This window comes from Papaver somniferum, chromosome 11, assembly GCF_003573695.1.
Source record: "Papaver somniferum cultivar HN1 chromosome 11, ASM357369v1, whole genome shotgun sequence".
Lineage (NCBI taxonomy): Eukaryota > Viridiplantae > Streptophyta > Magnoliopsida > Ranunculales > Papaveraceae > Papaver > Papaver somniferum.
The window spans coordinates 103,699,446-103,771,534 of NC_039368.1; the positions used below are offsets into that span (position 1 = coordinate 103,699,446).

Consider the following 72,089-nt stretch of genomic DNA (forward strand, 5'->3'; position numbering starts at 1 on the left):
ATAAAATCCCTTCCAAGTAGAAAAAATGTTTAGCCCTCTGAATGAGTTTGGTCGCTCCTTTCTTCTCCGAGGGTAGATCGTTGTCACGAAGATATTTTATGTAAGGTTATCTCCAATACCCATTATGGTGGATTGTTAGAACTTCCAAGTGATGAGGTGGTGTCTGACAATTGGGACATGACCCTTGCAGCATTCTTGACTGAACCTCCATGGAGGGCCAGTAGTACCCGAGCCTTTGCAACCTCCTGTGTAGCGTGACTACTAGGGTTTGTCCGCATATCTCCTCATTTATGCGTTTGAGTTGCTCACTTGCTTCCTAATCTCCAAGGCATCATGAAAAGGATCCATCAGGATTGCGATAATACAATGCTCCGTGTAGCAGATAAACGTTCTTCAACTCCTTGAGACTGATTTTCCCTTCCGTAAGAGAACTGCTCAACTCATGAATGATGGGTGCCAGCCAGTCGCTTGATTGCGCATCTTCAACTTGGGTAAGCCAGGTGGATGAGACAGAACGTCTTTGCACAATGATGGATTTCTCTAACCCTTCAAACTGTAGATTGGATGCAAGAGTTCCAGGTCATGCGGAGACTTGGTCCCTGTAAGTGTGACGGTTTCTTGAGTGAAATAGTGGGAAAGTGGGAGATCGTGGTGAAACCAGTTCCAGGTCATGCGGAGACTTGGTTAACCGTCCACCCACTACTTTGCTAACTCTTTCAACCGTTTGCACGACTTACTCACACTTCTCGCCGTGGATGTATCCACGTGCCGTAGGCCGCCAGACCAAAACCCTAAGTGATATCCCCCATGTGACGTGATTGATGTCTCACAAATCATGGAGTCTACATGACAGACGTGTATTAATTAGTCAGTTGTTGACTGATTAGACAATAAGTCTAGATTTTGTTGAATTGAGCACGAGTGACGAGTACTCAGTGATTCATGGATAGAACATGCGTAGTTCTTTGAATGATGTTGATATTGCACGTGTTGGAAAAAATTATGAATTTGATGATGGATTACTGATAATATTGATAGTCGGATCAATATTTGAGCAACCGATCAAGTATTGCTCAATTCGACGAATTACTGATAAATTACTAAATATTGATAGTTGGATCAATATTTGAGCAACTGAGCAAGTATTGATCAATTCGACGAGTTACTGATAAATCACTAAATATTGATGGATCAATATTCGGGCAACTGAGCAAGTATTTCTCAATTCGACGAATTGCTGATAAATTGCTGAATATTGATAGTTGGATTAATATTCGCGCAACTGAGCAAGTATTGCTCAATTCGACGAATTATTTATTGGTAACGTGACCCAATAAAATATTAAATAAAATATTAAATAAAATATTGGTAGATTACCGAATATTTTATAATTAATCCAGATGTTGATTGCTGAATCAACATAAATTTATTAGTGTTTGAATTTTGCTCAGAGTGGTGATTCGTGGAGTGTCTATTCAAAAACCTTAATTTTTGATCAATTGTTCATCACTTGACGAATTACTGAAAATTGGTCGTGAGTGATGAAGGGACGACCACAAGGGATGATGGACGTCCATGTGGCACCCATGTGCTCGAGTGAGCATGCACCAGTGTTCTTGGTTGGCCGGTTGGTGAAAGAATGATGATTAAATGCCGGTTTCATCATTTATTGAAATAGTGATCGATTGAGCATTAAGTGACAAAACCTAATTATGGAAGAGTGAGGGACCGACCAAGAGGGAATGAGATCGGCCCTTGGCGGTCATTGGACCATCTATTGGTCGTTTGAGCAAACTCCAGGTTTGTTGAAAAGAGTTTGGGCCCAGTATGAGCAATTAATTGAGCAAAGTAGGTCAAAATTGTGAAAGTGTGTGGGACCGGATTGTTGCAAGCCTTAGAGCCGCCCTTGGTCGGTCAAGGGAGAATGCCCGTGTCACCACAATGACCATGTCTCAATTCTGAGAGTTTCCGTATTTTCTGGTGCGCATTTGAGCAACATGTTGGATTTTCAGAAGAGTTTGATCTTGACTGAAATTCTTGATTTTTGCTGGAATGAGCATGTATGCTCAATTGATCCATATTTTGTAAGTATTAAAATAAGAGTATTTTAACATTTAAAATAGCCGTGAGAGGCTAGCCGGTCGTGTGACCATGTTGGCTTTTGGATTTTTCATGATTTGAGCAATATTTGAGAAAATATGAAGAAACCATGATTTTTGCTCAAATTGAGGAGTTTCATGAGATGAGGGAAATAATATTTATGAAATAATAGGGGTTGCAAGGTGTGGGACCGGCCACGTCTAGGGAATGGACGGCCGGCCAAGTTACCTGGTCCCATGACATCTTTCCCTATTTTATAATATTATTTTTCATGAAACCGTGAAAATATGGAGAAACCATGAGTTTTGTTGAAACGGAGGAGTTTCATGAGATTAGGGAAATAATAGTTATGAAAGAATAGGGATTGCAAGGTGTGGGACCGTTCACGTCTAGGGCATGGCCGGTCGGCCAAGTTGCCCGGTCCCACGACACCTTTCCCTATTTTATAATATTATTTTTCATGAAACCGTGAAACTATGGAGAAACCGTGAGTTTTGCTCAAACAAGGAAAGTTGCTATAATGAAGGAGTTTTCATGAGTTCATGAAAATAACAAAATAAGGAAAAATAATGAGAGAGGCATGGGACCGGCCGCGACTAGGGCACGGCCGGCTAGCCGGTGGGCCCGACCCATGAGCGCCTCTTATTATTTTATTATTATTGTCTTTCTCCTGTTCTGTGTAGGATTCCTCATTTATCCATATTTCCGAATACTCGTTCATGCATTCGGGTGCTCGATCGTGCATCATTGTCGAGTACACTTGCACCATTTTATGGGGCTTACTCAGTGATGGTCCTGATGCCCGATTGTTGAGTATTTATTACTAATTTATGAAATTCAGTGGAGAATGATTCATGAAACTGAGTAATAAGAGTGAGTAATTTTTTATTATCAATTCATGGGATCAGCCGTGGATTCGACCATGAATTCGGAATAATAAAACGATTATTACCCTTATATAGGATCGCGGATTCGACCATAGAATCAGAGTAATGGTCGTTTATTACCATTTCATGAGATCAGCCGTGGATTCGATCATGAAATCGGAGTAATAATTTATCTATCACCATTTCATGAGATCAGTCGTGGATTCGATCATGAAGTCGGAATGATGAGATAAAATAGATTATCTTCTAGGAATTCAGTGGTGAATGTCACGGTAGAATCAATCTATTGCAGAAAGGATATTAGTCAGTTAAAGCGTCACATCCATCCTGAAGGGTGCATAGTCAGGGAGTCACAAGTGTTTCTTACGACCTGAAGGCGTTAATGTTCTCAATCTGAGGAGAACCGCCTGAGTCTATACACGGTCTCTCCACATAGTCAGGGAACATTGAGTGTCACCGACGTCCTGAAGGCGTTAAGTTCTCAATCTGAGGAGAACCGCCCAATCGTTCTTCTATGTGGAGGGGGGGTCTCTCTATGTAGTCAAGGAACAGTGAGTGTCACCGATTTCCTGAAGGCGTTAAGTTCTCAATCTGAGGAGAACCGCTCAATTATGTTATTCTACATAGAGGTTATGATGAAATGCCAGGCATCAAACACTCAGCTAGTGGAGGCTTTTCGAAAAACATGTTCATCATGGCTCGTAAAATATGAATCGTCACATGCCTGAAAGCCGTGTCAGGGACATGCAGTATCATGATTTTACGATTTTTACCTTTGTTGAAAATCCATCATCAACACCTTTATATAGTCTCCACATAAGGGTTTGCAATCTAAGTTACCTTGGTAACAAAGCATCAATATTCACCGTTAGATGAAAACCTGATTAGATTCAAGCTAATATCTTTCAACCGTTAGATCGAACTTAGCTTGTTATACACACATGAAATATAAATTCATTTAGGTTTGAGTAACTGTACCTAAACGTGTACACTTAGTTGGTTCAACAATAGTTAACTAATGGTTAGCCATATGAGCACTTTCATATCAACCTTATTCATATTCACCATAACTAGTTCAAATGACTCAAATGAACTAGTTAGAGAGTTGTTCAATTGCTTAGATCTCATAGAAGTATACAATACACAATCGAAGAAAAGTCGGTTTAATTCACTTGAATCAATTCATGAACATTATAGTCACGGTTTGCAAAGATTGCATTCCTTATTATATAAATGTTTAAGTTCATGTACACAACCGATTTTAGAAAGTAACCTACTCAAGTATGCAAACGGGTACGCATACTTAAGTAGCCGGACCGAGTTTGGTTACGCCAGTACGCGTACGGGTGCGTATACCAATTTACACTTCCAAACTCCAGCAGAAATTCACGAATGTGAAACTTCCACCAGTATGCGTACGGGTACGCATACTTGCCCAGACATCCAGCAAATGCCAGTACGCGTATGGGTACGCATACTTCAGGTTCTCGTATTTGGACTTACACACAAATGTGAGAACATACTATGTTTATATCCAAACATGGTTACTTGATTATAAACTCTCATTTCAATCATTGAAACATTCTTATAGGATGTTATATAGTTGTTGTTCACAAACTATTTTTCATCAAAGAGATTTTCAAGATATTGAAATGATTAATATGAATTTCGTCACGAGTAAAGATGAACTTGGACAAAGCGAAAGCTTACTAACACATATTTCGAGAAATAGATAATCGAGATAAACTCAGCTCGAAATAGCACATGTGTATAATTGAAATCTATATAGCAATACGACTTTTGTCTCGAGATAAGAGATAGAGTAGATAAACTTTTGAGATAAGTTCAAGTCTCTACATACCTTTCTGTCGATGAAGTTCCACCAGTTCCTTGAGTAGTTCTCCGTCTTTGCATGATGAACTCAGTGGAGTCTAGATCTCAATTACACTTACTATTCTAGTCCGAGACTTAGCTATAAATAGAATAGAAATCAAGACTTATAGTTTTGGAAACTAAACTTGACAAACAAGCTTGAGATAGCAACGCTTGCGAGTTCGACCGAGCAGTGCTCTAACAATCTCCCTCTTTTTCAATTTTAGTGACAAAACTATCAATATATATGGAATACAAAATAAATAAACTTTGCAGCTTCTCATCCACATGCTTGATCTCCTTGGTTCTTCAACATTACTCGAAATCTTCGTCACTTCCAAGTACTCCAATGATTCCCAAGATATTCAATACAGAATCATCGTTGTTGAAGATCCGTAGCCATAACAATGAGAAAACAATAGCTCGCAATCATTGTTATACAGTGTCATTGTATTATTACACAACTTCAAAGTTCAATTGTATCACAACTTCGACAACAATACTATGGTGATATGTGTCACTCCCCCTTATTCAATACTTCATCTCACATGAAAACCACTCCCCCTTACATAATGATCCGAAAACCATATGTATTTGTAGTGTGAACTACACATTAATTCTCCTCCTTTTTGTCAATAAAATTGGCAAAGGTACAAATACTAGTGGGATCCTAATGAAATTTCCATAAAGACACTTCATGACCAAAAGAAAGCACATATCAACTTTTTATATGCAATCATATAGACGAAACTAAATGAATTCATCAAGGAGTTTATAAAGATATAAGATAACCTCTATAATATTCCACATCTGCACTCCCCACAAATATTTAGCAATTAAGCACAAGTTCAATTAAGAACTCCCCCCTCCCCATAATATGTCATTCCCGAAAGAACAATAAGAGCGACCTTACGTTCACAAGAAAAGAAGGATTTCTTTGGACATTAGAAAATCACATAAGAATATGAATTTGTATCCAAAAATCTCAATTAAATTATCCACAAGAGAACCCATGATTAATTTAATCGGAAATGCTTACATAAGAGAACTTACGGGGCCGCACAATATTTACATAAAAATATGGATCAGGGAAGATCAATACTGCGGAATAAACAAAGATTCATTCTATTTCTCATCACCATTTGCACAATGACATATAATAGACTTAATCTTTGTAAACAAAATCTCATCCTATCTTCCATCAATATTCGCATAATGACATAATATGCTTGTCTTTTGTTTGTCAAAAGTTCATTCAATCCTTTATCAATACTTGCATATCGACATACAAAAGACTTAACTTTTTACCACATATGGAACGATCATAGTTCACGGACGTAAACACACATATCCCATAACAAGTTGCAATATATGAAACCATAAAGATTAATACTGCAAAAATCATCTTTTTCGCACCTAGAAGATGATTTGTCCTTAGAGGGTAGAATCAATATTTTCACACGGATCTACCAAAAGCGTATAAAAATATCTTAGTAACAAATAAAAACATACAAAGTCATTACCGACCATGCACCATAGTTCACAAAAGATGATTGTGAACATTCAAGAATCCCATAGTAATGCGTACTAATGCCCATTCTTGAACTTCCTTCTTTATGATTCACCAAAATCATTCTTGTAAAAGATACAAATGATCTTTTAAGAGAAGTACTCCAAGAATCCAAGTGCCCAAGTCCAAGAGAAGTGGAACAAGTACAACGAAACGAAGCAAAACACTCAAAAACAAGAGATGGGGAAAAGACCAACCTTAAATCATCCAAATTCATAAATTCTCATCACCATGTTTAAGTGAATTCAAAGAGGAAGAGATTTCAAAAATAATGAGGTCATTCCGTTTTCGGATGAAGAAATTACGGCCAAAACAAATTTACCAAAAATCAACGTCTACGGGCAAGTATGCGTACCGGTTTGCAGAAGAATTTTCATGACCAGGAGCAGTATGCAAATGGGTATGCGTACTAAAACCCCTGGATTTTGATTTTAAATGATGGTATGCATACCTAGTATGTGTACCATGAAGTCCGAACATCCCGAACTACTATTTTCAAACCTAAACATTTAAGAACCTTAAACACAAATCAAGTTAGGTAGAAATGAACAATAATCAAGGTACATGAATCATTATAAGTACTCTAAGCAAATAAAAACACAAATCTTCCTCAAGTTCATAGACATACCTTTTTAGAAGAATCCAATCGAATTCTACAGTCTTACTGAACATAATCTATGCGCCCCAATTCTTGTGCTTCCCTCACCTATACATAGCAAGGAATTTCTTGGTGAGGATGCACTTACAACACACCCAAGTTGTGTTAAGGTGAGAAATTTCTTTCGCACCACAAGTGACTTTTGGATTATCATGAAAGATGTCGCTTTTAGAACTTTGCACATCCAAATCCATCTTTCCAGAGAACTGTTTAAGTTCCAACATAATGAATATTGCCTTCTCCATAGTCATGGAATTTTATGGGAGATAATTCCTTTTCATACTCAAAGCATTATTGACTTTCTTTGGTATCCACTTCTGAGTGCGTTTGGGAACTATCGGAACCTTCTTCCCATTACTCTCTTCTAGAATTCTCGGAAGAGAATCAGATTGACTATTCTTTTGAAAGTTCGTCTTTCTCCAACTGGGAGCATCGGATCTTGTCTTCGTCTTCACGAATTTATCCTTTTGATAACCATTACGATTTTGAAATGGATTTGTATGACGTTTATAGGCAAATCTAGGTTTATTACAATACTGATTCCTTTGCCTAAAGGTTGGATAGTTACAACCTGTAACGTTAAGGGGATTAGTCTTAACATATGATCTTGGTTTCACAACTTCTTGTGATGCCCAAAAAAGAATATCATGATGTTTTTCATTCCTTATACGGAAACGACATCTCCTTTCCAGGTGACCTTTATTTCCGCAATAGTGGCAAACATAAGGAATGTTCTTACCTCGATCTGTGTGTGCTGACTTTGGAGGTTGATATACTTTGCTTTTTTGAACTTTAACTGCCGATGAAGGTATTTCACTTTTTCCATCAGTGGAAACCTTTTGTTGAGAAGAATCACTAGCCTTGACAAATTTTACCTCTTTACTAGTATTTGGAGCATCTATTCCCTTATAGCTCAATCATCGTATATCACGATGATTTTTACTTGCTCATAGCAGAGTGGTTAATTTGCTTGAACTAGTATTGAAAATTTTCAAGTCATCTTCCAACATCTCGATTTTATCAAGAGCAGCAGCTAAATCAACCTCAAGGCGTTTTTCTCGAGCGAGAAAAGCGCTTTCTCTGTCATCAAAACTTGCTTGTTGAGAGTTAACCCTTCCTTCAGTTTCTGCAAGTTTCTCTTATAACAAGGAGTATTTTTGATATACACGATCACATCAAGTGACTTTCTGCTCAGGGTTTCTTAGGTATCTTGGCGAACTGATTCGCAAGAGCGACTCCGACCATAAAGATCTCCGTAAATCCTTTTCAATTTCTTGTTTTCTCGACAGAGAGGAGTCGGAAGAGGTGTGACATGAGAAGTTGTAATCTTCTTCATTTCCACGAATCCAAAAACTTAACATACTCTGAGACTACCTCATCAACATCTTTATCAATATCTGAATCACCTTCATCAGAAAGTTTATCTAACTTTTCTTCTAGGATTATTTCTCAATCAACAGTTTTTACATCACGAGAATGTCTAGGTATTTACTTAGATGTGACAGTACTCTCAGGTGAATCCAAGCTTTCAGAATCATCTGGTAATTTATGAACTGGTACGTTATTAGAGATAGACTCGTCCATAATAATCATATTGCTACAAACACAGACTTATGAGGTCTTTAACGTGTTTGCCCGCTCTGATACCAATTGAAAAAACGAGGGTCTAATAACCACACCCAATATTTTTCTTAGCAATCTGTATGGACTAACTTCAATATACTTCCAAGAGAATCAACTAGACAGTCAGACTCAATCTTAAGAAAAGTATATCAAAGAGTTATATCCCAATCTCTTAATCAATCCGCAATCAAACAAATAATAATTTGCGAGCCCGGTTGAATATAAAAGAGATAACTTGAACAGTACCAAAGACCAATGTTCAAGGATCAATCAATTTCAGTCAACAACCAAAGGTTGGATTTCTCAATTGATCTATTCAACGCACAACCTATGATATTTCAATTATATAACAAAATATAATGCAGAAAAGAAATAACACAGACACCAAAAGTTTTGTTAACGAGGAAACCGAAAATAAAGAAAAACCCCGGGACCTAGTCCAGATTGAACACACGCTGTATTAAGCCGCTACAGACACTAGCCTATTACAAACTAACTCCGATTTGGACTATAGTTGAACCCCAATCAATCTTATACCGATCCAATGTACAGTTGCGCTCCTTACGTCACTGATCCCAGCAGGATACTACGCACTTGATTACCTTAGCTTATCTTACCCACAACTAAGAGTTGTTACGACCCAAAGTCGAAGACTTTAATAAACAAATTTGTCTCACACATAAAAGTCTACAGGAATTTATATCTCTCACAGAAATACCTACGAGTTTTGTTACGTCTTTTGATAAATCGAGGTGAACAGAAACCAATTAATATACCGAACTTATATTCCCGAAGAACATCCTAGAAATATCAATCACCTCACAATAATCTTAATTGACTAGCGAAACAAGATGTTGTGGAATCACAAACGATGAGACAAAGGTGTTTGTGACTACTTTTCTATCTTGCCTATCAGAGAAATTAATCTCAAGCCAATCTTGCGATTGTATTTCAAATACGATAGAAACAGCAAGATCAAATCGCACAACTACAGAGAAGGTAGTTGGGTCTGGCTTCACAATCCCAATGAAGTATTTAAGTCGTTAACCTACAGGGTCTGGAGAGAAACCTAAGGTTAAAGGAGAATCGACTCTAGCTTACACAACTAGTATCACACAGGATGTGTGGGGATTAGATTTCCCAGTTGCTAGGGTTCTCCTTTATATAGTCTCCAAATCAGGGTTTGCAATCTAAGTCAATATTCACCATTAGATGAAAACCTGATTAGATTCAAGCTAATATCTTTCAACCGTTAGATCGAACTTAGCTTGTTATACACACATGAAATGTAACTTCATTTAGGTTTGAGTAACCATACCTAAACGTGTACACTTAGTTGGTTCAACAATAGTTAACCAATGGTTAGCCATATGAGAAATTTCATATCAACCTTATTCATATTCACCATAACTAGTTCAAATGACTCAAGTGAACTAGTTGAGAGTTGTTTAATTGCTTAGATCTCAGAGAAGTATACAAGACACAACCGAAGCAAAATAGATTTGATTCACTTGAATTTATTCATGAACATTATAGCCACGATTTGCAAAGATTGCATTCCTTATTATATAAATGTTTAAGTTCATGTACACAACCGATTTTAGAAAGTAACCTACTCAAGTATGAAATCGGGTACGCATACTTAAGTAGCCGTACCGAGTTTGGTTACGTCAATAGGCGTACGGGTGCGCATACCAATTTAAACTTCCAAACTCTAGCAGAAATTAACGGATGTGAAACTTCCACCAGTATGTGTAGGGGTACACATACTTGCCCAGACATCCAACAACCGCCAGTACGCTACAGGTACGCATACTTTAGGTTCCCGGTTTGGACCTACACACAAATGTGAGAAAACACTATGTTTATATCCAAACATGGTTACTTGATTCTAAACTCTGATTTTAATCATTGAAATATTCTTAGAGGATGTTATGTAGTTGTTGTTCACAAACTATTTTTCATCAAAGCGATTTTCAAGATATTGAAATGATCAATATGACTTTCGCCACGAGTAAAGATAAACTTTTACAAAGCGAAAGCTTACCAACACATATTTAGAGAAATAGATAAGTGAGATAAACTTAGCTCGAAATAACACATGTGTATAATCGAAGTCTATATAGCAATACGACTTTTGTCTTAAGATAGGAGATAGAGTAGACAAACTTTTGAGTTATAGATAAGTTCAAGTCTCCACATACCATTTTTGTCGATGAAGTTCCACCAGTTCCTTGAGTAGTTTTTCGTTTTTGCATGATGAACGCCGTGGATTCTAGAGCTAAACTACACTTACTATCCTAGTCCGAGACTTAGCTATAAGTAGATTAGAAATCAAGACTTATAGTTTTTTCAACTAAACTTGACAAACCAGCTTGAGATAGCAACACTTGCGAGTTCGACCGAGCAATGCTCTAACAAAGTCTTCTATTTTTTACACCATCATGGCAAGGTTTTGTTGGAGGTGCGTGAGTAAAACTATTACCCGTCCACCCGAATTAATGTACGACACAATCGAATGTCTCCGCTATTAAAAACCTACAATTGAGCATTGACATCCAATGTTCTTGTGTGATGATGTAATCCCCATGTAAACGATGTCCGAATGCAATGTACTCCGATGCCAACCCTTCATCTCCTCTTGGACCTCCTCTTATATTGTCTTGTAGAAGTTTTTGTTCTGGCGTAGGGTTTGTAACAATCATTGCCTAATATAATCGACTTTATTTTCTTTGGGCAGCGGATTTTTCCCTTCTTTAAAAGGATCATCCATTGCTATAATATTTTCATGAATTACTTGCGGTAGGTCCACCAAGTAGTTATAGTATATAAAATTGATAGGACGCAAATAGTTATCGGACTTATCTCTTTTGGGTCCTCTCATCCTACCAATTTCATGTACGATCCTTTTTTCCTTTATCTTGGTTTGTGAAGGATACATCTTACTCTTCCCCATGACGTCCTATTTATTATGCTTTGCTTGTGATGGACCATTATTCTCCTTCACCGATTGGTTACTTGTTTTGCTATTTTGAATACTCGGACGACCATGTTTTCTTGGAACTTTCACTTCTTCATCCTTTGTCGCCTTCTCAGTTTCCTTCTTTTCCTTTTCAAATCATGTATCGTTGTGCTCAACGCCGGATGGATCCCTATGGGTAGCCGATAGTACCTTGTTTGCTTGTCTAGTTTGGAAATGATTCAACTTATTACTCTTCCTACCTTTCGAGACCCCCTTCTCCGGTTCCAAAATATTCTCTTTGGTGAAAGGATACATGACCGACATCATGTTGTGCCATATGATTTTTTTTGAGATCCGAACATCTTCCTATGCATTTCTTCCAACTTTTTCTCATTTACCGTGTCCCAAATCTCTAGATCATCCTGGTCATCTTCAATTGGGAGAGGCTCAAAGATTAATTGTTTCAAAAAAGGATCAATTTACTCAAATGGTATGATACCATCCTTGTACCGAAGTATGTCGTGTTGGGATGGAAGTCTCATAGATGTCTTGAATTTACAAACACACTCTTCCTCCAAGTTAGCGGATAATTTCTCAATCAACTCCAATTCTTTCATCAATAAGTCAATGCATAGATGGGAGACTCTATAAGTTAATCCCTATAGCCATTTACTATCATAGTCTTTCTGTTTGAACATAAGGTTATGTTCGAATGTCGTTTTAATTCTCACAACATCACTTTTGAAATATTCATCCATTACATCAAATACCGTGAAAAACGTGTCAACACAACCAGAAAGATTCTTCTTCAACCGATAATGAGCCGACTCTAACATACTTGTGGCTTGGATGTCGAAGTGTTTGTGTCGATTTGTGAAACAAGACACAAACCTTTCTTTATTAGGTTCCAACACGTATTTGAGCAAATAAGTAATGACGTCGTCCTCCAATGATCTATAAGCATTCTAACATTTTCTTTGTATACTTCCTCGGTGATTGACCATACCAAAGATTCTCACTCGTCGGAGAAACAAGACCACGACCTCTCATTCTTGTCATATTCTTTCATGAATTCTCTCTTTTTCTTTACTCGTTTTTCCTCCGATAGATTAGCAATATTCTCTAGTTCTTTCAACTTAAGTGGTTGCATTATCTGTTGGCATTTTTTCCTCACATGCACCATATATGAAAGGTACAAAGATAGTTGGTTGGATTCGGAAATACCTTATTAATATCATACATCAACGATGAATCTTGATCAGATACGAACGCTTTAAAAAGAGTACCCTCTCGTAAGATTAACTTCAATTGGTCTAACCCCCAAACCTAACTTTCTTTCTTCTCGTTTTCAAGAAACAAAAATCCACGGTGAATGGTGCATTTGTCGATGTATGACCAACTATGTTTATCAATGGCATCTCATATTTGTTAGTCTTGTACGTGCAATCCAATATAAGAACTTGCGGGAAGCAAAGAGCCAGTTGGACGCGTTCCGGGTGGGCAATAAAAAGGTGTGTGACTTGACCGAAGTCATCCAACTTCTTTTGGTATGCGTAGTTATGCTTCATCCCTAACCACATCAATTTTTGCATCACCATCCTACCTTGCAAATTAAGTCTTTTCAACTTGTTAGAGCATTGCTCGGTTGAACCCACTAGCGTTGGTATGTCAAGTTAGTTGGAAATTTTAGTTGTCAAAATGCATTCTTGATTTAGTTCACTAAAGATAGTTTCGGACTAAATTAGGTCTAAGAAGAGCTATTCTTAAGGGATGAAAACTGAAGATTAAAGAAGAAATCAACAAGGACTTCATCAACAAAGGTATGTGGTGATTGATTTCATTTGGATTCTTTTTCAATTCTACCTTTCTAATCTATCGAAAAAAATGCTCACTCAATGGAACAATTCCTATAACGGTTAATATACACTTATGTATACATACTCGAGGTTATTTGAGCCACGACTTTTGTGACAATAACCTCAATCCCTGGAAAGGTTCTCATATTATAGTGAATGAGCTTACGAATTTTACGAGCTAAGAATCACTCAATTCCGAGTCATAACGATGAAGTTATGAGTCATTTATTAAAGTAAAAGTTGTACGTGTTGTTGTAACTGTTACAGTTCGTTAGTAGGAAAGAATCTATGGACTGTTTATAACGGTTCACGGACTTGGGCCTAATTACGTGACTGGAAGTCTTTTTTAGTCAAATTGGTGATGTTTCCTTATCTAGGCAAATTGGCTATTAATCCGAACATATTTGATTACCATATTAAAGTGTTTGTGATTCCTTCCCAAGTTAAAATGTGATTTATTCACATAAATACAATATTTGCTAATTAATTATTTATTTAATTATTTTGGCAAGAGTTGTAACTTAGGAAAAACTCCCAAAATTAGGAGAGTCTTGAAAAAGGAAAATAGATTTGCGTAGCTTCCAAGTTACCTTTCACTATAAATAAAGAGTTCGTGAATGCTACACGTTTTCATCCCCTTTGGAAAATTGGTGTAAGCTCATAAGGTTGTTTTCCATGTCTTCTGTTCTTCGTGAACAAGAGTGAGATAAAAGTATTTGTATTGGGGGATCACAAAGCCGAGTTGGATTTAATCTTCGTGATTGATCATACAACTTGTAATCTAGGTTTTCACCTCTTGTCTATTATAAGGTTTTCTCTTCTGATATAAAACCATTCAAGATTTGTTGATCATAAACCCTAGGTTTTGATAGATTTCAGTTTCCGATCGTATACCAACACTTATTAGTCAAAATCGGAAGCTAGAAAGAAAATTTCGATTAAGGTATCTCATAAAAATCCTTAAGAAGTTTTAAACAAGATATCTCTAGATTTATTCTAGTTGTTCTTGTTGTAGAATTATTAGGGTTTTTTTAACTTGGAAATGGATATTTGGAATCACCCGAGTTCACTTATGGAAATCAGGTTCAAGGATTCCTTGTGTGTACGTATACTGATTGTAAGTTCGAACCCAAATCTACAAGTTTGTTTTGATATTACTTTTACCTAGTAATTGTTTTTCTCAAAACAAACACAATATTTCCAAAACCTTGATTTACATCTAAAGGGAAATAAAATCGATGTTTTGTGCAAACAAAAATCAAATCGTATCAATCGTGTTGGTGTATCTTCTAAATAGAGCCTTGGGTTATGCTAGAAGATTTACGAGAAGAATTCCTAAGGACAATCGGCGTTGTGCTAGGAGTTTTATTGAGTGCTTGAATACAGCTGAAGAAGGTATCACATCTAGTCCAAATAGGTAGTAGGAAATTGGTGTAACATCTTATAATCAGTGTGTGTTTATTCTGGACTAGGTCCCGGGGTTTTTCTGCTTTTGTAGTTTCCTCGTTAACAAAATCTCTGGTGTTTGTGTTATTTCTTTTCCGCATTATATTTGTTTATGTAATTGAAATATCACAGGTTGTAGGTAAATTCAATCAATTATGAATACGACCTTTGGGTTGTTGATTAAATTGATTGACACTTGGATATTGGTTTTTGATACCGTCCAAGTTATTTCTTATGTTCAATCGGGCTCGCAAATTCCTATTTGTTTGATTGCGGATTGAAATGAGAAATTGAGATATAACTCTTTGATATACTTTTCTTAAGATTGAGTCTGACTGTCTAGTTGATTCTCTTGAAAGTATATTGGAGTTAGTCCATACAGATTTCCAACGAATTATTGAGTGTGGTTGTTAGACCCCCGCTTCTTCAATTGGTATCAGAGCAGGCAAACACGCTAAGACCTCATAAGTCTGTGTTTGTAGCAATATTATTCTATGGACAATAGGGTTATCTCTATACACGTATCGCCAGTCTTCGATGGTACAAACTATTTATGGTGGAAATTTTTTATGCGTTCTTTTATTCAAGCGCGAGATTTTCGATCATGGGTTCGTATTGTTAATGGCTATAATCCTCCATTAGTTACAGTAGACGTTGTAACTGTTGCAAAGGATATTGGTGATTACGATGATCTTAAGATTCTTGCTTCAAAGCAAAATTCCGATGGATTAAATGCTATCATCCATGCCATTACCCTAGATCTTCAGCACCACATGACTACGTAGTAAGTCTAAAGATGCTTGGGATATCTTAGAAACCGTTTTCGAAGGGAATGCCGCAAAGAAAGAAACAAGGCTTTAAAATCTAGCTTCCGACTGGGAAAACCTTCTGACGATGAAACCTTTGATGAGTTTAACCAAAGACTTTCTCAAATAGTTAACTCCTCATATTCGTTAGGAAGAACTATTCCAGAGAAAGTTATGATGTGCAAAATTCTCAGGTCTCTACCATCAAGATACGAGTCTAAGAAACATGCCATTAAAGAAGCAAACGATATTTCTACACTCTCCATAAATACTCTTGTTGGAAAGTTAAAGATCTTTGATAATGAACACGCGTCTGGAAAAGAGGTGATTTCTCTTAAAGCTGCAAACAATATTGAGTCCTCTAAGGATAAATCTGTTTCGCAAGATACTAAGGATGTTACTCCACGACAATTTATAAAAATCTTGAGAGACATGAAAAAGAGTCTTTCTAAAGGTACAACATCTTCTAATGATGATGTACAATGCTTTAACTGTCGTGGTTTCGGGGATCTTTCTTCAGTATGTCCTAGCTGGAGCCGCAGACAATCGGCATATACAGAAGCTTTGCCTACTCTTGATGATGGACCTGAATTTTATAATCCCCAAGAGCACGCAGGCGAGGTTGCATTATCCTCTGAAAAAAAATCTTTTGGATACTAATTATGATTCTGACGAAGAAGTGTTCCATGTTGATCCAATTGCTAATAATATTCTTAAAGAATGTCATCAGAAACTCTCGGAAGCTGAAAGCACCATTTTCAGTGATAAAGTTAAATATGACAGACTTCGTAGTCGGAATAAAGACTTGCAAAAACAACTTTATTCTAGTGGTGCAAGAGATTATATCAACGAAATACGAAAGATTAAAGAAGAAATTGCCGAAGGTCGAGATCGGGAAATTACTCTAGCAAAGCTAGATAACTTGGAGAACATTGAGATGAACTTGTTATTTGATTTAGATCGATAATATCTCAATGTTCTATATGAATCATCTAAGAATGATCTAGTTATTGCACTCGAAAAGGTCAAAAGGTTGGAAGAAGAAAACTTGAGCTTAAAAGAGAGTTTGTCTACAAATAGCATCTCAGAAAAATTAACCTCGATATTGGGAGCATGTAGAATTCATCGTGATACACGAGGATTGGGCTATGAAGGAATAAACGCTCCTGGTATTTGCAAAGAGGTAAAAATTGTCAAAGCTAAAGATTTTTCTAAACCAAAACCTTCCACGGTTGACAAAAGTGAAGTATCTCTACCAACTGCCGACGACGAAAAGAGGAAATTCTGTCAAGCTCCAAAGCAAGCACATACACATCCAGGTAACTCTAAACATAACTTTTTCCATTCTACTAAATATTGTTTTTATTATGGAAAGCCAGGTCATTTGCAGAGCAATTGCAGATATCTTAAAAGAGATAAAACCATATCTGATTCTGTTAAGATGACAAGGTCTGATGTTCCAAACTGGAGAAAAATTGAGTCTCATAATATCAATTCTTATAGTATTTCCTCCAAGAAATTTCATAATTATATTGGGGAGAAAAAGAAACATGTTGCTCCAAAAGCTACTCAGAAATGGGTACCAAAGAAGATCAATAAAGCAACGAGTACTATTAAGAAGGATCTCCCAGACAAGAGTTCGACAAGGGATAACATCTTAAAAAGGTATGGAATAGTTATTGAAAGTTTGGAGGAAGTTTTTAAATTCCTAGAGTCCGTGTATGATTTTGTTTCGAATACCTGTGGTGAGCAAGATTTTGTTCACCTCAACACAACCTGATTGTGTTGAAATTGCATCCTCACTAAGAAGCCCTAGTAAATGCGGTGAGGATTGCAAAAGAATTGGGGTGCACATATTGTGTTAGGTAATATTTGAATATGTGGAACAATTATTGTTTCGAGCTAAGTCTAACTCGCTTACATATTTCTCTAAATATATGTTGGTAAGCTTTCGATTTGGCCAAGTTCATCTTTACCTAGTGACGAAAGTCATATTATGTTTCAATCACTTGAAAATGGCTTTGACGAAAAATAGTTTGTGAATAACAACTATATAACGTCCTCTAAGAATGTTTCAATGATTGTAATGAGAGTTTAGAAGATATAACCGTTGTTGTATATAAGCATTGTTTGGTAACACATATATGTATAAGTCCTTATTCCTTGAACCAAAGTCCGCGAACTTTGCTGCTCAGGAAAACCGGAACCAAGTCCGCGAACTGTCAGAGGTTCTCATCCCGAGAAAATCTGCTGGAGTTTGTGAATTGTATACAAACTTATTCCGGGTACTTAAATCCGCGAACCTAGTCCGCGAACTTAGGTTGGTTATTTTCTAAAAAACGATTATTCGTGAACTTAAAATTATATAAACTAAGGAATGCAAGTTTGCAAACCATGGCTATAAATTTCATGAATCGATTCGAGTGAATCAAATCGTTTTTGCTTCGATTGTGTCTTGTATACTTCTATAAGATCTAAGCAATTGAACAACTCTCTAACTAGTTCATTTGAGTCATTTGAACTAGTTATGGTTAAGATGAATATGGTTAAATACCATGCGTATGATTCTTAATTACCTAACTTGATTTGTGATTAAAAATTCTTAAGCATAACAGGTTAGAAGCGATAATCAAAACCATTGGATTTTGGTTTTTATTGTCAAAGAATCTTTTTCATAATCTTATGGTAACCATTCTTGGTGTAAATCCTTATGGAAAAGGTTATAATTCTTCCTTCTAAGCATATCAATTCTTGTTTATACAAGTTTGTATCTTAGAAAAGATGATCACAATACTTGATCTTCATGATTACATATTGTGTATTATTGCCATGAGATAATTCTATTTTTTAGTAACATGATCTCATGAGAGACTTTCAATGATTGGTTCTTAGTTCGTATCTCCTTGTGGGATTTCTAAAATCCAATATATAAATCCTTATCTCTGGAGTAAGTTCACTCTTGTTGTTCTTTCGGGAATGATATCTTATGGGGGAGAGTTCTTAATTGAACTTGTGCTTAATTTCCAAACCTTTGTGGGGAGAAGCGGTTGTGGAACATGTAGGGGTTAACTTGCATCTTAATAAATTCCTTGATGAAGTCACTAAGTTTCGACTCTGTGATATCATCTAAAGTAAAGTTGATATGTTTCTATTTTGGTCAAAAAGTTCCTCTATAAAAATTTCATTAGGATCCCACCAGTTTTCGTACATTTTCCAATTTATATTGACAAAAAGGGGGAGAATTATTATTTTGTAGTTCACACTACATATACACATGGTTTACGGATCATTATGTATGGGGGAGTAGTTTTCATTGTGAGATGAAGTATTGACTAAGGGGGAGTGATACATATCGTCGTAGTATTATTGTCAAAGTTGTGATACAATTGAACTTTCATGATGTATAATAATACTACGATGGATCTTCAACAAGTACAGGATGAACACACGCATAGTTGAAGAACCAAGGAAATCAAGCATGTTGGGTTTTGGAGCTGTAATGCTTTTATTTGTTTAAATCCATGTGTAAAATGGTTTTTTCACTAAAATTGACAAAGGGGGAGATTTTTAGAGCATTGCTTGGTTGAACCCACTAGCGTTGGTATGTCAAGCTAGTTGTCAATTTTCTTTGCCAAAATGCATTCTTGATTTAGTTTACTAAAGATAGTTTCGGACTAGATTAGGTCTAAGAAGAGCTATTCTTAAAGGATGAAGACTGAAGATTACAAGAAGACATCAAGAAGGACTTCATCAACAAAGGTATGTGGTGATTGATTTCATTTGGATTCTTGTTTAATTCTACTTTTCTAATCTATCGAAACAAATGCTCACTCTATGGAACAATTCCTATGACGGTTAATGTACATTTATGTATACATACTCGAGGTTATTTGAGCCACGACTTTTGTGACAATAACCTTTATCCCTGGAAAGGTTCTCATGTTATAGTGAATGAGCTTACGAATTCAACGAGCCAAGAAATCACTCAATTCCGAGTCATAACGATGAAGTTATAAGTGATTTATTAAAGTAACAGTTATAAGTGTTCCTGTAACTGTTACAGTTCATTAGTAGGAAACAATCCATGGACTGTTTGTAACGCTTCACGGACTTGGGCCCAATTACGTGACTAGAGTCTTTTTTAGTCAAATTGGTGATGTTTCTTTATCTAGGCAAGTTGGATATTAATCCAAACATATTTGATTACCATATTAAAGTGTTTGTGATTCCTTCTCAAGTTAAAATGTGATTTATTCACATAAATGCAATATTTGCTAGTTAATTATTTATTTAAATATTTTGGCAAGAGTTGTAACTTAGGAAAGACTCCCAAAATTAGGAGAGTCTTGAAAAAGGAAAATAGCTTTGCGTAGCTTCCAAGTTACCTTTCATTTAAATAAAGATTTCGTGAATGCTACACGTTTTCATCCCCTTTGGAAAATTGGTGTAAGCTCATAAGGTTGTTTTCCATGTCTTATGTTCTACGTGAACAAGAGTGAGATAAAAGTCTTTGTATTGGGGACCACAAATCCGAGTTGGATTTAATCTTCGTGATTGATCATACAACTTGTAATCTAGGTTTTTCACCTCTTGTGTATTCTAAAGTTTTCTCTTCTGATATAAAACCATTCAAGAGTTGTTGATCATAAACCCTAGGTTTTGATAGATTTTAGTTTCCGATCGTATACCAACACTTGTTAGTCGAAAACGGAAGCTAGAAAGAAAACTTCGATTAAGGTATCTCGTAAAAATCCTTAAGAAGTTTTAAACAAGATATCTATAGATTTATTCTATTTGTTCTTGTTGTAGTATTATTAGGGTTTTCTTAACTTGAAAATGGATCTTTGGAATCACCCGAGTTCACTTACGGAAATCAGGTTCACGGACTCCTTGTGTGTACTATACTGATTGTAAGTTAAAACCCTAATCTACAAGTTTATTTTGATATTACTTTTACCTAGTAATTTTTTTCTCAAAACAAACACAATATTTCCAAAACCTTTATTTACATCTAAAGGGAAATAAAATCGGCGTTTTGTGCAAACAAAAATCAAATCGTATCAATCGTGTTGGTGTATTTTATAAAGAGAGCCTTAGGTTCTGCTAGAAGATTTACGAGGAGAATTCCTAAAGACAATCGGCGTTGTGCTAGGAGTTTTATTGAGTGCTTGAATACAACTGAAGCAGGTATTACATCTAGTCTGAATAGGTAGTAGGAAATTGGTGTAACAGCTTATAATCAGTGTGTGTTTATTCTGGACTAGGTTCCGAGGTTTTTCTGCTTTTGCGGTTTCCTCGTTAACAAAATATTTGGTGTCTGTGTTATTTATTTTCCGCATTATATTTGTTTATATAATTGAATATCACAGGTTGTACGTAAATTCAATCAATTGTGAATCTGACCTTTGGGTTGTTGATTAAATTGACTGACACTTGGATATTGGTTTTTGATACCGTCCAAGTTATTTCGTATGTTCAATCGGGATCGCAAATTCCTATTTGTTTGATTGCGAATTGAATTGAGAAATTGAGATATAACTCTTTGATATACTTTTCTTAAGATTGACTCTGACTGTCTAGTTGATTATCTTGAAAGTATATTGGAGTTAGTCCATACATATTTCCAAACGAATTATTGGGTGTGGTTGTTAGACCCCCGCTTTTTCACAACTTACTTCTTGCGTTGTAGATAGTTGTCATCCTCCTTTAATTTACTAAGAATCCTAAACGGTGCCATACGTACTCGTGTCATTTTATCTACTTCATGCATTTTGTTGGGTTTGAGTCGCGCGACTTTTGCATATCCGTGAAGGTCAAGTGGATGTGGGTGGTTATGATGACAATCCATAGTTTTATTCATAACCTAATATTGTTCATCTTTGTTGAGGGAGTTATCCTTCAGGTTGAAAACGATCTTGAAAGGGCACTTTGTCTTCCTCGTCTTTGTCCTATTATTTCTCTCGGTCTTCCCAATATATATAAACCCTTTCTAGCCTTGCTATCGCCGGTTCCACATCGCTCACAAATACGCAATTTATATTCATTGCGTGTTCCTCATTCCAAGCCCTTGCTTCAAGTTTGTCTACGTTCATTCAAAAATAAATAATTAGTAAGAAAAACTTTGGAATATTCCAACATCATTAATATAAACACCAAATTCTTATATACCAAATCAGTTTGGAAGTGATCCTTAGTATCTTCATGAATTACGTGCACCAAGCACGATCTACAAGAATATACTTAATATCTTCGATATTCACCAAACCATCCGAACCTTTTCCGACAAATCACAGGAAGAGGTTCGGCTTGTTATAAAAATTTTGAATAAGCCGAACTAGTAAGTAACAAATAGGAAGGAAGTAGTAAAATCTAGGTTCGACATGTAAATTTTACATTTCGAATGAGCCGAACTGTTCATCTTGTATAGCAAACCAGGTCGCTGAACTGTAGTGAAAAGAAAACAATTTTTAGGTGATTTCAACCTAGAAATTAAACATAACCTGGAAGTACACCTGTGTATTACTAGCATTGGGTTCCTCATTGAAGTATTCATCATCTGGTTGGCTCATAAAATCATCATCATGAGTTTGATTTTGAGTTTGAGCTTGAGATTGAGTTTTAGTTTGTGTAAAATCATTCTTATAATCTAAAAAATCAGCCATTTCCGGATCATTGTTGTAGTTGATGTGTATTTTCTTAGCTTTTCTAGACGAGTATTCTCTCTCATCCATTGAGATTACTTGAATGAAATTACAAGTTTTTTCCTCACTTCCCTTTCTCATTCTCTGAAAAAGCTAACTTTTTTTTATTCCAAAAAATTTATCATCAACACAAACTTTTATAACATAATTATCTTAATCAATAATCATTAATATTAATCAGTAATTAAGATTATTAACAACTAATCATTCTTATTAACACTAATACATAAATGGTAGATTTCCATTACAAAAAATAGTTGGTTAAGGGGCTTTTAATTTTACTATCTATAACCCATTTTGTCTTTATTCAGTACGCTCTAAAACAGGGTTCCAGTTTTTTGGGACACACGTTTGGGATATTATGCATGACATTCGGTTATTCGTCGAAAGTGAGACACCGAAACTTACCGTCACACCCATTTTTATAATTTAAATTTGGAGCATAGATAGATACATCTCTCCTACTTCTCTCTAAAAAAAAAAAAAATTCTTAGAACTTCCTCCTTCTTCCTGCTCAGATCTAATCCAAAAAAGGACTAGATCTGAGAAAGGATTTTTAGTTTTTTATAAATAAGAATAAATAAATTTGTGTTTTAGTTTTTATTGTTGTTGTTTTTTGTGTATATGGACACATTTCTTCGCTGTTTGGGAGATATTTTCTTCGTCTTTTGGACGATTTTCTCTTTGCTTTAATAACGATTTTTTCAAATCTCTATGGTGTTCCTTGGCTTGTTATTCTCGATTCATCAAAAACATCAACGATTCTGCTTGGTGTCTCTTTGGATTCATCTTCAACAAGAAGGATTTAGGGCACCCGGATTCGTTTGGATCTACAAGATTTTGGCAAAATACTTCATTTCATTTGGAGCATCTCTTATTGAAGAAGATAATCATTTTAAATGGTCGGAGTTGATTCCGGTTTGCACCATCATTCATCACTACTACATCTACAAAAATCGGATGTCTTTGCGGTTCATGGCTCTTTGTCTTCGCGATGTACTTGTAATTGTTGTCATCATTTATATTGTGGTTTTGATTATCTTGTATTTTGGTGTTTTTGATAATCTTTTAAGCAATCATGTAATCATCATTTTAGCTTGAATGAATCGAAATGTGAGTTCCACAAATAAAGGGCATACATAATAAGGACAAAACGGGGTCATTAGATAGTGTTTGTATAGTCCCCCTTAGCTAACCGTTATCTGATTCGATGGATTTATGAACTTGAAACTAACTGTAAAAACTTTACTGTGGGTTGGTTAGTTTATCTAAAATTAAATCCCAACCGTAAATCTATTTAAAACTTCCGAAAATATTTTAACTCAAGATATTTTATGATTAGTTTTAGGAGAGTCAAACCGAACTGTAAATCAATTTACGGTACGGTTAAAAACCTAGCCATAACAACACATGTAATCTTATTTTTCTTTGATTTACAGTTAAGAGTTCTTAATTACCTAACTGTAGCAACTCCAGAAAAAATAGTGGGTTTTTCGAATACATAATAATTCAATTGTGCTTAGACAATCGTAATTGAGGTTTATCAAAGATGATGAGATGATTTAACTGAAAAACTAATGAAGAATTTACGATTAATGAAGGAAATGAGCGAATTTTTGAGAATTGGGTTTTGATTTTAGTTTGTAGGTTTTTTTTTTGGTGTAGGGTAACTTAGAAATTTGCTATTGCTGTTAGAGCATAGCTCGGTTGAACCCACCAAGCGTTGGTATGTCAAGTTTGGTTGTCATATTTTAGTGAATCAAAACTCATGTTAAGAGTCGCTTGATTATGTACTAGAGTCAACTTCGTATAGGTTAGCTTGAAAGTATTAGGATATGAGACATTACAAGTATTACGAAGACTTGAAGATGTGAAGAAGCAAGGAGCTACAACGACAACAATCATCCTTCCACTTAAGGTTAGTGATATTTGACTTGAACTGTTTCATTCCCTAATGTATCTTTCAAGTCGTGCATATTGAAAATAAAACTGCGAAGCATATTTGAACTCTAGATAGACATAGTATTAAGGAATACAATACGAGGTTTATTGCTTAACCATTAAACTTTGTAGATAAGACATCGCCATAATCATTTGAATGCTATTGTGATTATGTATGGGTATGAGGTGAGGATTTCATCCTAGGGAACAATGTTTTACATGTTTCTAAGGAAGTAAGTTCATAAACTTGTTTGTGAACTGAAAAGGAAATTGCCAGGTATTATTGGTTTTGTTATTCATTGATTATCTTATGAACAACCAATATGTGTGATTGAGTATAACCAATTACAACTTTTTTGTGTTCTTAGTAGATCTATTCACAAAGGCCTGACTTATGTATTGGTATGACTTTTATTAGTAAAACCAATGTTAAGTAATCACCTGAGATGGTATGATCGGGTTTGTGACTTTATGTCTGACCAAAACTGGGAAGAGGGGAACCGATCCTAGTAAAAGATGCAATACATCACAAAGGGGAACCGATCCTTGTATGAGGTGCAACAGGTTTATAGCAGAAAGGGGAACCGATCTTATGGACATGTGCAACACGTTTTTAGGCAAGGGGGAACCGATCTTATGGAAATGTGCAACACATTCAAGTTAGATACCGTATATATGTGGGGAACCGATCCTAGTACCTAGTCAACCGAGTTTTGGAAAGCTAGTGTAACTATGCACAGTACTCACATGGAGGTAGAACCGAAACTTGTTTTGGTAGAACCGTTAAACCCATGATTGTGATTGAATATTATTTGATCAATCGCATAGTTCTTGAAAGTCGGATGAACCAATTCTAAACTTGTTTGGAAGTGTGGAAAATCGGTTTCAAGGTTGTAAGTATGAAAAAAACTTACAAAGTTAGGATGTCGACATACTTTGAACACGTGTTGTGAATGTTTATTATTTAATTGTTCAAAGTTATTCTTTAATACCTAAAGGAAGAGAATCCCACGATCGAAACATAAATAAGTTAAGAATCTTTTAATTAAGGTTATTAATTTCATATTTAGGAAAATAAGAATTAGTAATGTGCATTTACTAATCAAAGATTTTCTGAGAGATTTTGATCATTATTTTTGGACAGAGCATTTCCAGGAATTATGGAAACCGAATTTGTGCTTTAATGAATATCTTGAGAATATTTTCGGTTTTGGAAATTCCTTGGTGTCCAAACTTCCTAGTCTATAAATACTGAAGTTTGCATTTCTAGCAAACTAATCCTTCGTAACAGCAAACTACCTCTTGTTGTGCTGCTACTGGTGAAGCCACCTATTCGGAGAGGAGAGTAACCTAATTAGGTGAAATCTCTTATGGCCTCTCGGTTTAAAGTCCTCTTTGGGATTGAGAAGCTCTAGTCAGTACCGTTGGTGGGAAACTAGATAATTGCGGTTTATCTTTTGTTTTCATTGATTTGATTGACTAATGGTGGTTGAACTTTGATTGCACCTAGTTTATTTATGCTTGAGAATCTTCTCTTCTGATATAAGATTTACTCAAACTAGTTCAGAGTTTCGACAGGGATACTTAGACTATTGTTAGTTCTAAAGACGATCTTGTGATAATCCATTGTTAACAGACTCCGTTTTGTGCGTGATTGATCACAAGAGATTCAAGTGATTGTGTGCAGGTGTTTATTGAAGATCTAAGAAAATTTGAAGACGAAGAAGATATTGAAGATTTCTGATTTGTGATTTGTGAGTTCATAATCTTTGGTGTGCACAATACTTGTTTCGGTAAAAAGAGGATCCAATTAATAATCGGTTTTATTCTTGTGATTGAATTGAATTGATTAATTTAGTAAATCGGCATCAACACAATTCTTTGGATTAAGAGTGTTGATTGCAAAATATTAACGATTACTTTGGTAATTGAACATAAGATATATCTAAGGACCTGACGAAGGAGTTTATATTAAGATAAACAGAAGAGCGTTTGTCCGAATCATATCACATGGTTGAAGAGAGTTGATACCAAATAGATTTGTTGAAAGGAATTGATCCAAGTACGTGACTTATTTATAAGTTGGAGGCACTACACCAAATTCTGGGATTTGAAACAGAATCAAGCCGTTATGAAATGGGGTTGTAACGGCTTTCGCCTGTTCCAAAAGTGGGTGTTACATTTTCTTCGTAACAGCAATGTAGCCGTTACGAATTCTGAATTGTAACGTCGGTAGTAACAGCTGGGGGCCGTTACGAATTATTTGTAACAACATGGTCGTAACAGGCTCAAGCCGTTACAATGTGGCATATTAGTAACGTGCTGAAGCCGTTACTACGTGGAAATTTAAAACAACTTGAAGCCGTTACGAACTTTTTTTGTAACACCAAAAAAATTACTGCTAGTCAACATTGACCTGGTCAAAATTGGTCAATATTGACCAGGTCAATGCCTACTGGCAGTTCATTTTCTGCCGGAAACATGCCGGAATTCTAAATTCAATGCCTGTATACATTCATCATCCACATTCAACAACAATTTCTTCAATCTATTCATATCCACTTTCATTCAGTTCAGATTTATATTACAAAAGAACTGAACAGATAGATAAACTACAAAATAACTAAAATTTCTCAAGTACCAAACTTTTTTTTTTTTTCAAGTATCAAATTTCTAAGGGAATACATGGAAGGTTCCAAACACATAGAAACTTACTAACTTCCTACAATACTTGAATACATGGAACTTACAAATCTTAGCTGCTTTGTTCTCCACCCTTTCTGATGATTCAAATAAACGCAAATAAGCTTTATACCCTTTGCAGGCTTGCTTTGTTGAAAGCTTGAGCATCAGAAAACTCGATGTAGGCAATCCTGCAAAATACAACATGCAGCATTATTATGACAAGTAAACTGGAAGAAATAATGTTCAAAAAACGCAGTTCACGTAAATGCAAACAACCAATATATACGTGGGTGTAACACCAATTTGTTTTGTTTCTTAGATGTTGGTAGTAAGGTATACTTGGAGCAGAAGACATACTAGAAGGGAGAAGTTATTGCTGCAGGGAAGTAAGAGAAGTACTTACCATGTAATATAGCAGGTACACATGTTGATGCCAACCCCCTCGCAAGTATAAACTGAAGGTCAAAACCACATATTATAAGCAATCTCTAGGTTAACTTGAAACTAAAATGAACTTCTCCGTGCTCACAGTAGCACTACCCGATATCTCTAGTGAGAACAACATTTCCGATTGTCTTCCTATTTCTTTAAGCTCCAAAACACCTGTATCCACTCCAACTGCTTCTGAAAGGATTTAGAAGCATACATTAGATGCATTACAAATAAATACAGTTCAGAAGGAGATAAGTATTCAGTATACCTTGCTTCATAAGATTCCATTAAGCCAAGGTAGTAAAAAGTAGTTGGAGTGGTTAAATTTCCAAAAGTATACATAGTACATGAGAAAGAGAACTTGGAACCAATTGCTAAAGGAAATAGTTTACGTAAGTAAAGAAGTTTAGCATCTTTACTTGAAATAGATGGAAACATCCTCCTCAGTTAATGTACTTTCAGCGGGAGAAGTCCATAAGCTTCATAAGTTGGCACTATCTTTGGTCCTGCAACCTACCAAAGATAATAAGCTCTCTTACCAGAACTGAGTACACAATTATAAGAAACAGAAAATCAATCAAGTATTCAAGTGAAGTACTTAACTTGTAATCGAGAAGGTTCACAAAAGCTGATGCCAATCCCACTGCAGTTCACTTCCCACCAAATTTACTAAGTTCATTGAAACTTCCTACATAGAAACTTACAAAGTTCATAGAAACTACCTACATTGAAACTTACAAAAATTGCTAAGGGATTCTCCAACCTTTCTGATCTCATAACAGAGCATCATTCAATTAACCTGCAAACCGAACAATGACAAACAATGGTTATATACTATAAGGGAATGCACTCAAACATCATTCAGCTAGCTAGTTATAGTACTAATTATCCATGTTTCAAACGCTCCATCCAATAATAGTAAAATTTGCGTAAAATAGAAGTAGGTTCATCTGATTAGTTAAAGAATTAAAACTAGTCCCACCAGAGCCTTCCAAATAGCCTGAAATACAAGCAGCCATGTAAAATTAGGTATCACTTTAGTATTCTGTTATAAACATATCGAGATGTCCCCATCAGTTTCAAAACCAACAATATGGAATTTAAGCAAATTACAGGCAGAGAAACCAGCTTTACCTCTTGTCCATCAGGGCCAACTTCTTTGACTTCACGTGTGAGGGAATCAAGAATGGTATCAGGATCAGCCACGATCAACTTGAATGCCTAGTAAACAATAAAATATCAGAATAAACTACACCAAATCTATATAAACTCCTGGATATATTGCATTGATAAAATTGAACACTTGAGCAGATAAGTCGAAATATAAAGAGATGCAATTCTAAGTAGCCTGACAAGTGACAATCGTAGAGACAGTTTCGCATTCCTCAAACAAAAAATTCATACTGCAAGGAGCTCAACTTCTAGTGTACTTTGAGATTTGCCAATTCAGCAGTTGAAAGAGTAAAAGCTACATAAGAAATAGTGCTATAGTCTATAGAAACATACCTCATCACCAGGTAGTGTACTAGCACCAGTAATCGTAATGTCCTGCTTCTTTCCAGTACCCTTGTCAGTAGCGGCAACAGACAAAATACCATTTGCATCAATGTCAAACTTGACTTCAATCTGAGGGGCACCACGTGGGGGTGAAGGAACACCATCTAGACGGAAGCTTCTGAGTGACCTATTGTCTCTCACAAACTCTCTTTCACCTTGTAGTACATTTATGTCAACACTTGTTTGTCCATCTGAAGCTGTAGAGAACACCTCTGATTTTGAAGTGGGCAATGTGCTATTTCTCGGGATGATCTTGGTCATCACACCTCCCAATGTTTCCAGTCCAAGAGACAATGGTGAGACATCCAGGAGAACAATGTCACTCACATCCCCAGAAAAAACACTAGCCTGGTTCAAAAAATCAAGAAACAGTTAAGTAACCCAGTATTTGTGGATTTATGTTGTCACTCGCATGAGTATATATCAACTACGACAAGAAATTTTTTAAAACTAACCTGAACTGCAGCACCAAGAGCAACAACTTCATCAGGATTCACTGTAACATTTGGGTCTTTACCAGTCAATGATTTAACAAGCTCCTGGACAGCTGGGATACGTGTGGACCCACCAACAAGGATCACCTCATCCAAGTCTTTGAAACTGAGCTTTGCATCTTTCAAAGAGTTCTGAACTGGAACTTTTAGTCTAAGAAAGTTGTTTCCAAGAGAAGACAGGAGTTAGAGCTACGAAAGCCTCACAGCCAGATGTGTCAAAATACTGCTGGTGATGAATAAAGGAGATTACATACCGATCAAGAAGGTCCGAGCACAACTCCTCGAACTTGGCCCTTGTAAGAGTGGTCTAGATGTGCTCGGGACCATCAGTTGTTGCAGTAATGAAAGGCAAACTGCAAAGCAGAACGGGTACACAACAGTAAGCTTACACATGTACATCACAAATGAAAGCCTGCACCAACCTTGTCGAAGTTATCACCTCCTAAATGAGTATCTCCAGAGGTAGATAACACCTCAAATACTCCATCACCAACTTCGAGAACCACAACAGAGGCAGAGAAGCGTATTCAATATAAGCTTGTTTAAAACATTGATGCTCAAGAAAAACTTGGAGTCTGACTCTCAGGCCTTTGAACATTCAGCAACACCTCAAAAGCATCAATACACTTAAACCACAGATAAGAGATAACTGCTCATCAAAGTGTCCATTTTAACATCTAACTAGCCTGTTTCTAAATTAGGCATCTTCAAAAAGCCTGAAAACTGAAAAGACTACATCTAAAACAATATTTGGTAATACATGCACTCATATGACACAATGAATTGCACAAAAATAAACTTCAAAATTCGAATGAAGTACCTGAAACATCAAAGGTACCACCACCAAGATCGAACACTAGAATTGTTTCATTATTTTTCTTCTCAAACCCATAGGCCAATGAAGCAGAAGTTGGCTCGTTGATGATACGACGAACCTCTAAACCAACAATTCTTCCAGCATCCTTTGTTGCTGTCCTTTGAACGTCATTGAAGTAGGCAGGTACTGTAACAACAACTTTTGTAACTTTGTCATTCAAAAACTTTGATGCATCATCCAAATTTTCTCAAGACCTGTAAGCAAAAAGATGTAAGCACTATTTCATCAAAATGCAAAACCAAAAAAAAAACAGAACACTAAGCTAGTAACAATACCTTAGAGAGTGAGAAGCTTTCCCCTGTGTTTCACTCTAATTTTTCCAATACTTGGACAAGACTCTACAGAACCAATAATAATCACCCAATTAATAAACGATTAAAAATCAATGAATTCTGGAGAATTACAGAGCTGAAACCTGGATTCTCCAAAATATGACCATCAATATAAATCTGAATATGAACCAATTCCTTAAAATTTCCTTGTCTTTCAACATCCAAAATAACCCTTTGAAATTCAAACAAAATCACAAAAACAAATCTAAAATAAAAATTGATCAAACAAACACTAAATGATATAGATTAGAGAACCTGAGCTTGACAAGCGCCTTCGTCAAATTTTGGTAACAAATAATTCGGATGTGACTGAAGAAGGTAAGATAGCTCGACGTCATAATCAATTAGATCTGCAAAACTGTATGTAGAAATAAAATCTTAATAGATGAATTCCTTATTCAATTTCCTACAAATCAATTATCAAATCAAATGAAACCCTAATTATAGCTTCAGGTTACCTTTTTAGCGGATTCTGGATCCACCACTCGAATCAGTATCACTGCCGAAAACTATTCTTCGATCAATTCCTTTTTCTCTCGATCACTAAACCTTCATCTTGCCTCTTAAATCACATAGAAGAAAAAGAAGATAAAACAGAAAACGAGTTAAGAATGCAAACCGATATCTTCTAGGTTGGAAGAACACAGAGACCTACAAGGAAAAATCAAGGAAAGAAAAAGAAACTGAATCGAAGGATGTTCTTCGGGTTGGGTAGAGAGAATGAGAGAGAGCAACAGAGAGTAAGAGGGACGATGAGGCGGAGAAAAAGAGATAAGATGTAGTAATGTGGAGTGGGAATGAAATCTAGGGTTTTATGATTGAGATGCATCTCGAGAATAGAATGAAGGGTAGAGATATTATCTTAGGTATACACGGTGTAGATGAAAGGCTAGAAAGCGCGCATGTGAATGGCACACGCACATATTCCAGGTGTTACGACCCATGTGTGACCAAGCGTGCGATTGGCACGCCTATTAAAAATTTAGACTGCTGGTACCTCTTACGTATTTCTGAAAATTTCGTAACGGCCACAGCCTGTTCCAAATTTTACGTAATGGCCATTTGTAACAGAAATTTCGTAACGGTCAGTAAGCCGTTACGAAGTCCTATTACGAATCCGGGAATTTGGTGTAGTGAGGCGTGGGAATACAGATGGAACTAGGTGAACTATAGGTTTAGTTGCTTGGTCTCAACTATACGAAGTTGGTGTAATTTTGTGTAACGGCTTAATCCAGAGAGTATCCAATTCTGGACTAGGTCCCGGGGTTTTTTCTGCATTTGCGGTTTTCCTCGTTAACAAAATCTTGTTGCGTTACTTACTTTTATTTTCCACAATTCTAATTGTATTTATTATGATTTAAAGTAAATCACACAAACGTTAATTCCTATTTACTTGATAAGTGAATCCTATTGTGTTTGGTTAAGTCTGAACCTTTTTATCAAGTAAACATACTTCGTCGTTGTATTGTCTCGATCTCGTATCCATAGACGATCACACGAAGTGTGAACCGATTAGTTGCATTGTCTTGACTCAGTCCATAGATAATCACTTTCGGAGAAAGGACTTATAGGTAGGAAAATTTTTAGATTGAGGTATATTTGGGTACCGTCGTCTTTTAAATTGCATCAAGACACCCCATAACCAACTTTTTAGTCACTAAGAATCCATGTGAAGTCCCTCTATTGGAATGTAAAGTCCCTATATTAGGTTTCTAGATCAAAGCATGTTTTTAGATAAAACCTGAAAACCAAACATCAGTTAACCCTTTTGATTTTCCAACTAAATTGCGATGGGTTGTGTCATTTTATTATAACAAGTACATGTAAGGTTTTTAATTAAAGGTTATTGTTATGTACCCGGAGTTCCCCAAGTATTATTCTAGGTGTTTAACTAATTAAGCATTCATTAGTCCCTTAAGTGTGTTAGTTATCCAGGCAGATCTTGCCGCGTGTCTAACTTAAGATGGTAGATTTTAGGGCTTCTGATTGGTAGATATAAATGTGTAATAGAGAGAGTGGTGTTAAGCATGATTAATGAACTTCATTTCCTTGGCTGCGTTCACCTGAAGCAGATTATCTTCCTTATTCTTCTTCTTTTTCCTTTTCTTCTTCATCTTCTTCTTCTTTAATTTCGTCTATTCTGTTCTCTTATCCTCTTCATCATCCTTCTTCCTGTTGATCTCTGATACTCCTTCTTCTATAGGATCTTGATAATAATTGTACTAAAAACAGTACATTTGGCATCAACGCCGTTTATTTCTTCAATCATGGGTACCAATAATTTTACTTTTAAAGATCTCTCTGATTTTCATAGACAAAATTTACAGAAATTCACTGACTTAGACACCAAAGTAACGAAGATGAGTCAACAATTAAAGGAACAATCAACTAGTATGCATGCTTATTAAGAACAGACGAACGACAATTTGAAATTGCTATCCAGCCAAATGGCGAAACTAATTCAAGTTTCTCGTTCTTCGCATCACAACAATGGAGATACGAGAATTTTGAGTACGCCTGGGTTTACACCAATAGGAGGTAACAACCACTTTGGTCATAATTTTTCAGGAGAGACATCTTATGCTCGACAGCAGCGTGTTCCAGAGCTCGATTTCCCTAGATTCAAATTGAGAGAATCTGCATGGCTGGGTACAAAAAAGTAAGACGTATTTCCACATTTACAACACAGAAGAGAATCAAAAGGTCGGTGTTGATTCCATATACTTAGAAGGTAAAGACGATAAATGGTTCCTTAATTTTCAAATTGGAAAACCTTTTCTATATTGGAGAGAGTTAGCTGATGGTGTTTGTGCTAGATTTGAAAATCAAATGGATGATAATTTTATTGGAAGTTTTAGTAAGTTATATCAAGTTACTAGTGTAGAAGAGTATTTTGAGCAATTTGAATCCCTTAAGGCTTTAATGCTTAGTAACAATCCTCACCTAATAGAACAATACTTTGTCATGAGTTTCATTAGTGGATTGAAGGTTGAAATCAAAAATTATGTGTTAATGTTCCACCCCTCCACATTGTTACAAGCTTTCTCTTTGGACAAAATGCAAGAACAAAAGTGTACATAACAAGCTAATCCTGGGAAGCCACTTCAAAGATCCTTTTCAAATTCCTTTTCCAGCAATAGGCCCTTTACTACTTCAGCTTCACAATTTCCACCAAAACCCCTTCAGACTACATCCCCTTCCACCCAATTTACTCCTAAGTATGAAAATACTACCCCTAAATCCAGCCCTCCCATTCCACCCATTAAGAGATTAATTCAAGAACAAATGAGGATAAGAAGGGAAAAGGTTTTATGTACAATTGTGATACAAGTTACACACCGGGACATATCTGTAAAAGGCAACAATTGTTTATGGTGCAAGTAGAACAAACTGAATCATCTGAAGAGATACAAGATGAAGTTTTTAAATAGGCTATAGAATCTCCAGTGAAGTCTGACATGGAGATATCCTTGTATTCTCTGACCGGTAGTGTTGTTGGTGATACAATAATAATTTCTGGAGCTATTAAAAGGCATAAGGTGTCAATACCGATAGACACTGGAAGCACCCATAGCTTCATTGATTGTGACTTGGCAAAGAAACTAAGATGCTCCATTGAACCCACAGGGCACATGCTGGTTACTGTTGCTAATGGGGATAAGACAATTAGCTATAAAATATGTTCACAACTACAATAGACCATGTAGGGTCATGAATTCATGGAAGACTTAAGAACATTACTATTGGGAGGTTGTGACATGGTATTAGGTGTTGATTGGTTGAGAAAGTTAGGAGATCTAATGTTTAACTTCTCCAAATTGAGTATATCATTCAAGTATTAGGGCAAGAGGGTTGTGCTTACTGGTAATGTAGAAATTCCAACACTAAAGATGATGAGTGGTGAAGCAGTAGAGAAATACTTAAATAAAAACACTCATGGCCTCATTGGTCAACTCTTTTCCATCACACCCCAATTTTCAACTCCTACCACTCCTCCATCCATATTTCCACTATTACAAGAATTTCAAGATATATTTGAGGAGCCAAAACAATTGCCACACACCAGGAATTTGAATCATACCATACCTCTCAAACCTAATTCCATACCTACAAGCCAAAGGCCCTATAAATGCCCATACATACAAAAAGGTGTGGTGGAGCAGCTTGTAAAGGGGATGCTCAGTACTGTCATTATACAAACTAGCCATAGTCTATTTGCTGCTCCCATTCAGTTAGTCAAGAAAGAAAGATAATACATGGAGGTTCTGTGTAGACTATAGAAGATTGAATGGTATCACCGTCAATGACAAATTTCCAATTCCAATCATTGAAAAATTGTTAGATGAGTTAAATGGAGCAGTGATATTCACCAAGATTGACTTGAGGACTGACTACCATCAGATAAGGGTTAATGTGGCAGACATTTACAAGACATCCTTCAGAACTCACCATGGGCACTATGAGTTCAAGGTAATGCCATTTGGCCTAACAAATGCCCCTGCAACTTTCCAGGCCCTCACGGATGAAGTTTTCCAAGAACATTTGAAAAAATTCATACTGGTTTTCTTTGATGATATTCTGATTTATAGTTCTTCCCTACAAGAACATTTGGAGCACCTAAACACCACTTTTTCATTGTTGAGAGCACATGAGTTGTATGCAAAGATCTCTAAGTGCTGCTTTGGGCAGACAGAATTGGAATATCTGGGTCATATCATTACTGCAAAGGGAGTTAGTGCTAACCCAAACAACATTACATGCATGAATAAATGGCCCACACCAACCAACATTAAGGAGTTGAGAGGGTTTCTTGGACTCACAGGCTATTACAGGAAATTTGTGCAAGGATATGGAGCCATCAACAGACAACTCACAGAGCTATAGAAGAAAACTCATTTTCTTGGATGACACGGCCACAATGGATTTTGAACAACTTAGACAAGCCATGTACAACACACCAGTGCTGGCCTTACCAGATTTTTCAAAATAGTTTACTGTAGAAACTGATGCTAGTGACACATGTGTAGAAAATGTGTTGACTCAATAAGGAAAACTAATTGTTTTTTTCAGCAAAGGGTTAGGCCCAAGGGCAAGAGCCTTATATGTATATGAAAAGGAATTACTAGTTGTAGTTATGGATGTCACCAAGTGGGAGCAATATCTACAAGGAGGGAGGTTCATCATACTAACAGATCACCAAAGTATCAAATATTTTCTGGGCCATAAAATTACAACTGTACTTCAGATTAGATGGTTGATGAAGCTGCTGGGTTTTGATCATGAGATCAAATACTGAAAAGGAGTAGATAATGTAGTGGTTGATGCACTCTCCATAAGGCCACATGGTAATGTAGAATGAAACTCTCTAGCACTCTCCAAACCCACTTGAAATTTATACATTCTCTCAAGCTATTCTCAAGATGCTAAAGCACAACAACTCATGACACAGACTCTTGCTTCTGCTACAAGAGATAGTAACTTTTCAGACAAATTGCTGAGGTACAAGGATAAGATCTATGTGGGTGATATCAATGACATCGAAAAATCCTCTTGGAGTCTATATATACTTTTGCAGTAGGAGGGCACTCAGGTATCCAAGCTTCTTATGTTAGGGTTAATAAATACTTTTATTGGCCAGGATTAAAAAAGGATGTTTTGTCCTTTGTGTCTTCCTGTGATGTTTGCCAAAGGAACAAAAATGGCCACCACTTTCCAAATGGTTATTGCATACATTTCTCATTCCAGAGCAGGCTCGGAAGCATGTTACTATGGATTTCATAGAGGTACTACCTATTAGTGAGAAGATAAGTGTCATTTTGGTGGTGGTAAATAGGCTCACTAAATATAGCCATTTTATTGGATTACAACATAATTATACAACATCTACAGTGGCCAAATCATATTTGAATCAAGTTGTCAAGTTACATGGAATTCCTTCTTCCATTGTGTCAGACAGAGATAATGTATTACCAGCAACTTCTAGCAAGATCTTTTTAAGTCTATGGGTACAAGTTTGAACTTGAGCACAGCCTAACACCCCTAAACTGATGGAAAAACTGAGAGGGTGAATGCGTGTCTAGAAAATTACTTAAGATGTATAACAGGACATCAACCTAGCAAGTGGTTCCAGTGGCTTGCACTAGCTAAGTGGTGGTACAACACAAGCTATCACACCAGCCTGAAGATGACTTCATTCAAGGCCTTGTATGGTTACAACCCTCCCCAAATGGCTTTCCCAACCACATCAGTCACTTCTGTAGCAGCAGTAGAAAAATATTTAAAACAAAGGGATGCTATGATGGGCTTACTCAAGGAGAGTCTACACAAAGCTCAAGAGAGAATGAAGTTCTTTGCTGATAAGAGCAGGACTGACAGGTCCTTTGAGGTTGGAGATAGTGTGTACCTAAACTGCATCCATACATGCAAGCTTCAGTATCCTTGCGCAAGAACTTCAAGTTATCAGCTAAGTATTATGGCCCATTTTTCATTTTGCAGAAGGTTGGGTCACTGGCCTACAAGTTAGAATTTCCTTTAAGTGCTAAAATCCACACCGTCTTCCGTGTTTCTCAGTTGAAGAAGCAGATTGGCAAAGCTCATATACCTTCACTAGTGCTGCATATAGTTGATCATGCAGGAGAGGTTATTATGTTACCTGAAAAAGTTCAAGCTACCAGATCAATCACCACGAGAAGGAGGGAAGTTACTCAGCTCCTCATCCAATGGACTAATTCCACCCCTGAAGATGCTACTTGGAAGGACAAGTTGAATATCCAAGCTCACTATCCAAATTTCATCCTTGAGGACAAGGATAATTTTCTAAGGAAGGAGTAATGTTATGTACCTGGAGTGCCCCAAGTATTATTCTGGGTGCCTAACTAATTAAGCATTCATTAATCCTTTAAATGTGTTAGTTAGCTAGGTAGATGTTGCTACATGTCTAACTTAGGATAGTAGATTTCAGGGCTTCTGATTGGTAGCTATAAATGTGTAATAGAGAGAGAGTGGTGTTAAGCATGATTAATGAACTTCATTTCCTTGGATGCGTTCACCTGAACCAGATTATCTTCCTTCTTCTTCTTCTTTAATTTCGTATATTCTCTTCTCTTGTGCATCATCCTTTTTCTTGTCGATCTCCGATACTCCTTCTCTCGGATCTTGATAATAATTGTACTAATAACAGTATAATTATTAGGGGTGTACAAAATGTCTGAAATCCCGCGGCCTGTCATGTACCGCACGTATATGAAGGAGCCCCTTGGCGCCCGACATCATGTCATGGGCTTGCCCGGCCTTCCCGATAATTATAAGTGGACGGACCCGGGATTTTTTTTTTAAAATTTGGAGTTCAGCATGCTTGCATGCCTGATAGCCTGTTTAGTTACCCGGCCTGCCCGACTTCCTGATATTCATTCATTGTAATGAATATAAATTGCTTAAACTATCATTTGAACGAGTAACACATATATCATCACTCGTCAAGCCAAAAAACACTAAACTATATACTTTTTGTTATAGTGAATTATCTCTTGGGCTCGAGACCTGCCCGACCTGGCCTGTATTGTTTCACGGGAATGGATACGCCATTTGAATTAATTTTTTGCTACTGCATGATCTGACCTTGTCTGTTAAACTTAACAGGTAGTAAGGACTACAAGCTCGTCCGGCCGGGCCTGAATCGGGCTTGGGCTGGGCTGCCCTGCTCGATGTACACCCCCAAGGTTACCAACGAATTGGAGGTTATAAGAAAATGATAAAAAAATTGGTCAATATATAAGGATTTTTCTAGATCCAAATAAAATTGGTCAAATGAGTTAGATCTGACTTAAAAAGTAAACGCAATTACTGACTAAAACGTCATCGAGTCAGACCTAAATGAACCTGGCAGTCTCCGGACGAGTCAAATATAGAGGAAAAGGTCAAATGTAGAGGAAAAGAAGAAAAAAAATAGTGTTAGCGTATATCATACAAAAAAAGAAAAATCCCCAACGATCATTTAATTAACCTAATAACTCATGGTACACCGTCGAAATCTGCGGGAAAACTCAAGGATGACACAGCTGTATGGAACATTGAGACCCTATTTTTCTCCGTGACGAGCCTAGGGCTGTGTCCCGCCAGAGAAAAAGAAAGAGATTCTCCTTGTGTACGTAACATTACTCTAAATGACCACAAGAAACTTGAAAATCTAATTTTTACACCTCCAGCACAATAGAGCATTTAAAAGTTTGAGAGTCCTTTGTCTAACTGCGCTTTAGTCAGCCATTGAAAGACACTAGGCCTAAACAAGCAACAAACTTTGGGACTTGATAGCCTTTGGGAAGAGTTAAATTTGGGAGGAACAAAAAATCAAAGAAAAGGAAACTCGACTTTTAGTTGACAACTATACCCTTCTAGATGATCAAGTGTGTCGTGGGACCAAATAGGCTATTTTGGTCATTATATTTTGTTTATATAAAGACAAAAACACTGGATGGTGTGGAACCAAAACTGTAGGGTAGTGGTGCCGAAGGAGCAGCAACTAAGAGAGAGAAACTCGTAACGTCGCATTGAAAATCTTCACCTCGTTCACAAAGCCTTTTTACTATTTTTTCCCTTTCTCTCCCAATAATTCTCTGTTTTCTTCTTGCCACTTTGTAACTCTTATTTGGTAGAGTTTATTTGAAGAAGAACACCTTCTTGATTTGTTAATTTTGTTTCTTGATTTGTAGTCTAGTAGTAATGGGGGAGATTACTCCAAATTTAGATGATGGAGAATTATGGCTTCCTTCTGATATTTTACCTGACGAAATTTTTTCTAATAAATTTGACCCAAATTTCTCTACTGAGTTTAATCAATTCATGGAAGAAGAACCCACTTCTCTTCCACACCTCTCAACTTTCTCTTTGTTTGAGCAAAACCATATCAACTCTAAAGTACCTTCAATGGATTTAGACAGTAACTCCAAGGTACTACTACTACTTCTCTTGTTGCAGATTAAAATTTTGGGGTTTTTTTTTCCTTCTGATTTTTGTAACTTGTATTTCGTTTTGTGTGTGTTTTTATGGGTTTTTATTAGGAAATAATATGGGAAAGTCCATATTTAGGAGATATACATATTTAAGTTGTGAGAGTTATATTAGGAATGAATTATCTTGAGAACCAAGTCTTGTGCCTTGAGAGCCAAGTCTTGTGATTGTATAAATAGCTAGAGAATTAATGAGAAAGATATACCAAGAATTATTATCAATGTAGACGTTTATGCTTTCGCGTTTATCTCTCCTCTCTCTTGCTCGATCCTTAACATGGTATCAGAGCAAGGTGAGAGGGAGAGAGGAGAGGAAGAAAAGTATTTTCGTAAAGAGTTTGCAAGAAAAAAAAAAAGGAGAAGATTGATGTTCATGATGAAAATCGATTTTAGGCATGTTGTTGATGCCGAGAAAACATGGCAGATGAAGAGGAGAAAAAAAAAGGGCTTGTCAAGCTGCGTTAGGGTTTGAGTGTTTTTAAAAAAAAAAAAAAAAAAAAAAACGGCGCAAAGTTCTAATGATAATTAAACTGGTGTTTGGTTTTGCTTGAAATTAAGAAGACGTAAGGTATGTTGCTGCTCCAAAACCCGTGGCCTGTAAAGCCATGTTGCTGTTTTTCAAAGGAAGGAAGATGCTGTCATGAAAGCAAGGTTACTGTTCGTAACTTGTTGGACTGGAGAACAAGTTTTGGTCGCTGTTAGATCTGTCAAAAGCAGTGATTCAGTGAGGATGGATGCCGTAATAGGATCTGCTGCCAGTTGTTTTTCTTAGACGATTGGTGGTTGATCGATGAATCTGAGTTCCAGTTTGGTTAGAGTACGGAGCAAAAAAAAGAAGAATTGGTGGGTTCTGCTGGTTGTCGAGAAAAGAAGGCTGCTACAAGAATCTTGAGATCAAGAAGAAAAAGGAAGAAAAGATGGAGAAGAAATTAGTACCATGAAGATGAGTTGATGCCGACTGGATCAGAATAGGGAGTCATGGATGCAGTTGAGCTCGAGAAAGATCAATGGAAAAGAGGATACAGAGCTTTGCAGTGACGATGACTATAAAACGGTGGTTTGATGATGAGGACTCGAGTTGTTGCGAGCAATCGACGGAGTTGCAGAGAATGGTTGCTGCCAGCGATAGAAGGTCCTGCAGTCGTGTAAGGAGCAGTTGTTGTTAATGGTGACTTATGGTACTGGTCATTGCATTGTGAGAACGAGAGAGAAGCTTGAACTACAGAGAAGAAACCGAAGGGGATGGAAGAAGCTCAAGCTGTTGACTGCTGTAATAATTCCATGAAGAGAGAAGAGTATTGCCGATCGATAGTGATCATCAATGGCTCAAATAAGGAAGTTTGGGTACGACTTTTAGTTGGAATTTTTGGGTGAGATTTGATTAATCAAACCCGTGAAAAAGAACTGTTGCAGCCGTGTTATATAAAGAGGGTGAATGATTGATAAGGGAGTTGAGCAAGGTGATGTTGTCATTGTTGGCAGTGGCGATGATGATCTGCTGCTATTGTTAAAAGATGAAGATGGTCACAAGGTCCGTAAAAAAAAAAAAAAAAAAAAAAGGAAAGGAAGTGTTATTAAAGTTTGTAACAGTTTGGGTGTTACAAAGGAGAATTGTTACAGATGAAGAATTATAGTGTGACAAAAGGATGTCACCGTTAAGTGTTGGAAGAATTGTTACAGAAGCGTAACAGAAGAAAAGGTCACAGGTGTGACAGTGGACGTGACGAAAGAGTTGTAACGTGAAGAAGTGTGACAGTTTTGTGGCAGAGGTATTGCAGAAAGCTGTTAAACATGTTGGAAGAACTGAAGTGTGGTTGAAGAGTTTGTGGCAGAAACTTAGAGATCCTACAAAGTGTGGCAGACTTTGTAAAGACGACAAGATTGTCAGAGAATCTTGAAGAACAAAGAAGTGTGAAGGTTTCGCAAAAATAGCGTGACTGGAACAAGAGAAGAAGAAACAACATTCATGTTGTGAAGAAAGAAAAAAAAAAGAGAGAAGAAAACAGTCACCAAGAGGTGATGAGAAAAAGAACAACAATAATAGGTTGAAATCCTATGAGTTGTCGAGAGAGTACAAAAAGTATTCTATCGAAGAAACCAAGAAACCAAGAGTACAAGAAGTATTCTACGATAGGACCGAAATGTCCTTAAACTTCCGAAGATGGGACCGTAATGTCCCTAAACTACGAAGGGGACCGCAATGTCCTTAAACTTCCGAAGAGGACCGAAATGTCCTTAAACTACGAAGAGGACCGAAACGTCCTTAAACTACGAAGAGGACCGAAATGTCCTTAAACTACGAAGATGGGACCGTAATGTCCTTAAACTACGAAGGGGACCGAAATGTCCTTAAACTACGAAGAGGACCGAAACGTCCTTAAACTATGATCTGAAGATTTTTTATTCGCAAAAGCGTTGGAAGAAAAGAAAAAAAAAACCGAAATTAAATTTCTTTGGTCCAAGATGGGCATTCGTGATCTACATGCTCCATCTTGAGGGAGGGTATTAGGAAATAATATGGGAAAGTCCATATTTAGGAGATATACATATTTAAGTTGTGAGAGTTATATTAGGAATGAATTATCTTGAGAACCAAGTCTTGTGCCTTGAGAGCCAAGTCTTGTGATTGTATAAATAGCTAGAGAATTAATGAGAAAGATATACCAAGAATTATTATCAATGTAGACGTTTATGCTTTCGCGTTTATCTCTCCTCTCTCTTGCTCGATCCTTAACAGTTTTGCAGCAAATTAAACCACAAAATCAGTTCTGTGGAATGGGTAAAACACAACCTGAGATGGGTTTAGGGCTTTATGGAGAAACTCATGTTGATCACTATCTTAATGCTTTAGACAATGGTGGTAGTGGTGATTCTTATTTTGTATCAAGTCCTTACCAGTTCCATGACAGAAAACTGCCTCTATCAATAGTAAGAATTGAAAACCACTTAATTACTCTGTTTTTTCTTTTATTAGACTTTTTTTTTTGTTTCAGGTTGTTTATTTGTATCAGGGTTGCCTGCTTTTTTTTGTCGATATTTTTGCAGGTTGAGGATATTTTACAAGCAAGAACCATGATTTTGCAGAGACAACAGAATCTGCAACAACACTGTGTTGATGTTCAAAACCACTATGTTGCAAACCACTTTTTGCCGTTGCAGGTGTTTAATCGTGGGTGTAGGGGTACAGGTGTTTTTATTCCGCGCACCTCTACAATCACAGTTGCTAACCCTGGAAAGAATCAGAGTAAGTTAATGTTCTAGTTTTTGTTTTCTTATCTATTTACGTTCTAGTTTTAACTATTTACCTTTAATGGTTATACTCTTTTTTTTTAAAAACCTACCATTTTTATTACTTTTTTTCAAGTTCAAAAGAGTTGCTTGTATTTTGCATACTCTTCTTAACGAGAAAATAGTGCAAGAATTCTGAAAAATGTTTTCTCAATGTATGTCAGGTTTTTGGAAAGGAGAAGAGAGTATTGATACGGATAAGAGACTAGGAGACCAAGTCATCAAAAGACCCAATCCACCCTACTGATGCTGATGGAGTGTTCGGGTCAGTAGTAGTACTGAACTACTGATGATGTCCCCTGCCTGATTCCGTCCTTTTCCTGCAGTCTAAGCTCTGGTCTCTACTTTTCTTCAAATTAAATTTGTAGAGTTAGGAAGAAAGAATAAGAATAATATTAACATGAAATATGGTAATTTGGGGTTGAAGAAATAAAATTGTACTAGAAACAAGAGAAGTAATAAATGATTAAGAAGAAAGGAAGAAGCAGTTACTTTGTTTTTGGAGTATCTGTTAGTATGATTCATGAACTTATTGAACAATTAACCAATCTCTCCTTATTATTAGTGCAGTTTAATTGTCTTATACTGTAAGTATTAATGTGTATTTGTTAAAAATCATGTTCTTCTTGGATTCTTCTGTTTCTTATCCAATTTTAATGGTTGCTCCAAGAAACAAAATAGGGAATTCTACAAAACGGTCACACAATTAGGACCCGATTTGCAAAAGGGTCACACTGCTACGAACAATTAACAAAAAAGGTTATACTTACGTTAAATGAGCCGTTAACCAGGTGGGTCCCTAAAAGTCAAGTTAAATGGTAGTGTAGGATTACCGATTTGTCCCTGACCTAACCAAACCCGATCTGTAGCCGTAGATCGCATCACCTGTTGAATCTCGAGAATAATATGTACGGTCAGGAGAAGATTTGCAAAGACCAAATTTGTAACAGATAAGGTTCTCTCCTCTTCGTTGTTACCGCCTCTTTCATTCTAGGGTTCATTCTATTCTCTTTTCTCTGCAGAAAAGGAGATCGTTCAAAAAATGGAGTGATTTAGATTAATAACAGTGAGGGTTACTAATAGTTTGTTCGTGTATATATAAGGGTTAAGGTGAGTTAGTCGTAGCAGTGGTTTGGTAACGTTAATGGTGTTTATGTGAAGAAAACAGAGCTTCGAACGGTTGTTAACTAACAAGATCAGGTCACAATGTACGCAAACATAATGAGGTTGGTAATCAGAAACCCTTTTCCTGATTTTCGATTTTTCTTTGTAAACCCTATTTGAGGAAATGGGTTTAGGGATTTTTTTTCTCATAAACCCTAATTAGGGAAAATTGGTCTAATTATGTGTTGTTATCTGATAAGGTTGATTGTTGTGTTAATTTGTTAAGGTTGACTGTTGTGTTTCTGTTGTGCAGGAAATATGTGAAGAGCCCAGTGAGAAGTTTTAGGGTTGAACAATCTGATAGAAACAAGGTCAGGTTTTTTGATAATGTTAGTGTTAAGTGGGGGATTAAATTGCTTTAGTGATGTTGTCCATGCTATATTTCAGTTACCACCAATTAAGAGGGTTAACCTAACTTGGTTCAGTGAAACAAACCTATTTTACATTGGTAGTAATGATGAATTTTATGAAATGTGGGATAAAGGAGTAGTTGAAGATGGTGGGTATATTCATCTTTACATGAATATTACCCACAGGAAGGTTCCTCTTAGTGATGAGTTCCCTGAAAGTTTTGGTTTGTCAGTTGCACATAGTGGTTATTCAACACCTGAGAAGGCCAAATCTACTTCATTTCTACGTATTGAGAGAGATGCACTACCAGTGACTCTTGACCCATCAAGTTTCTTAACACTAAGAAGAGGTTGTTGTATAGTAAATCACCTGAGCTTTTAAAGAGAAGTCCTAGGTTGGTGTCTAAGTCTATTGCTGCAGTCATTGGGAGTTGTAAGAAGTCTTTATTTGTTAATGTGGATGATGATGAGGTTGTAGATGTTGAAACATCAGTTGAATCAAGACTTTCACAGTTGGGGTATGACAACAATATACAACTGACAAATAATGATATAGATGTGTGTCATCCCATTGATGATTGTAGAAGCCCACATTTTGATGATGCGGAACTGGGTATTGAAGTGTACACAGGATTTGTCAACAACTATTTTGGTGGAGTAGACTCTTTTGATTACTTACATCCACAACTATATAAGAAAAAGTGCAGCAGTTGGTTAACTTGGATTATGACTTATGATTGTGTTTATGTTATGTTAATATTAAGTTGGATTCAGTCTAATTTTCTTCTTTTATTCAAACTTTTGGTCATTACATTACATTTGTAGATCTCCAATTTGCTTGCATAAATCTTCCATCTGTTTTACATTGGATTTTGCAGCATTGAATATAGCATCAGACAACCATTGAAACTCAAGAAAGTTGGAGCATTCGAGGTAAATAATGTTATAGTTGTGTACATTTTGGTAGAACAAAAGCATCACAGTTCCCGTACACTTATTTTTCTTGCAGGCTTGGTTTTTCCATGGATAGTTGTTGTGCATATGGTTCTTGTCACCACAAGCAAAGCAGGAATGGGGAGTGGGGAGATGAACTGGAATTTCTCTTTTTTGGTTTGTGGCATCTGCAAACCACTCAAAGTACGAGCAGATTGAGCATCGCAAGAACTTCTCTCCAACATGATCATCAGTTTGAGCTTTCAACAACTTCCTCACTCCATTGCAAGGTACATTCTTACGCCTTGAATAGATCCATGGACAATCAACAGGATCATGCATACTAATCTCACATAAACAACAAATGCTAGTGTTGCTGCTTGATATAACTACTGCACTGATGCTGCTTGATGCCTCATCTGAATTGCAGAACCACTGACTTTTTCTTCCACTCATTTTTTGTTTGAACATTAGGACTGTGTTGTTTGTTAGAATGGAAAAATGAGTGTACATGTTTGCATGAATATAAAGAAAAGAAGAAATGCAATCAGTCCGTTGGGAACGGTCTAATTTTCCAGTCTCAAAAAATTAGCCACGTCAACGAATCTCCAACGTCAGCGGCTGTCCACGTCACCGAGTCTCAAACAGGTTGGGTTAAATGGTTAACTGCAGTTAAAGACCTTGAGTTGAAATGGAGGGTATTTGTAGATGGGGAAAAATGATTTGCTGGTTTTTACGGAATTGAGGAGATGACCGTGTGGAGAATCCTTGAACCGAGCAAATGCTCAACCTCACACAGATGCACTGCAATAAGGGAGTGCTTTAAGTTCGAGAGATCAATCTGTAGGACTCCGGCCTAAACCAAGACAATGGCCGTTCCAGAGTCAATTCGGTCATAAGAGAGGATGGGCTGATCTATAGGAGGGAATCTGAGAAATGTGTGAGATCAATGGTGATATAAATTGTAGGTGTGTTGTGTATTCTGCGTAAGAAGGTTCTGAATGATTGAATTTACTCAGTTAAGAGTGATTGCTCAGACGATGAGTTCGTGTAGACGAAAGATTGTCTGTGTGAACTTGTCGAGAAATTCTTGTCTGTTTCAAATCATGATTCAGAGACCTTTTATATTGCTGATTTGAAAACACCATGATCCCATTAAGTGTGACAGTTGCTGGAGTCAAATAGTGGGGAAGTGGAAAATTGTGTTGAAACCAGTTGCTCATCATGCAGAGACTTGGTTAACTTTCCACCCACTACTTTGCTAACTCCTCCAACTGATTGCACGACTTGCTCACATTCTCATCGTGTGTATGAACACACGTGCCGTAGACCGCCAGACCAAAATCCTAGTTAATATCCTCCCATTTGACAAAATTGATATCTCATGAATGTGGAGTCTGCAAGACATACGTGTATTTAGTTAGTCAGTTGCTGACTTTATGGGGCTATGAGTCCTTGTATTGCTGAGTTGAACATAATTTGCAAATGTTCTGAGACTCATGAATCGAACATGTCTGCTGAGACAGAAACTATCATTGTCGAATAAATGTTGATAACCTGAGAAAACTGTGTTGCTGAATCGTTGAATATTGATAGTTGAACCAATACTCCTTAGTCTGAGCAAATATTGCTAGTCTGAGCAAATGTTGCTCATCTGATGAATTATTGAATATTGATAATTGAACCAACATTCTTCAGCGTGAACAAATATTGTCCATGTGAGAGAATGTTGCTCATTTGATGAATTGTTGAATATTAATAGTTGAACCAATATTCTTTGGTGTGAGCAGATGTTGCTCATTTGAACAAATGTTGATCGTCTGAGCAAATGTTGATTTAAGATGCTGGCATCTGAGCCGAGCATAATTATTAAAATGTTGACCACGGGAATGTTTGAATCTGCTCAGAATTATGTTTTTTGCAGAGCTCTGGATTCGAAACCCTAATTTTGATTAATTGCTGAATTGATGATTTATTGAAAACCGTTCATGATATGAAGGAGGGACCGACTACATGGAATGATGAATCGACCGTGTAGCTCTCAGATGCTCAAGTGAGAAAAATACCAAAGTCTCCTGAAGACCAGTTGGTGAAAAGATGATTAAATGTTGGTTTAATCATTTATTAAAATAGTGCTCGTGTGAGCGTCAAGTAATAAAACCTAATTATGGAGAGATGAGGGATCGGCCAAGGGGGCATGAGACCGGCCCTTGGTGATCATGGGACCAGCTGATGGTTGTTTTAGAAAACTCCAAGTTATTTGGGAAGAGTTTGGACCCAATATGAGCAATTGAGCATATTAGGTCAAAATTGTTAAAACACGTGGGACCGGCTCTTTGCAAGCCTCGGGGCCAGCCTTGGTCGGTCAAGGAGATATGCCCGTGTCACCATAATGTTCGTGTCTCAGTCCTGAGAATTTTGATATTTTCCGATGAGCGTTTGAGCAACATTTTCAGAAAATATGAAGGATTCATGGTTTTGCTGAAACTGGGAATCTTCATGAGATGATGAAAAATAATTAATAAAATAGGGGATTTGCAAGGTGTGGGACTGGCCACGGCTAGGGAATGACCGGCCAGCTAGCAAGCTCGGTCCCGCAACACCTTTCCCAATTTTATGTATTTTCCCTGATGTGAGGGAAATATCATGAAACTGAGGAATTTCATGAAGTTAACGAATTTCCATGAGATTATGGAAATAATAATAATAAAACAGGGAGTCATGAAGTGCGGGACCGGCTACGGCCAAGGCATGGTCGGCCGGCCAAAGAGCCCGTCCCAAGACACTTTTCCTAATTTTATAATATTTTTCATGATTTTACGGAAATATCATAAAATCAAGAGGTTTGTTGAAACCAAGGAATTTGTTGAAATCAGGGAGTTTCCATGAGATGAGGGAAACATAAAAAAATAATAAGAATAAAATAAAGGACGTGTGGGACCGGCTAGGGCATGACTGTCCGTCTAGGGCCCTGTCCCACGAGTTTCCCTAATTTTACATGATTTTCATGACTTGAGGGAAATTTCATGAATTCAAGGAATTTTCATGGGATGAGGGAATTAATAATAAAATAATAAGGAGTCATGAGGTGTGGAATCGGCCACGGCTAAGGCATGGCCGTCCGGCTAGTGAGTCCGGTCCCACGACATCTTTCCCAATTTATTACTATTTCTTTGATACGAGGAAACACCATGAGACTGGGGAGTTTCCTTGAGACGAAGGAAATTTGCTCAAATGAAGGGATTTTCATGAGATCAGGGAAAATAATAAAAATATGATAAAATATAAAATTGGGCGTGGGACTGGCCACGGAACGACCGGCTGGTCGGTGGACCCAGTTCCCCAGCGCCTCGATTAAAATTTTATTATTTATTATTTTCTTCCTATTTTGCATAGGTTTATCGTTCCTTCGTGTTTTGGAATGCTCGTTTGTGCATTCAGGTGCTCGTTTGTGCATTATTGCTGAGTACATTTGCACCATTTTGGTTGGGGCTTACTCGAGAGCTGCTCAGATGCCCGTAAGTTGAATATTTATCACTAACCCGTGGAATTCTGCTGGGAAGAACTACAAATTGAAGTGATGAAATATTAAGAAAAATCGTAGAATATTGTTGAATATTCAGTTAACGATTAGAGATAATTAATTGATGGCTCTATACTAGAAGGCATATTGTCTAGGAGCATTAATCATCTGAGAATTGAGATATATGAGCTTGTTGAAACGTCATATTTCTCTTATATAGTCAGGGAAAACCTTGTTGCATCTTGAAGACGTTATTGCTCTATACTAGCAGGCATGTTGTCTAGGATCCGTCCAATCTTTTGATTCTATATAGAAACAATTACTAAAATTGCTCAGTATTCATGAGATGTGCCGTTGCCTCAGCTGAGAGACTACACATCTTCATATAATCTGAGAGACAACATTCTCAGTCAGATATTTTATGGCATGAGCTTCCATGCTTCAATGAGAGACATGAGCCTCAATACTCATCTGATTGCCGGATCAGGAGCATGTATAATTATGGTTTTACGATTTTAACCCTTGTCGAAAATCCACCATCTATATTAAGTCCCCTGCTTAGTGAGGGACAGTCATGTTCCTCAGTCAACACTGAATGGTGATTTTCCAGTTACAGATAAAATAAGTAATTGAACTTAGTCATAAGATAAGACGTTACCGGATTTTGACTGAATGAGCAAACCATGGTTTGAATGAAAACCCCAGTGGAATAATAGAGCGTCACCCAACGAGCATAAATTGGTGTAGAACCGCTGATTTGGTGTTGGAACCTTGGTCGGTTTAGGATTCACGGGTCGGGACCAAATAAGGAAATCCTTGTGAAATTAGGTTTTGGAAATAAAATTTGATATAAAAGGGATTAATCCTTTTTTTTATTTCTCTCCTCACGACCGACCACCACCCTCCTCTTTTCATCACCCTCACGTCCGAGCTTAGAAAGAAGTATGAGAGAGATCGCCGGAATTTTGCTGATCGTCGGCGCCTTCCGACCACCGTCCAGCCATACTCCGGCCGACACTGACCAGGTAATTTATTTTTATTTTGCTTGCTGATTTCATGAGTTTTTCATGCTTTGATCATGTTAAAATTTTATACATGTGTATATATGAGTGTGAGTTTTGTTGAAAACCCTTGTTTTATTAAACGTATGTTCGTTCGATCATTATCTCAAGAGACTAACAATAATCCCTAACCTGAGAGATATTTTTCTTTTGAAATAGACCTGTGTCCAGTGATAAAAAAATTTCTATGAGCTTTCAAGGAAACCAAAACTTTATCTTATAAGATGTGAGTTTTTCACAAAACCGAAAGAAACCTTCGTTTCAGAGAAAAACAATCATACAAAGGAAGAGATTTTTTTTTATTATGAGACCATGACATATTATATAAAATATAATGCCATATATTTATTTACGTGAGTTCGATCACGTTAGATAAAAAAATTGAAAATTTACCTGAGTTATTCACGTTAATTATTATTTCGTAAAATCAAAACATGGGTTTTGAGTAACCCTCGAAATTAGACAATTTATTTATGATGAAATATTGTCTTGGTGTAAATTTCATAGCCCAGCTGTGGATGTTTGTACTATGAAAATTATGTTCATGATTTTATGAAAATTATGTTCATGATTTTATGAAAAATCAGTATCGATTTTCAAGTGATAATGCTTTGTTCGTTACTGCAGGTTTCAAAGAACGAACTAATTTGGAGTGTTAACTCTTATATCACAATTACCGTGTTAGTGAAATTGTAAAGAGGTAAGAGTTAAGAATTACCATTTTTGTAGATGTCTGCATAAGTATTCTGCTGTCAGATTATATAACTCCATCATATTGTCGAAGTTTGCACCTTGTATGATGATACAATGAAGTAGAATGCTTTGTGCACACTACAGCTACTCCACAAGGATGTCTTACTCCTAGGAAAATAATGCTTCCAGATACAATACATGTATGGATGAGACTTCCGCTGGTGAAGAAGAAGAAGAAACTCCTGGGCTCAAAAACGTTCCAGACATAGATGATGTATTTTTCACGGTTCAACAGGGATATGATAAACGTCTTCAATCTCCAGCATTTCGCCTTTTGATAAATCCTAGAGAGGTCGTTCAGAAGAAACTGGTGACTCCTCGAGCAGCCATTTGATTTTGTCTTGAACGAGGACTTTTCCTTGTATCGATTATAGAGTTCAATCTTTCTCGACGGCCTTTAGAAAAATTCTTTGTATGGGCGAGACACATGCTGGGTTTTCCTCGCGTTAGAGGCATGTTTGATAAATCACAGGTGACCAGAGCTATCCAAGCATCTGGATATTTGTTCATTTTTCATGACGCACGAGGTATTGTAGCTCTACTTGCTCGCTGGTGCATTCCAACTCACACCTTCATATGCAGATAGGGATAGTTTACTATTACCTTAGAGGATGTAGTTGCTTTGTTGCATCTTCCTATCACATGTAACTTCTCTGAAGAGATTTCAACAGAGGAGACAACAATTTCCAATATCTTGACAGCCGAGATGGAGAGAATTAATAAGGCATCTGGCAAAGGTTATTATGCCCACTGGTTAACATACTGGTGGCCACGAGATATTCCTCTTGACGAGCCTGATGGTATGTTATCTATTGCCTCTTTCTTGTGTTTATGGCTGTCTAGGGACGTGTTTGAAGACATCGGAACTTTGTTAAAACCATTTGTAATTCCCTTTGCTATTAAGATGGCACAAGGTGAACAACTTCCCATAGGTAGTCTATTCTTGGGTTCTTTGTACTCTAACCTGGATTCCTTGGTTATAGACTCCAGTGTTTCGAATGGCTTTATGAAGATTGAATGCTACGCTAATACGATGTTTCTCCAGGCCTTAATGTGGGAACGCTTCAAGAGTTATGCACCTATTCCCTGCAATATCTTGCAAGGGATGAATGCTGCTGATTCTCGTCGTATTTTTCCTGAGAGGGATAATGCCGGGATTATGCGCTAGTCTACGAAGCAACCTCAATCTAAGACACGCTTCATTGATGTGTTAGACAACGAATCTGAGTTTAATTTCCGCCCCTGGGTGCTGATTCCTCCTTATGTTTCTCAGTTGCAAACTTTCAATACCATAGAAAGTATGACTTTGAAATCTGGCGTTGACTTGAGCGATGGCGAGAGATCTTTTATGTTGATTTGTACTCCACGTCACTTGATATCAACAATATATGGAGAATTTTCAGTAGAAGAATACAACATTGATAGAGCGACTCGTCATATGGGCATGGATCAATGCGTTCCAACTTTTCGAAGGAAGAAACCACCAGTGTAACAGCTTAAAACCTGTTTAGATCTCACACGTGTGGAAGAAGGTTCTTACTAGTTCCCTCGTTCTGAGCGAATTACATGTGTAACTCCAGGTTACATAGACTTCTGGGATCAGCAGATTGAGCGTTTATACGACTTCGTAATGGTTGGCCAACCTTTAGTGAAAGAGCCTCCTTCTGCTGATATGATTGCTTCTCGACCAAGATTGGAACACATCTCCGGCGACGATAAGCGAAAGACATCCCCAGGATGTTCAACAGTATGTATCTTTTTGCACATTCTTCATAAAATTAAAATAATTGCCTTTGATTATCGTATCAATTTATTTTTGCAGGAAGGTCGTGCTGTGAGACCTCGTCTTGAAGTGAATTTCTCAGAAGCAGAAACAGTCATTCACGGTGGAGAAGGTAGGAACAAGAATTGTAAGTTGCTGCCTAACACCATAAAGTCCCATGTTGTTTCTTTGGTGAGTTGTCAACACTTTTACGTCGTGACTTCTTCTATCCGCATTACCAGGATCGTAAAACCAATATTTGTTCTTTGGTTACAGAACTTTGCTCCATCAAGTATTGACGGTCTTCAATTCTCTACTGCTGGGCAGACAATTTCTGATTTGAGCGTTGAAGAATAAAATGAAGTGAGTACTCTTCCACATAGCCAAATATGATGCTTCATATATAAAATGTTAATTGTTTGAGAATATTTCCAGGATAAGGTCTTTACGGAAGTGGAGAGTGTTGATGCCCGTTCATCCTCGGAGAATAGAGATAAATAAAATTCCCAAGGTTCGAAACTGAATGGAAGTAATGAGCCTCTTAATGCTGACACGGGTAATTCTGATTCCTTGAATGTTTCCTCCCAGTTCGTCATCTTGTACAAAGCAGAGTAAAATCTCTTCAGATGAACTTGCCGCTAAGCGTATTTTTATGACTTTCACGCTATTTTCTCGCATATTGAGTGCATAATGATGAACATTGATGATATTGGACTGCTTGTATGATGTAGTTTATGATACTATTTGGTTTCCATGTCTAGATTGCTCTAACCTCATGTAATCTTCGTATTAGGTACCAAATACCGAAGTTGAGGATACTGAAATCAATAATGATAACGCGAGCAGCCCTGGAGTTATTGATGAAGAGACAACCATCCCTGCACTTAAAGGCCATGAGAGGGTTGTTACTAAAGTTATGGAAACCTCGATTGTTGCTACTCCAGTAGTAGAAGAAACCGAGCCACAAGTAGAGAAGACTGAAGAAACTGATGTCATGACCGTAGAAGTTGCTCCAGTAATTGAGAACCGTATAGTGGTGCATGAATATCCAAGTGCGGTAATTTCTTTTGATCCTCCATTTGATGCACCGCTTCCATATCATGAATTAATTGGTGGATTCAGCATTCCTATTGGATATGCAGGCTTGTACGAGAAGATATGGAGGAAGTTTGGTCACATCATTGTTACCAGAGACCCTGGACGCGCTTATGCTTTAACAATGAAAGTAAGTGTCATCTTGCGTGTTGTAAGTGATATATGCGCTAGGGCCAAAAATACTGTGACTCCAGATGTACTCTTTGATTGGGAGTTCAACTTGGAGAATTCTGAAAGACTTGGCTTCAACGTGAAGTAGCTGCGTGATAAAATAGATGCAATCAAGAAATCGTGTGATAATAACATACCCTTTCCCAATGATGTTATGATGGAGAAGGAGGAAAAGGTTGCTAAGCTGACTGAGGCGCTGAACCTGGAGAAGGCGGCTTTGCAAATCTTGAAGGATGCAGAGGAGCGAAAGTATTTCTTTGATGACTTTCTTTGATCTCTTTTCATAATCTCTTGAACTTCTGAGAGATGTGAGGTTTTATTTTGGTTTTGATATTGATTGGTTTTGGATTGGTAGATGATTGAGGATTTTCTTTTGGATTTGATAGATATTTTCTTTAAGTAAAATGAATTGGGTTTTGATAAATTGCTGAATTCAAATACTGAATGCAAGTATTGCAAACGTTTTGGAGAAATTGAAATACAGTGAAAGAAAATCTTAAATGCCAAATCCCAGGCGTCATGAATGCTCAAACGCCCAGTACCTCAAATGCCCAATAATTTCAGGCATCAAATTCCTTAAGCCAATTCCCGTGGATCACTGGAAGGGTCCATCCATATGTGTTGATCAATTTGTAGTAGCCTCCAGTCATGGATCTTTCAACCATGAAAGGTCCTTCCCAATTGGAGCTCCTTGCAGAATGGAGATCACGCTTAGTTGCCTTAAGAACTAAATCTCCTTCCTTGAATTTGTTAGGCTTGGTCGTCCGTGCCTTGAATATCTTCTGCTGATTCGGAATTCCTCGTGTGATGGAATTCCATGGTTGCAGCACATATGGACACTCGTGGAGAGGGGAGTATCCAGCATACTGTCTGCCATGCTTGGCCATGTCTTCAGCAGTACATCTTTTGAGAGAATTCTCAGTTTGAAGAAACTTTGTATTCAACCATTTGGCATAATATTGTCGTGGTGAATCTATCCACTCGAAGCTCTTTGTGACGTCTAAGTTGTTAGTAGGAAGAAGTCCTCGAACCAGAGAAACATAATTAAACATTGGTAGTATAGGGTCATGAAGAGGAATCAGACTTTCCTGAATACAGAACCTTTTGATGAAAGAGTGTGCACTTTCTCCAGGTTTTTGTGCTAATTCCACCAAGGATTTAACTTCCTCCAGATGTTCGAATGATGGAGTATCTTCCATTTCTTCTTCTGAGTCGTAGCTTTCTTCAATCGGAGGCGTTAGAGTCACTTTTCCAGTGTGAATCCAAGGTCGTCCAAGAATCATATCATATCTGGGATATTCCCGGATTATATAAAACTTGGCCTCAGTGCAGACCGAATTTTCTCTCACCTTGAGAGTGATGTGGCCGTATGCATCTCTGAGTGTCCCTTCGTGATCTCTGATTGACATGGGAGCATGTGTAGCTTCTTGTCGAGTAATGCCAGCGGCTCTGAGAGTTTTCAAAGGAATGATGTTGATGGAAGTGCCAACATCAACAAATATTGTCTTGAATTCATTTCCTTTAATATGCATTGCGGTGAGCAATCCACAGTCATACATTTTCTTGTCAGTGGCAGAAGGTTCAGGAGGTACTTCTGGAATCGGTAGACATTTCCCAGACACTACGTGGTTCAGGGCTATGAACATGTCTCACCTCTGTGCCTTCGACAGATAGAGAAATTCGCAGACATGTTCGATCAACGACTGAACTGCTTCTTTGACTGGTTTTTCAGAGATGGAGAAAGTCCTGACTGGGTGAGGATCTCTGTGTACTCCTTCAGTCCCCAAATTAAGCTCTCCCAATTCAACCTTTTCTCTGAATATACGTTTTAAGACTCTGCAGTCACTTGTGGGATGATTGACGAACCCGTGGAAGCGGCAGTAACGAGGACTTTCCATGTCTTCTTCAGTTGGTTCTTTCTTAACATATGGCAACTTGATAGCACCATCTTGGATCCAAGCATCCAGGAGTTCGATCACCTCTTCAATAGAAAGGGGAAAGTCAGGTGCGTCTTGATCAGGAGCCACTGTGCGCTGGTCAGGGGCTTGTGCATCTTTCTTATCCTTCCCTTGTGCTTTTGAAGGAGCTGAGGTATGCGGACTTCGATATGGTTTTATTTCCTTCATAGTGTCAGAGGTTCTCTTCCTTTTCGCTTTCTTCTCGGCGTCCTTCCATTCGTCTTTGTCACCAAATCCCGACCCAGCGTCACACCTTCTCCAGGTCTGAAGGGATCCAGTGCCCTTAGATCGACTCCTCCCGGAATTGTGTTATCGGAGCCGAACCAGGAATGGTTGTTAGTGGACACCGACCACTTTTCACCAGTTAAAGAGGCCCTCTTTAATACATCCAGAAAAGATGTTCACAAGGGCCAGAAAGACTCGGTCATAGAAAGTTAGACTACCTACGCGCTGGTAAAACCATCTCGACCGGATCTACCGACCTTAAAGAATTCCACCTGCTTTCCATAAAGAAGGGGAGATCTGCTTGCGCGGTGGTTCGGCTTTTCGTTTACTCCCTTCTGCGACAGCGTTTGTGGAAGGCTGGAGGTTGTACTGCTTGTTGATCAGACGTCTGTTACCTCGAGCTTCTCGCGGTTCTTCAGCATTTGTAGCTTTTGTTCTTTCCACTAAAGCGGGTGCAGTAGTTGTCGATCTCTTCGCCGCTTCATGAAGCTCTGAGAAGGTAGGGAAACGAAGATTTTCCAACAAAGCTCTGTAGACCGGAATCATGCCGTTGATACACAAGTCTACAAGTTGTTGCTCCGTGACGTTTGGATCATAACAGTCCAGGGCCTGGACTCTGAATCTTTTCACGTAGTCATTGGGATGTTCATTGTTCCTCTGAAACATTCTTCCAAGATCAGAGAGAGTAACTTTCTCTGACACAAAGAAGTACTTTTTGTATAAAGCATTAATCATTTCTCCCCAATTGTTGATAGTTCCTGGTGCGATGTTGTTGTACTAGGTGTACGCCCTGCCTTTCAAGGACTTTGAAAATTCTTTGAGGCGAACAACATGGTTATGCTCATGTTCGCCCAAGGCTTCCAGGAACCGAGAAACATGCTTCCGAGCATTGCATGTTCCGTCATATAAAGTGAAGGTTGGAGAGGTATAACCTTTTGGAATAGGAATCCTTTACGTAGCAACAATGTATGGAGGTTGGTGACGATGGATATGTGACATCTTTTCTTTTCCATGGTTCTCCAAGAGGCGTTCCAAATCTTCCCGAGTAATGAAATTTGATGGTTCCTTTGCTGATGGATCATCTGCAGCTTTGCGGACTTCGTTGTCATCCACTGTATGAATTGGAACTACTTCAGGATCAGTATCTGAGGATGTTTCCTTTTATTTTCCTTTTCCTTGAGTCTTATCTGACATCTTGTCAGTGAGACTCTTGAGATAATTGAATAGCTCATTTTGTGTTGCATCCATGTCAGTTTGATTCTTTGCAAGAGTCTCTTGCACCTTGATGAGATCATCCGTGGTAGGTGGTGGATTCCCTCTGACTTTCTCAGGGTGTCGGCCGAACAGGGGGTGACCTTCCATGTTAGGGTGAGGAGGAATAACATCACCGTCAGTGTTAGATGCCGGAATGGTTTCCGGGATATCCTCATTGTTATTGTTGCTAGTGCTAGCGTCGTTTGTGTTGGAACCTGTAACTAACCCAGAGCTAAGACCAACCATCTTTGTGAATACTGAGATTGCAACCGAGAGAATGATCTCCCACTGTGGTCGCCAATCTGTAGATGGGGGAAAACGATTTGCTGGTTTTTACGGAATTGAGGAGATGACCGTGTGGAGACTCTTTGAGCCGAGAAAATACTCAACCTCACACAGATGCACTGCAATAAGGGAGTGCTTTAAGTTCGAGAGATCAATCTGTAGGACTCCGGCCTAAACCAAGACAATGGTCGTTCCAGATTCAATTCGGTCACAAGAGAGGATGGGTTAATCTGTAGGAGGGAAGCTGAGAAATGTGTGAGATCAATGTTGATCGAGATTGTAGGTGTGTTGTGTATTCTTCGTAAGAAGGTTCTGAATGATTGAATTTAATCAGTTGAGAGTGATTGCTCAGACGATGAGTTCGTGTAGACGAAAGACTGTCTGTGTGAACTTGTCGAGAAATTCTTATCTGTTTCAATCATGATTCAGAGGCCTTTTATATTTCTGAATTGAAAACACCATGATCCCATGAATTGTGACAGTTGTTGGAGTCAAAGAGTGGGGAAGTGTAAAATCATGTGGAAACCAGTTGCTCATCGTGCGGAGACTTGGTTAACTTTCCACCCACTACTTTGCTAACTCCTCCAACTGATTGCACGACTTGCTCACATTCTCATCGTGTGTATGAACACACGTGCCGTAGATCGCCAGAACAAAACCCTAGTTAATATCCCCTCCATGTGACACGATTGATATCTCATGAATGTGGAGTCTGCAAGATAGACGTGTATTTAGTTAGTCAGTTGCTGACTTTATGGGACTATGAGTCCTTGTATTACTGAGTTGAACATAATTTGCAAATGTTCTGAGACTCATGAATCGAACATGTCTGCTGAGACAGAAAATATCATTATCGAATAAATGTTGATAACCTGAGCAAATTGTGCTGCTGAATCATTGAATATTGATAGTTGAACCAATACTCCTTAGTCTGAGCAAATATTCATCAGATGAGCAGATGTTGCTCATCTGATGAATTATTGAATATTGATAGTTGAACCAACATTCTTCAGCGTGAACAAATATTGTCCATTTGAGCGAATGTTGCTCATTTGATGAATTGTTGAATATTAATAATTGAACCAATATTCTTTGGTGTGAGCAGATGTTTCTCATTTGAACAAATGTTGATTTAAGATGCTGGCATCTGAGCCGAGCATAATTATTAAAATGTTGACCACGAGATCAACTTAAAATTGTTAATGTTTGAATCTGCTCAGAATTATGTTTTTTGCAGAGTTATGGATTCGAAACCCTAATTTTGATCAATTGCTGAATTGATGATTAATTGATGACTTATTTGAAAACCGTTCATGATATGAAGGAGGGACCGGACACATGGGATGATGAATCGACCGTGTAGCTCCCAGATGCTCAGGTGAGCAAAATACCAAAGTCTCTTGAAGACCAGTTGGTGAAAAGATGATTAAATGCTGGTTTAATCATTTATTAAAATAGTGCTCGTGTGAGTGTCAGGTAGTAAAACCTGATTATGGAGAGATGAGGGACCGGCCAAGTGGGCATGAGACCGGCCCTTGGTGATCATGGGACCAGCTGATGGTCGTTTGAGCAAACTCCAAGTTATTTGGGAAGAGTTTGGACCCAATATGACCAATTGAGCAAATTAGGTCAAAATTATTAAAACACGTGGGACCGGATCTTTGCAAGCCTCGGGGCCAGCCTTGGTCGGTCAAGGAGACATGCCCATGTCACCATAATGTCCGTGTCTCACTCCTGAGAATTTCGATATTTTTCGATGCGCGTTTGAGCAACATTTTGAGAAAATATGAAGGATTTGGGGTTTTGCTGAAACTGGGGAATCTTCATGAGATGATGAAAAATAATTAATAAAATAGGGGATTTGCAAGGTGTGGGACCGGCCAGTTAGCAAGGTCGGTCCCGCAGCACTTTTCCCAATTTTATGTATTTTACCTGATGTGAGGGAAATATCATGAAACTGAGGAATTTCATGAAGTTAAGGAATTTCCATGAGATTATGGAAATAATAATAATAAAATTGGGAGTCATAAAGTGTCGGACCGGCTATGGCCAAGGCATGGACGGCCGACCAAAGAGCCCGTCCCAAGGCATTTTTCCCAATTTTATAATATTTTTCATGATTTTAGGGAAATATCATAAAATCAAGAGGTTTGTTGAAACCAAGGAATTTGTTGAAATCAGGGAGTTTCCATGAGATGAGGGAAACATAAAAAAAAATAATAAGAATAAAATAAGGGACGTGTAGGACCGGCTAGGGCATGACCGTCCGTCTAGGTCCCTGTCCCACGAGTTTCCATAATTTTACATGATTTTCATGACTTTAGGGAAATTTCATGAATTCAAGGAATTTTCATGGGATGAGGGAAATAATAATAAAATAATAAGGAGTCATGAGGTGTGGGACCGGCCACGGCTAGGGCATGGTCGGCCGGCTAGTGAGCCCGGTCCCACGACATCTTTCCTAATTTATTATTATTTCTTTGATACGAGGAAACACCATGAGACTGTGGAGTTTCCTTGAGACGAAGGAGATTTGCTCAAATGAAGGGATTTTCATGAGATCAGAAAAAATAATAAAAATATGATAAAATATAAAATTGGGCGTGGGACTGGCCACGGCACGACCGGCCGGTCGGTGGGCCCAGTCCCCCAACGCCTCGAATAAAATTTTATTATTTATTATTTTCTTCCTATGTTGCATAGGTTCATCGTTCCTTCGTGTTTTGGAATGCTCGTTTGTGCATTCAGGTGCTCGTTTGTGCATTATTGCTGAGTACATTTGCACCATTTTGGTTGGGGCTTACTCGAGAGCTGCTCAGATGCCCGTAAGTTGAATATTTATCACTAACCCGTGGAATTCTGCTGGGAAGAACCACAAATTGAAGTGATGAAATATTACGAAAAATCGTAGAATATTGTTGAATATTCAGTTAACGATTAGAGATAATTAATTGATGGCTCTATACTGGCAGGCATGCTGTCTATGAGCATTAATTATCTGAGAATTGAGAGATATGATCTTGTTGAAACGTCATATTTCTCTTATATAGTCAGGGAAAACCTTGTTGCATCCCGAAGACGTTATTGCTCTATACTAGCAGGCATGCTGTCTAGGAGCCGTCCAATCTTTCGATTCTATATAGAAACAATTACTGAAATTGCTCAGTATTCATGAGATGTGTCGTTGTCTCAGCTGAGAGACTACACATCTTCATATATTCTGAGAGACAGCATTCTCAGTCAGAGATTTTATGGCATGAGCTTTCATGCTTCAATGAGGGACATGAGCCTCAATACTCATCTGATTGCCGGATCAGGAGCATGTATAATTATGATTTTACGATTTTAACCCTTATCGAAAATTCACCATCTACAATATTTTGGAAAAATCTAACCCTGTTTTTTTCCCCACAGTTATCTCGGCAACAATGTGACCATTTTGTGAACCATTAACAAAAATATGATCGTGTTGTAATTCAATTAACAAAAATATGACCTTTTTGTTTATGGCCCAAGAAAATACCTGAACTTGTTTTTTTGGGGTTAGACCCTCTATTGATATGGAAAGAGAAATATTGGAAAGGCTATGACTCTATGCACCTAAAAGAAAGTTCGTATGCACTTTCCCTCTCCCTTTCCCACTGGTCTCCTAGTTTGGTCGAACAAGTCCTCTAGTATCTTTCAAAAGCAATAATACTTTGTTATCCTTTTTACCTTTTGTTGTACAAATTTACTTGGAAACAATTAGAAGCCGTTTCACAATTTACTACAGGGAGGTGGCGATTTGGTTTGGATGGTAAATGAGGTGGTGAACAAAAGGGGCAATGTTGCGCACCGAATTCCATGTAAAACAAAGCTGTTCATGCCACTGGATTGATATAAGTTAACCCACATGGATGTATGTAAAACAATAGGCATAGGTTCTAGTAGGTGCCAAACTGCCCATGTCTAAAAATGCATCCAAACTTCCCATGTCTAAAAATGTAGAATTGAAGCTTGAAATCAAATAGGTTGCCAACCTTTGCCCTAAAAATTGTTTAACGGAAAATCCATTTGTGCTCCAACCTCAATCGGTGGAGTTGGTCACGTTTCATGTGACACTGTGGCTGGGCTCCATTAATTCCTCTTTTTCTGGCTCTTTCTCACCGAAAAGGTCGGAGAAAATCGGTGAGAAGTAAGACTGTAGAGCCCACAGAATAGAGGTTCATATTGACTGGGTTAGGGAGAAACAAACAGACAAACGGTAACAGAAACAGTCTTGGGCTTACTGGCTTATTTAACTGGTTTATTTTTCTCACAGCCCGTGCTACCATTTCTACTTTGTAGGTAGTGGTTTTGTACAGTTTCTTTGAACTTCGTGTGGTTTTAGGGGTAGTCTAGGGTGAGTATGGTCCCGACTGGACCGATTTAGCCTCATTCGCATCTGGTCCATTATACGACGGTTTTCAAGTTTAGCATCCGCATTCAATCCGGTACCCAATGGGTTTATAATTATAAGATGTTCCCGTGGACAAATCTAATGCGGATGCATTTCTTTTACATAATTAATTAATATTTTTATAGTAGAGAAAAGTCTAACAAAAACAATTTGAATTCTCATAAAATCTGCGGAATAACAATACACTCCCTCCGCCCCTAAATAAATGATCTAGTTTAAGTTTGCACAATTATTAAGGCAAGGAGATACGGGGAGAATTTTTCTATTATTTTTTTATATTTATGCCCTTATACATAATAGCTATTAAATTTTAAAAATGATGTACCTCTTAAACTATAAAAACGGCTATCAAATTATGTATATTTATTATATTAACAATAATCAATTAAAATGATAGTTTTAGAAATATCTTCTTGTTTGGTGATATAGGTCATCTATTATTTGGACAAAATTTAAAAACGAATAGGTCATCTATTTAGGAACGGAGGGAGTATATAACAAGCAGAGAGATGGTTTTGGTTGTTCAAATGAAGGTGGTATAGCAGCAAAGTCCTAATGATGAATGTTAATCTTTTCATGGAATTATAGGGGATTGAGGAATAACCTAACAATTCATGTTCTACACTCTTTCCTCAGAGGCATTAATCCTACAATAGTCTTTTTTATGAGAAACCAAGTTATCAGTTGAAGTTTCTTCTTAAATGATTTACTAGTTTGGATAAGATAGTAATTGTATTGTTCCTTCAATCGGCATAAGTGATGATTTGTGGCTTTTATTGAAGGAGTTTATTAACTTAGAAATCATATCTCATGCTAAAATACACGATGATAGTCCTAGAAAATCTTGGAATTTATTCTATATTTATGGTCCTCCCAAAATTACTGAAAAAGCAGTTTTCTGGCATTATCTTTCTTATCAGATTCAACAAGTTCAACAAGGTTGCAAGTCAAGAGAAGTTTGGTGGTCTTCCAGTAATTAATTATAATATCTTCAATTTAATAAATTCATCCAAGAGATAACCTATTGATTTCGGAATTTGTTGACCGACATATACTTGGAGTAATGGTCGTAATATTGAAAGTTTGATAAGGCAAGGTTTAGATAGGGTGATGTTGGATCCATAATGGTATCGAAAATGTGAGGGTACCAAAATACACCACCAACTTTTTCTTAGGAAACCTATATGGACTAAACTCGAATACAATTCCTAGAGGTCAACTTAATGAATCTCAATCAGGAAGTATATGAAGATCTTATATCTTTTTCTCTCACAATCAGAATGTAAACAGAGACAAGTCCGTGAACCCAATTATACCGTGAGAGTACTTGGACGATTCGAAAGATCAATATCCAATGATCAATCAAGTCGTATCCAACAATTGCAATGGACTTACCTACTTGAATTGATTTTATCGTACAACCTGTGATATTTTAATTATAAATATAAACAATATAATGCGGAAAAGAAATAACACATATACCATAATTTTGTTAACGAGGAAACCACAAATGCAGAAAAACCACGGGGCCTAGTCCAGACTTGAACACCAAACTGTATTAAGCCACTACAGACACTAGCCTACTATCAGAACTTCGAACTGGAATGTAGTTGAGACTAAATTAAACCATCACAGAAATTCAGTTACAGTCGCGCTCCTTACGCCTCTTGAATCCCAGCAGGACTCCGCGCAATTGATAAGCAGTCTAAGAGTTGCTTCAACTTAATTTAAGATTTTAAACCAATCTGCCTCCCACAGATAAGCCTATATGTGATTTCCGTTATGATTCAAGATCAAGGTGAGGTAGAAAATCGATAACAACAGACAAAGTATATCAAACCTCAAAATCCGGTCTTATGACTCCTGAAAAGCAGCCTAGATTATTAATCACCTCACAAGTATAAACTTGTGGAAGCACAAAGTATGAAACGAAGAAACTTTGTGATTTCTATTTATCTTGTTCGTTGAAGCAAGGCTCGACAATTAAAACAAGATAAGGATACACGAACTATCAAGATAACGAACCGTGTATAATGAATTGTTCATGAAAGGTTAGCCGAAACTAGCCAATTGAACGATAAGCTTATCCATTTTCATATAACACTTTAAGACTTTAATCTTGAGTCACAATGTGATCAATCGTATCTAGATAGTGTTTTAAGAGTGTTATTCAAATGTCGATTATCTCATAGAAATAATTATGATGCATCTGAATATATTCGACAGGGTAAGTACGTGTACTGTACATGTTCATCAATATTTCTTTCATGGTATGTGTACCGGGTCTGTATAACCTTAAGACAAAAAAGAGTTCAAGAACTCACAGATCTTTTATGGTTTGCATACTGGATATGCGTACCTTATCGGTTTTAAAATCAACAAATATTTTATGGTTTGCATATTAGGTATGTGTACCTTCCTGGTTCACGAGTCCAAAGTCTTTTTATGGTATGGATACAGGGTATGCGTACTAAAAAGTCGCTGTCAAACTATAGTTATGCCAGTACGTGCATTGGGTACATGTACTTCGGCTCTGGAATTATAACAGTTATCCTAGTATGTGAACTGGTATGCATACTGTCATGTATCCAGATTTACTGTAGTTCTTTATCTCTCTAATAATCAATATGGAACATTCTTGAACAACATCAACGACACATATCACTATTCTAGGCTATTTTAAAATGATTAAATCTTGAATCATAATTAGGTCATAAACAATGAATTATTCTTAACCAAATTCATCAAGTATGAACAAATGTTCTTAAGCTTATCATATTTCGAGAACGATATTCAAGATAAACTTGACTCAAAATTTTTGTTACACATGTACTGTCTAATTTAGTCATGTGACAATGTCTCGTAGATAGAAAGGTGAAAACTTGAGAAATAGATGGTTCAGTCTTCAATTACCTTTTGTTGAAGAAGTTCTCCAGAGCTCCTATTGATCTTCGCCTTCAAAAGGTAGAATGCAGTGATATCCGATACTCGACTACACACTTCTATCCATAATCCGAGACTTGAATAAATGTAGACAAAATCAAGATATAGTTTTAATAACTAAATTTGACAATAAGCTTGAGATAGAAACACTTGTGAGTTCGATCGAGCAATGCTCTAACAGGTATACTTGCTACCATAATGCTGACATTTTAACCCTCTAAGAATAGCGAGTGATCATACACCTATCTTGTTAAATACGTAAAATAATATTACTAGAGCTTTACCAAACTATAAGTTTGAATCCTTTTGGATTTCTCATATAAAACTTAAGGATAAAGTGGTTAAATGTTGGTCCCAGGATCCTTATGATAATGTTTGTGACAAACTTCGCAAACTAGGATTTATTTTGGTTATTGGAGTAACACAAGAATCGGTTGTGTTATGTTTAAATTTTGTAAGCCCAAAAATCAAATTTTATGGGTGTAGTCATAGAGACCCACTTCTTATCGATTCAAAAAGAGAAAAACATTATTAAGAAGCTTAATAAATATTTGGTTATGGAAGCAACGTAATGGGATCGACAAATGAAACAAAAATGGGCAAAGGATGGTGATAGGAATACGGGACATTTTCATCTTTCTATTCAACAAGAGGAAAAATAACTTTACAACTCATCTTCAAAAAGAGGATTCCTCTTGGATTACATATCAAGATGAAATCGCAAGATCTTGTCAGCCATTTTCAGAATTTGTTTAAACAAACTGTCAGAAAAAATTGTCATGTTATTTTCCAGAAGAATCTCTTATAATTATTTATGAAGAGAATGACAACATATCTAAAATTCCTACAAGTGAGAAAATCTGGGGTGTTTTAATAAAGATACGCATGTATCAGAGTCGAATAGGTACTCTCCTATATTTTACAAAAGTTGTTGGTGTGTCACTTGCAATGACATCGTGAAATCGATAATATTTATCTTTGAGTAATCTCGATTGCCTGAACTTTTAAATCATACTCATATTTCTTTGATTCCAAAAATTAAAAATCCATCAACACCAAGTGAGTATAAACATATTTTACTTTGTGATGTTCTTTAGAAGATACTTGTGAAGTTGTTATCTAATAAGCCATTTTTGAATTAGGTTATATCTTGGTCACAAAATGCTTTTGTGTTGGGTCGTCAAATTCTTGACATTGTAACTGCAAAACAAGTACTTCATTCAGTGAACAACTCTACAACATTTAACTGGCACTTTCCATGAAAAGTGGCATGGAAAAGACATATGATAGTATTGATTGAAAATTTCAAGGTAAGATGTTACATCTTATGGGTATCAATAGGAAGTCGCATGATATTATCATGGAATGTGTAACCACTACAACTGTCCATCACTATTAATGGTTGTCCATATGGATTATTTAAAAGTGGAAGATGAATTCGTCAGGGGTGTCCTTTTTCTCCAACTCTCTTCATAATTTCTTTTCAAGGGTTATCTATTCTTATGCAATAATTTGAAAATCAAAGTCTTTATCAAGGCTATAAACTAAATCATTGGGCTAAGATTATCAGTCATCTGATGTTTGCAGGCGACTTGTTCTTTTTCGGTGAAAATACATGGGTAAATATCAACAACTTAAAGAAGATTCTGAAACGTTATTTTGATTTGTTAGGGAAATTAATCAATTATAAAAAAAATCTTATTTTTAGTAAGGGCATTTCTTCTTTGAGGAAGAAGGTTACAATCCAAAAGCTTGGTGTTAAAGAAATGAATGAAAATGATAATCACTTGGGGATATATCCTTTACAACCAGATTATAAGATTTTCAAGCTTCAAGATTCAAGTTTTTGATTGATAAGTATAACAACAAGTTATCATGATGGCGTCAACACTTCGTGAATCTGGCAGGTAGGACCATTCTTTTGAATAATATGCTCTCTGTAATTCATGTTTATTTCATAGGAATATGTATCCTCCGAAGGGAGTTATCAACCATTTTTGACATAATAATGAGATGTTTTTCGTGGGGATATCCAATTGAAACAAGGAAAATTAATTTTATTAACTGGAATAAGTTGCGGATGAAGAAAAAAGATGGTCGATTAGGTTTGAGACACATTGGATGGATCAATTAATCGATGGTTTGTAAGTTGGCATGGATATTCTTGTCCAACAAAAATACAATGTGTCATAATTTACTCTCTTCTAAGTATCGGAAATGAGTCTCTTTACGGAAAGTAGAGGTGAATAATGGGGTTCAACGATATGGATCAGCATGCTTGAAATAAGGCAGATAATGGAGAACAAAGTTTTTTGCCAAATCTCAAATACTTGTATTGTCAAAATATGGCAGGATCCATGGATTTCTGATTAGATAATGATGTTGTTTTTACAGTGGTAAAAAAAGGATTTGATTCTCGGACTTGTGAAGTTTATATTTTAGATTTAAATTCTAACCCTTAAAATAATAAAACTCAGACAAAGATGATATTAAGATTAAAAGAACATTGAAGCCAAGATTCTACTATTTACCAATTTTTATGTGATTTAATATTAATAAGTATCATGCAAATCGTACATAAAATTGATTCTATAGTATTACAAATAGTAGATTTTCTAAATATTAGTTGTTAATCTCCAGCATAGAACATCAAGATCCCTAAGCTAAGCATGCACCATCAAGTGAAAACACAACTAGTTAATAAAAATCATTATTAGAATTTTGATTCAATACAAATAATCATAAAAAGAATTGCAGAAATTAATCAAATATATATTACCACATAATTGTTGGAAAAATAGCTTCCTCCGTCGCCTCAGCAATGGGGTCTAGCTCCTCATGTTGAAAACACGCTCAAAATAATTATTCATATCTTAAAAGGTGTTCACAAAGGAAAAAAGAATGAAAATAATGAAAACAGTGAATTGTAATACTTTAATGCCACTACAAATTCTACGTAACAAAGAAATAATTTAGAAAGTTAAATTCCAGTCTCTAAAAGCCTTCTACAACTACAGCCGGGGATAACAGTTTCTGTGACAGTTCTCATATATGGGACTGACTTCAGCGGGTCTTTGTTCTTCATCTTCTTTTTCCCTGTACCAGCAGAGAACCTTCTCTGCAACTTTGATTTTTTCTTCTCCATAGCCTTTCTTAGGTTTCCAAACTCCTCGATATCAATTTATGAGACACCAACAACCCTTTCTATACATTTACAGGTCCCGTACAACTCAAGAAAATCCCAAAAATTTGTATTTTTTCTTCTTCCTAAAGTCACCAGAATTTCTTTTTCTTCTTCTCTTTTTTTAACTCTTCCCTGCAGCTGCCACTTTTCTATACTTGATAGAAAAAAATCTCAATGAGATATTTTCTCCTTCCTCGACGCGAAATTTCCAAAACAAATCCCGCAAACCCGAGCCTTTTTCTTCTCCCCTGTTTCATGAGAATCCATGGATATCTTCTTCTTTTTTAGAATATAAGCCAATTATTAACCATATTTCAACCAAACAAGTTCAGAGTAACTCAAATCCGTGAAAACCTCACATAAAATCTCGGTCAAAATTACTGTAGAATTTCTTCACAGTTGACGGCCAAATTTCCCGCCAATGAAAATATTTAAACGATGAAGAAGGGACTGCCCCTATCCAATGTGTTGGTACGTTTAACCATTAGGTGTGCCCTTATCCAATTGTTGGATACCTTTATCAATTTCTTCGAGTGCCAATAACACTTCTTCGGGGTGCCTCCAACATATTTCCGGGGTGCCTTTAATACTTTCTTCCGGGGGTACAAATACCACTTTTCGAGTCAATTTCTTTGTAAAAGCTTATTTCATCAAAAAACACCTACAAAGGCATAAAAAGCCATAATAAGTACAAAATCGGGTACCAAAAATACATAGAATTAAGATCAAATCAGATACAAATAATGTTAGAGCACTGCTCGGTGAACTCGCAAGCGTTGCTATCTCAAGCTTGTTTGTCAAGTTTAGTGATCAAAACTATAAGTCTTGATTTCTAGTCTACTTATAGTAATGTCTCGGACTAGGATAGATTGTGTAGTTGAGTTTTATACTTCACGACTTTCATCGATTGAAGACGAAAAACTACTAAGGAGAGCTTGTGGAACTTCACCTACAAAAGGTATGTGGAGACTGAAACTCATCTATCACTCAAAAAGTCTATTTCTTCTCTATCTCCCTTCTTGAGACAAAAGTCGTATTACTATATAGTATTCGATTATATAGATTTGATATTTCGAGCTGAGTTTAACTCAGTTACATATTTCTCGAAATATGTGTTGGTAAGCTTTCGCTTTAACCAAGTTCATCTTATATTCTTGACGAAAGTCAAAAGATGATCATGTGAAAATCGCCTGGTAACATCTTACATGAATTGTGTGATACGGTCATTTGATGTAGACTCGGAATGTTTCGTATTGATTATTTCAATATCTTGAAAATCGCTTTGATGATGATAGTTAGTGAAAATAACTATTGTCATCCTCTAAGAAAGTTTCAATGATTGAAATAGAGTATAACACTTAACCATAATTGGATTATAGACATAGTATGCGTACATGCATATATGTTGATCCAAGACTGGTATAGTATGCATACCCCTATGTGTACTGGGAAGGTCAGGTAAAGTCCGGGAGCCTTGGTATGTATACCCGTACACGTACTAACGAACTCAGTTGAAGTCCGGGAACTTTTATATGCGTACTCGTACACGTACTAATCCAACTTTTGTTTTGGATGTGTGATAGTATGCATACCCATTCACATATTGTCGGACATTGTCCAAGTCTGACTACTTAAGTATGCGTACCTGTTTGCATACTTGAGTGGGTTAAGTTCTAGAATCGGTTTGTTCATTAAATAATACGTTTATATAATAAGGAAGCTAAACCCAATTATTTTCTCTGTAGTTGCGTGTTCTGATCTTGCTCTGTCCTATCGTATTGAGTACTATCTTCTCTAAAATTTGCTCGAGATTGATTCTCCGATAGGCAAAATAAAAAGCAGTCACAAAAATCTTCGTCTCATCGTTTGTGATTCCACAATATATTATTTCGCTACCATACGATTAACATTATTGTGAGGTGATTGATATTTCTAGGTGGTTCTTCGGGAATATAAGTCTGGTATATCAGTTGGATCATGTTCACCTTGATTTATCAAAAGACGGAACAGAACTCATAGCTTTATCTGTGGGAGACAAATTTATCTATTTTATAGACTATTCTGTGTGAGACAGATTGGTTTATCAAGTCTCCGACTTTGGGTCGTAGTAACTCTTAGTTGTGGTTGAGATCAGCTAAGGGAATCAAGTGCGCAGAATCCGGTGTGGTTCTAGAGGCGTAAAGAACGCAACTGTACCTTGATCATTGTGAGATTGATTAGGGCTCAACTACATTCCAGTCCGAAGTTAACTTGGAATGGGCTAGTGTTGTAGCGGCTTAATACAGTGTGGTGTTCAAATCTGGACTAGGTCTCGGGTTTTTTCCTCCATTTGCGGTTTCCTCGTTAACAAAACTTTTGGTGCTTGTGTTATTTCTTTTCCGCATTATATTTTGTTATATAATAGAAATATCATAGGTTGTTCCTTAAGTTCAATCGGTTCTTGAATACGACCTTTGGGTTGTTGATTGAATTGATTAACACTTGGATGCATTATGATTACATATCATGTACTTGAATGCTTTATATTATTTCTATGTATGTTTATGAGATGTTTGATTTTGGTTTTGACCTTAATATTCGATCTCATATGTTGTAAACCTTTATGGTTTGGGTAACTTTATGGTTTAGCAGGATTAAGTTCTATTCCATGTTGGTAGGATTTATCAAAGGATCACGAGGGGTTCTAATTGAAACAATATGTGAAAAAGTCACAATATGTTGAATCGTTTGGTTTAGCATTAAAGCATATGTGTTTCGGGGTTTTCAACTTTTGCTTACAATAATTAAAACCGGTTTTCAACCTTGATGCTCTATCCAGAAATTCTTTGGTAGGAAAGCTAAAGATTGTTTATCTTGAACTTGGTAAAAGAGAAAAACTTCGAATAAGTTGTAATTTCATTGCTACTTTCTATGTAAGTTCTCTGTATCAAAAATTGATTGATCTGAAGGATGAAAATTGCTTTAATTCTACTATTTCATTGTGTGTACAACAGTTAAAGAAAACTCTTAGGAGAAGAAAAGGAAGGTCTGGAAAAAAATCTTCCTCAATCAATAAAATGGATAAGAAAGTTCACAAAAGCTATGATAATGGAACTGTTTCCATGTGCTAAAAATGTGATCATTATATTTATTGTGTTCCTGATAAGGAAGTGAGTGAGATCACCAAAGCATGGATGTCAACTCTTGACTACTGTCCGGAGGAAGAAGTCTGTGAAAGTACTCTCACTTATTTTGCTGATAATCACTCTTGTTCTTCCAACAGCTTTGATCATTTCATGATAAACAATCAAACTTTTCCATAAGAAAAATTTGATCTCTTGACCAAACATCTCTACTTGATTAAGAGAAAATGTCAACTAGAAAAAGAAGTCTGGATTAAAAAGATTGAAAATATGGAATGTCAACTGAAAACATTAAGACAAGAAAATGCGACTTCTCACAAATGTGATGTTAAAGAGAAAGATCTATACTCTTCGATAAGTTCTAGCAAACTAAATCAGCATATTACTCCTATGATCTTGTCGTGTTCTAATATTTCTCATGATAATAAAGACATGGTTAACTTCAGAGATCGTGAGTATACCTTAACTAAAGATCACGATTTCTCAGGAACGGATTGCACAAAGGTTCTTAAAATAACTTCTACTAAATCACGTTTTCAGAAGAAGAAAAAGAAACTCATAAGAAATCTATGTCATTTTCTAAAGAGATTTCCAGAGCCATTCATAGTATGAAAAAATCAATGAACAGTCAGTTCAGAAAAATAAAGGGAAGAAAAATATCCTCTTCGGATTCTCACTCAACAAAGAGGAATATGAAACAAGGTTTAACAAAATCATTCTCCTCTCTTGTGAAACCTCCCTATCCTTCTTTAAGTGGGAGAAATTACTCTTTGTAA

General features: G+C 36.9%; 1 protein-coding gene, 2 long non-coding RNA genes and 1 pseudogene across 3 annotated transcripts; 2 read left to right on the forward strand and 2 right to left on the reverse strand.

Moving 5' to 3' along the window:
* Positions 1-26,946: 26,946 nt before the first annotated feature.
* On the reverse strand, positions 26,947-30,906 carry LOC113324850 (annotated as a pseudogene).
* A 35-nt stretch (positions 30,907-30,941) lies between these two features.
* On the reverse strand, positions 30,942-31,495 carry LOC113321287. The gene is made up of 3 exons (XR_003346590.1): positions 31,258-31,495; positions 31,055-31,157; positions 30,942-30,971 (listed from the first exon to the last, which is right to left on the reverse strand). It is a non-coding gene; the product is annotated as an uncharacterized LOC113321287 (long non-coding RNA).
* An 8,022-nt stretch (positions 31,496-39,517) lies between these two features.
* LOC113324851 lies at positions 39,518-43,339 on the forward strand. The gene is made up of 4 exons (XM_026573136.1): positions 39,518-39,745; positions 42,550-42,732; positions 42,850-43,048; positions 43,257-43,339. Exons 1-4 carry the CDS (start codon positions 39,518-39,520, stop codon positions 43,337-43,339), a joined length of 693 nt encoding a protein of 230 aa, XP_026428921.1.
* A 778-nt stretch (positions 43,340-44,117) lies between these two features.
* LOC113320318 lies at positions 44,118-46,309 on the forward strand. Its single transcript, XR_003346033.1, has 4 exons — positions 44,118-44,318; positions 44,510-45,539; positions 45,616-45,829; positions 46,014-46,309. It is a non-coding gene; the product is annotated as an uncharacterized LOC113320318 (long non-coding RNA).
* The last annotated feature ends 25,780 nt before the right edge of the window (positions 46,310-72,089 follow it).

Coding starts and splice junctions, on each gene's coding strand:
- LOC113324851 (XM_026573136.1), top strand. CDS start 39,518: ATGGGGGAGATTACTCCAAATTTAGATGATGGAGAATTATGGCTTCCT. Junction 39,746..42,549: donor ATTTAGACAGTAACTCCAAG/GTACTACTACTA, acceptor ACAGTTTTGCAG/CAAATTAAACCACAAAATCA. Junction 43,049..43,256: donor TAACCCTGGAAAGAATCAGA/GTAAGTTAATGT, acceptor AATGTATGTCAG/GTTTTTGGAAAGGAGAAGAG.